The 72089-nt window shown below is 43.6% G+C and overlaps 1 protein-coding gene across 3 annotated transcripts; it reads right to left on the bottom strand.

The window, feature by feature from the left end:
• Positions 1–21273: 21273 nt before the first annotated feature.
• Positions 21274–50978, bottom strand: INO80C (INO80 complex subunit C). 3 transcript variants are annotated; one of them, XM_023207688.3, is made up of 7 exons: positions 50512–50978; positions 42088–42141; positions 40146–40199; positions 32939–33049; positions 31448–31559; positions 30425–30492; positions 21274–21678 (listed from the first exon to the last, which is right to left on the bottom strand). In XM_023207688.3, exons 1-7 carry the CDS (start codon positions 50665–50667, stop codon positions 21547–21549), a joined length of 687 nt encoding a protein of 228 aa, XP_023063456.1. In that variant the 5' UTR covers positions 50668–50978; the 3' UTR covers positions 21274–21546. The 3 variants fall into 3 exon arrangements, with proteins under 3 accessions (XP_023063456.1, XP_023063454.1, XP_023063455.1); XM_023207686.3 differs by lacking the exons at positions 40146–40199; positions 42088–42141 and having other exon boundaries at positions 31407–31559; XM_023207687.3 differs by lacking the exons at positions 40146–40199; positions 42088–42141.
• Positions 50979–72089: the final 21111 nt, after the last annotated feature.

The raw sequence follows: 72089 nt of genomic DNA, 5'->3' as shown, positions 1-72089 counted from the left end.
ACAGATAAGCAAAGGAAATATAGGGTTATATGTACATTGGCCCCAGGACAAACCCTGAAGCATACCTGCTTGTAGAAGCCTGTGATTTCAGCCTGGTGTTTTGTTTTTGTCATTTGACTTGTTCTGAAATAAAGCAAAATGAAGACTGTAGCTCTCTGACCTGCTGAACAGCAACATTTGATAAAACTTATTACTGATTAAGAGAGGCTGTCTTCTCTCAACAAGTTTTTTTTTTCCCCATAGTAACTCTTCTTCACTGTTATCAGGGCCCTCTGAAGTGACTTAAATCCATACCACCTATTGTTACCTGGGCTTCATGCATCCACAGATTCTCCCTCCATTTAAACTACCCACTCCCTGAGAGAAGAAGCAGAATATCATAAATCTCTGTATTTATCCCCTATGGAACTGAGGAGCCACAACACACAAAGTCCCCAACCAACTTGCTGAGCTAATTTGTGAAAGGAAAACAAACCTCAGGATCCCAAACTCACTAAGCCAGAGGGAACAGTCGGGCTGGAAACTGTGTCATGCAAACCTACCTCCCTCATAATTTGCCCACTAGGAAATTTCTCATGGTCCCTAAGATCTTTACGCTAGAACAGTTATGTTGAATTTCACCCTGACGATGTGAATTGACAGCTTATCTTCACGGGTATGGGACAAAGGACAGAACTCAAAGTCATTTCTCTGCTCACCTGAGACAAATGCATACCTGTTTGCTTCCTCTGCCCTATGTTTATTTCATCTTATGTAAAAATGCAGATTCTCTGAGCTAGATGAATGCATAAGTGACTATTCCTTTACCCTTCTCACATGTGAACAGCTGATCAAAGACTCAAAAGAACAACCGTTTGCCTCTTATCTACCTACAGTTTTTTAAAATTTCTTCCTCTTTCCCCAATATCTGCCCTTTCTCCTTTAAATATTGAAACCCTCATAATCATCTTTGAAGAAAGGCACAGACCTGTCTCCCGGGCGTGCATCCTCAACCTTGCAAAATAAATTTGTAAACTGCTTGAGACTTGTCTCGAGTACTTTTTGGTTTATAAATTCTCAACCATCTGTAAGGTTCCTGCAAAAATAATCCAATACTTCATCACTTCTAGGGCCTGAAAAAGGGTTCAGGGCCCATTGAAAAACAATTTTCAAGTCCCACAACACAGTTAGATAGATTTAAATTCTTTACATGGTATTTGATGGTATTTGTACTGACATGTAGCTATGCTATAAAAGCAAACACCTGCAAAATCTCAGTTGCTTTAAAAAAAAAAGGCTTATTTTATATATATATATATTTTTTTGAGACAGAGTCTTGCACTGTTACCTAGGCTGGCGTGCAGTGGTGCAATCTTGGCTCATTGCAACCTCCACCTCCCAGGTTCAAGCAATTCTCCCGCTTCAGCCTCCTGAGTAGCTGGGATCACAAGCAAGCACCACTTCACCCAGCTAATTTTTGTATTTTTGGTAGAGACAGTGTTTCACTATGTTGGCTAGGCTGGTCTTGAACTTTTGGCCTCAAGTGATCCGCTCACCTCAGTCTTCCAAAGTGCTGGGATTACAGGCTTGAGCCACTGCACCTAGCCCTCCAAAGCCTTATTTCTTGCTCATACTCCATCCATCATGGTCAGGTGGAGGCTCTGCTTTGCTGAGTGTCACCTGCCTTCAGGAGTACAGGTGACAGAGCCTTTCCCACCAGGAGCATTGCTGTTCTCATGACAGCATGTATGTGTTTCCTATTGCTGCCAAAACAAATTAAAATCAAATTTAAGTGGCTGAAAACATCACAAATGTATTACATATAGCTATAGAAGTCAAAGTCTGAATTGGGCCTCACTGAGCTAAAATCGAGATGCTGGGGCTGTGTGTGGTGGCTCATGTGTGTAATAGCAGCACTTTGGGAAGCCGAACCAGGCAGATCACTTAAGGTCAGGAGTTCGAGACCAGCCTAGCCAACATGGCAAAATCCTGTCTCTACTAAAAATACCAAAATTAGCCAGGCATGGTGGTGCATGCCTGTAATTCAGCTACTAGGGGGGCTGAGGCAGAACTGCTTAAACCTAGGAGACAGAGGTTGCAGTGAGCAGAGATCAAGCCACTGCACTCTAGCCTGGGAGACAGAACAAGACTCTCTCAATAAAATAAAATAAAGACATGTTGGCAGGGCTGTCTTCCTTCTGGAGGCCCTAAGAGAGAATCCTTTTTCTTGTATTTTCTATCTTCTACAGACCACCCGCATTCCTTGTTTCAGTACTCCTCCTTCCATATTCAGAACTAGCAATGTAGCATCTTCTCTTTCTCCAACTTCTCCTTCTCCAACTTCTGCTTCCAAGGTCATATCTTCTCTTATTCTGTTACTCTTATTCTCTTACTCTTCTACTTTCTCTAAAAAGGCCTCTTGTAATGATGTTGAACCCACTTGGATAATCAAGGATAATCTGCCTATCTCAAGATTCTTAACTTACTCACATCTGCATCATACTTATTGCCATGTAAAGTAACATATTCACAGGTTCTGGGGACTAACGTGGATTTCTCTGGGGGGCTGTTATTAGCTGATCACACAGAAGTGGTGGTGCCCAGTCACACACAAGGCTTAAATATTCTGCCCAGAAGGAGGATACTTCATGCCCTTCACATTTCATTGGTTAATCAAGTCACACGGCCACACCTAACTTTTATAAGGTAGAAAGTACAATCCCTCCATGTATACAGAATGAGGATGATAAGAAAATGCCACGAATTCTGCTTCAGAGTTTGGAGGAAGAATGCAAAAGGTTTTCACCATCATGGTCACAAGATAAAACTCGAGGAAACAAAAATCATACTTTTCCATTTGGTAAGTGGCAGATGCAAAGAAGCCCTGATTAACTGAGTTTCAGGTGGTGATGAGCCCGTCATGGTCGAGTCAAAAGGCTCAGTGGAGGCCAGCACCTCGTCTTCTGAAGAGCAGGCTCACCACAGAGGAAGACTATGTGAACAAGAGGCAGCCAAGCTTTTCATGATAGTTCATAAAGACAAACATAAGCCCACAGACCTAAGAAGCTGAGCAAGTCACAGCAGAATAGATACAAGGAAAATCACATCCAGGCACTTCATAGTCACAATGCTGAAAAACCTAAGTTAAATACAAAAATTTTTAAAGTAGCCAAAGAAGAAAAAGATACATTATATACATAAACAAAATTAGGGCTGACATCTCATCAGAAACAATGAATGCCAGAGGACAATGGAACAACAGCTTTAAAGTGCTGAAAGAAAAATACTTGCAACTCAGAATCTATAAATTACCAAAATATCTTTTAAAGATCAAGGCAAAAATAAAAGCATTTTGGTTAAACAAAAGGAGTCATCTCTAACAGATTTGCACTCCAAGAAATGGTAAAGAAAATCCTTAATAAAGACTGATGGAAAATGACATCAGACTGAGCAAGTTAACAAGATAGGAAATAAATTCCAGACATCAGGAACAAAAGGAGGTTATTACTGGCAATGCTGCAGACATTGAAACATTAAATAAAGGATTTTGAACTTTATCCTCAAGAATATTGACAACTTAGACAAGATATGCAAATTCCTTGTGCTGTATTTTTTTTTTTTTTTTTGGTAGAGACAGGGTCTTGCTCTGTTGTCCAGGATGGTCTTGAACTTCTAACCACAAATGACCCACCTGCCTTTGCCTATCAAAGTGCTGGGATTACAGGTGTAAGCTACTGCACCCTGTACCTGATCTAATTTGGTTTTGAGCACTGTCTCTGGAAAGTTGTCCATAAGCCAAGCTATCCACTCTCTAGGACAGCCTTGACTAGGGTAAAGTTAGGTTCAAGTGTGTGTGTCAGATGAGGCACAATGAAGAACTGTAACCAAAAATGTATGAGATAGAAGGAATTTATTACTTATAGTTCCCAGGGAGATTAGGGGTGCTGATGGGAGGCTGATGGGAAGTGTAGAGGCAGTAGGGAGCTCAACTAGCAAGTGATGGGGAAGAAGGGGAGGGAAATGGGGAAGGAGATGGAAAGTGAAAAGGGTAGGAGGAAGGACCTATGAGGCTATGCCTATATTAAGGTCATAGGTGTTACCTTTTTAGGCTTTCTCACAGGGATTGTGGATTACCGTATTTAAAGAAAATACGAGCAAAGAAGGGAACTTACTTTCATGACTCTGGTGCTGACCATTAGGTTTTATCATGGTTAGCAGCTCTGAGGTGTGTTGGATTTGGGGTCAGTGGGATGAAGAACAAGTGGGCTATATCAGAAATAACCATCACAGGAAGGGGAAGTTTTAACTAGGCTAAAGGAGGTGGGGTATGGCTGGGTTTCAAACAACTTATGTAAGGCCTAAAGATGGATGCCAAGCAAGTATATTAAACATATTTATAATACCTTAAAAAAACGACATACCAAAACTGACACAAGAAGAAATAGAAAATCAGAAAATCTCCAAGTTGATTTTAAAAATTGAATGTGCAATTACTTGCAAGGAAACTTCAGTCACAGATGGCTCTACTAAATTCTATCAAACTTGCAATGTAGAAATTATACCAATTGCACATAAACTGTTTCAGAAAATAGGGGAGGAGGAAATCATTTCCCAATTTTTAAATGTTTTGGCCAGCACAATCCTAATACCATAACCAGACAAAAAAATTACAAGAAAAGAAAACCACAGACCAATATTCCTCATGAATGTAGACACAAAAATCCTTTAACAAAATACTAGCAAATTGAGCCCAGCATTTTTTAAAAAGAATAATACAACATGACCAAGTGAAGTTTTTCCAAAGAATGCAGTGTCGTTTTATTATTTTAATATTTATAAATCCATATAATTCATCACATTATCAGAAAAAAAAGAGAAAAGCCATACTGCCGCCTCAATAGATACAGGAACAGCATTTGACAAAATTCAATACTTCTTCATGATACAAACTCTCAGTACACTAGGAATAGAAGGGACCTTCCTCAACCTGATAAAAGACATTTCAAACAAAACTACAGCTAGGCCAAGTGCAGTGGCTCATGCCTGTAATCCCAGCACTTTGGGAGGCTGAGATGGGAGGATTACTTGAGCCCAGGAGTTTGAGGCCAGCCTTGTCAAGATAGTAAGATCCCAGGTCTACAAAAAAAAAATTAGCAGGGTATGTTGGCACATGCCTGTGGTCTCAGCTATTTGGGAGGCTGATGTGGGAGGACCGTTGAGACTGGGAGGTCAAGGCTACAGTGGGCTGTGATCATCCCCCTGTACTCCAGCCTGGGTGACAGAGCAAGACCCTGTTTCTAACTAAATAAATGAAAACCTACAGCTTACATCATATGTAATAATGAAATCTTCAAAGTTTCACCTTAATGTGGAGAACAAGGCAAGGATGTGCAATTTTACCGCTTTGATTCAACGCTGTACTGGACATCACTATCCACTGGGACAATAGGGCAAAAAAAGGAATAATAGGCCAGGCACAGTGGCTCACGCCTGTAATCCCAGCATGTTGGGAGGCTGAGACGGGCGGATCATGAGGTCAAGAGATCGAGACCATCCTGGACAACATGGTGAAACCCCATCTCTACTAAAAATATAAAAATTAGCTTTGGCGTGGTGGCAGGCATCTGTAGTCCCAGATGGGAGGCTGAGGCAGAAGAATTGCTTGAACCCGTGAGGCGGAGGTTGCAGTGAGCCAAGATCATGCCATTGCACTCTAGCCTGGCAACAGAACAAGACTCTGTCTCAAAAAAAAAAAAAAAAAAGGAAGTAATAGTCAGACATGGTGACTTATGCCTGTAATCCTAGCACTTTGGGAGGCCAAGGCATGTGGATTGCTTGAGCTCAGCAGTTTGAGACCAGCCTGGGCAACAGAGGAAGACTCTGCTCCCTGCACCCTCAAAAAAAAAAAAAAAAAAAAAAAAGAAAAAAAGAAAAAAAATTAGCTGGGTATGGTGGCTCATACCTATAGTCCCAGCCACTTGGGAGGCTGAGGTGGGAGGATGACTTGAGCCCAGGAGGCGGAGGGTGCAGTGAGCTGGGATCAAGCCACTGCACTCCAGCTTGGGTGACAGAGCCAAATCCTGTTTAAAAAACAAAACAAAACAGAAACAATAGGAATAAAGGTTGGAAATTCCAGAAAGAATTAAAACTGTCTAGAACTAATAAGTGAATTAACAGGGTCTCAGGATAAAAGGTCAATATAAAAATATCAATTGTATTTCTATACACTAGGAATAAGCAATTGGAAAATTAAATTTTAAAAAACATGGCCGGGCGCGGTGGCTCAAGCCTGTAATCCCAGCACTTTGGGAGGCTGAGACGGGCGGATCACGAGGTCAGGAGATCGAGACCCTCCTGGCTAACACGGTGAAACCCCGTCTCTACTAAAAATACAAAAAATTAGCCGGGCGAGGTGGTGGGCGCCTGTGGTCCCAGCCACTCAGGAGGCTGAGGCAGGAGAATGGCGTGAACCCAGGAGACGGAGGTTGCGGTGAGCTGAGATCCGGCCACTGCACTCCAGCCTGGGCAACAGAGCAAGACTCCGTCTCAAAAAAAAATAAATAAATAAATAAAAAAAATAAAAAACACCACTTTTTGTAAGGTCAGATTGAGGGAATACTCTGGGGTGTTGGAATTGTGTTTATGGTGGTGGTTATGCATGATCTGAAAATGAAATTAAGAAAACAATTATATTATACTAGCTTCAGAAAGGATAGCATCCTCAGGAATAAATTTAACCAAGGAGGCAAAAGACTTGTACACTGAATACTGCAAAACATTGCTGAAAAAAATTAAAGAAAATCTAAATAAATGGAAAGACAGTTCATATTTATGGATCAGAAGACTTAATATTGTTAATATGATAGTACTACCCAAAGCAATCTACAGATTCAATGCAATTCCTATCAAAATCCCAATGATATGTTTTACAAAAATAGAAAAACCTATCCTAAAATTCAAATGGAATCTTAAGGTAACCCATATAGCCAAAATGATCTTGAAAAGAACAAAGCTGGAGGAGCCACACTTCTAGGTAGCCACACTACCACACTTCTCGATTTCAAAACTTACTAAAAATCTGCATTAATCAAACAGTGTGGTACTGGCATGGGAACAGATGTATAGACCAATGGAATAGAATTGAGAGCCCAGAAATAAACCTTCACATGTATGGACAACTGATTTCTGACAAGGATGCCAAATCATTTAATGGGGAAATGGAATATTTACATGCCAAGGAATGAAGTTAGACCCTCATCTTAAACTATATACAAAAATTAACTCAAAATGGATGAAAGACCTAAACATATGAGCTAAAACTGTCCAACTGTGACAAGAAAGCAGCAAAAATATATTTGTGACACTGGGTTTGGCAATGACTTATTGGATATGATACCAAAAGCACAGGCAACAAAATAAAAAATTGATAAATTGGACTTCCAAAAAATTGTAAAAGTTTGGTGCACCAAAAGACACGATCCAAAAAATGAAAAGATAACTTTCAAAATGGGAAAAATATTTTCACGTCATATATTTAATAAGGGTCTAGTATTCAGAATATCTAAGGAACTTTACAATTCAACAACAAAAAGACAACCCAATTTTAAAATGCCCAAAAGACTTGAAAAGATATTTCTCCAACGAAGATGTACAAACAGCCAATAAGCACATGAAAAATGCTCAACATCCTTACTCATTAGAGAAATGCAATCAAGCCACAATGAGATGCTACTTCACACCCACTAGGATGGCTATAATGAAAACAAAACCAGAATAAACAAGTGTTGGTGAGTGTCTGGAAAAATTGGAACCCTCATCCATTGCTAGTGGGAATGTCAATTGATGCAGCCTCTGTGGAAAACAGTTTGGTGGTTCCTGTAAAAGTTAAACACAGAATTATAATATGACTCAGCAATTTCACTCTTAGATATGTACTCAAAAGAACTGAAAACAAGTATTCAAACAAAAACTTGTACGTGAGTGTCTATAGCAGCACTATTTATAATAGCCAAAAGGTGGGAGAAACTCAAGTGTCATTGATGGACAATGGATGAACAAAATATGGTTTACCCACACAATGGAATATCATTCAACCATAAAAAGGAATGAAATTCTGATATATGCCATCATGAAGATAAACTTGGAAAACATTATTCTAAGTGAAAGAGGCCAGACACAAAAGGTCACATATTATATCATTCTATTTATATGATTCTCCTTATATAAAATAAACAGAATAGGTAAGTCCACAGAGACAGAAAACAGATTAGTGGTTGGCAGGGGCTAGAGGGAGGGGGAAATGACTACTAATAGATTGGGGGCTTCTTTGCAGGGATTATAGAAATGTTCTAAAAATCAGATAGTCATGACAGTTGCACAACCTTGTGAATATATTAAAAACCACTGGGTTGGACATTTTAAAAGGCTTTTTAATATATGTAATTTATATCCCAATTTTTCAAAAAAAAGAGAATCTATCATAGAAATATATATCACGAAAGTGAATACTACTGCTTGTAAATAAATTTTCTAAAGACCATTTATAATAGCAACTAAAAACCATAAAATATTTAGAAATAAATTTAATAAAATATGTGCAGGCCCTCTATACTGGAAACTAGAAAACATTGCTGAGAGAAATTAAAGAAGATCTAAATAAATGGAAGGATGAATCAAGTTTATGTTTCAGAAAACTCAATATTAAGATACTCATTCTTTTCAAATTGATCTATAGACTCAATGCAATTCCAATCAAAATTCTAGTAGGCCTTTTTAAAAATATATATATATATATATAAGTTTTTTTTGTAGAAACGAATAGCCTGATTTTACCATATATTGTGCTGTTTAAGTAGCCAACAGGGAGCCACTGCAGGCTCTGGAAAATCTTTGTTTTATGGAAATGAGCAGCATTAGAACCTCCAACTAGGAGCAGATGAGTTGGATTTTGCTTAACTTGGGGATCCTTTGATTCACTAGTTACTAGTCAAGGGAACATGAGGAAACAGCCCAGAGAGATGAACCCTATCAGATCGTTCTCTAGGTGTGGGCCATACTCAGAAATGAGTTTGGAGATGTTGAAGTCACTCAGTAGCTCCATGGCTTCTTTGACTGGCTGATTGTTTTGTGAGCCTTCTAATCCTCATTTCCTCTTGAAATGCCAAATCCATTGCTAACTAAATGAGACGACTCGTAAGGAGGACTTCACAAAGTACTGGGCATACAGGACACTCAGTAAAAGCTGAGCTGCACCCTTCCTGGACCTGGCCCTTTTGGGTCAGGTTTTCTGTGTTGACTCATACACAGATGAAGGTCGTGCTCTGGACAAGGAAGAACATAAAACCAGAAAAAAAGCTGGTAAAGAGTAGAACACAGGGGAGGGGGACCAGGACCAAGATAAGAAGAAGCCCAAGAGACAGATGAGCTGTGGACATGACAGGGAAAACAAAACGGTGAGATGCTAGGATTGCAGAGTTGGGTAGGTCTGCATGAGAGGGTTCATGGAGTATATTTCAGTTTTTCAAAGACCGTTGCCAGGACTTTTTTTCCATTTATTTCTTTTAATTTATCTTTTTTATGGCTGAGTGTGGCAGTGGCTCATGCCTGTATGCCCAGCACTTTGGGAAGCTAAGACAGGCTGATAATTTGAGCCCAGGAGTTCGAGGCATGCCTGGGCAACATGGAGAAACTCTGTCTCTACAAAAAAATACAAAAATTATCCAGGTGTGGTGGTGCATGCCTGTAGTCCAGCTATAGGGATGCTGAGGTGAGAGGATTGCTTGAGTCTGGAAGAGGGAGGTTGCAGTGAGCCAAGATGGCACCAGTGCACTCCAGCCTGGGTGACAGAGTGAGACTCTGTCTCAAAAAAAAAAAAAGAAAGAAAGAAAAGAAAAAGAAAGAAAGAGAAAGTATTTTATAACTTGAATGGTATTATAATGTGTTATGCACCACAAATAGGCAAATCAAGACACTAATGTTATATTTTGAGATATTTGTATTGAGAACAAGAGAAGCTTCTTCCCAAATTTCCCTTTGAGAGCATCTCTTCCCTTCTCAAATCGTCCCTCTCCCCATAAAACAATGGCAGCCCAAGAAACATTTGATGGATGAAAATCAGACACATGTTGATAACCTCACCAACTACTGCAGGAAAGAATGGGCTAGACTTTGCATATGCACGATGAGGTATGGAATCTACTTGTTTGGGTTTATTGCACCCAAACTAGTTTCAGCTATCACTGGAAATTACTGCTTCTTTATCACAATTCCTACAGGGTAGAATGTGGTGGAGTAAGTGGGCATTCTGAGTCATTTCCAAAAACTCTTTTAAGGGGTGTTCTGCAAATAATACTATTTCTTAAGGTAGGAGCAACTTTCACAATCTGTTCAAGTCCTAACAAGTAATACATTACATTTTGAATCAGAATAAGTCAAACCAGAATTTCAAAAGTACATATTAATAATAGTTCTTGTGGATTGTGTAATAGTTAAAACAGCAGTTAAAAAAAAAATAAAAGAAAGAAAGTGGATTTCCCACTTAGTAACTAGCTGATACTTTATTGTAACTAAAGTTTGAAAGGCAGCATTTGGGATTCATGAGTAAGATTTTCTTCCATGACATCTGACCAAGCAGTTGCTGCTCCATTCTTTCCTGCAGTAACCTTTATTATTATTTTAAAATAAGCTTTCAAATTTAAAATGGTTTCAGATTTACAGAAACGTTACAAAGATACTACACAGAACTCTATAGCCCCAACACCGTTTCCCCTATTATTCACACCATAACACTAGTGTGACACATTTGTCAGAATTAATGAACCAATAGTGATGTGTTATTATTAACTGAAGTCTAGTTTATTCAGATTTCCTTACATTTTGCTTCGTGTCCTTTTTCTGTCCCATGGTTCCTTCTAGGATTCCAGATTTCACTTAGTTGTCATGTCTGCTTAAGCTTCTCTTGGTCATGACGGCCTTTCAGACTTCTTTATTTCTGATGACCTTGTCAGTTTCAAAGACTATTGGTCAGGTAGTTTTTAGAATGTCCTTCAGTTGAGATTTGTCTGACGTTTTTCTCATAATTAGGCTACTGGGTGTTGGGAAGAAGACCACAGAGGTGAAATGCCATTCTCATCACATCCTATCAAGGGTACACCGTATCAACATGACATCACTATGGGCATTAATAGGATGATTTTTTTACCTTACTAGGGAAGCATGGAGCTCCCTGAAGGATGAACCAGACCTCAGTTTCCAGGCATATGTGGGAGAGGCTGTGGGGAAAGGGGCTTGAGCTTCAGATTCAGTCACGGAAAAGGGAGAGAAACCCGGCCAGGCAGAGATCATATGCCTGCTGGGAAGCCACAGTGATTTACACTGCTGAGTGAAGGATTGCTGAGTAAATATTGCTCCCAAGGAGGGAGGATGTGCCCTGCCGCCTGCTCCCACCCAGTGCCTGGTAAGTGGATGCCCAAAAAGGCTTTTAGCTATGCTGCAAGGAAGCCCAGGAATCCTGTGGGTGGTAGCAGTGGTGGTGGTTCAGGTGGGAGTAATTTATGAATATGAGTATTTGCTTAGGAGGCAGAGGTTATGTTTAAAATGTGAGCCTATTTAAGGGAGCAACCTAAGTAAATTAAGGCAAAAGCATTACATAGATATGGCCCAAACCAGGCTGGTAGGAGAAATGTGCCTGAGGCTTGACCCCACGGGTTAGGAGCCAAAGGGGATGGATGCACCCCAGGCTAGCCTGGAAAGGGATTAATTCATGGGCTGCAGGGCCCCAGAAGGCAGGAGCCAGGTGGGGTGGTAATAAAACTGTCTGTGTAGCCCAGCGGATGTTGGCCATGCCTCCTCCCCAAACCCACTGTGGATCAGTGATGGACGGATGGCATTTCCAGTCTTTTCTTCTTGCTCACCCTCAAGGACTCTGTGCAGTATGCAGGCCAGGATTCTCTCAGGCTGTGGGTTTCCACATGTGCTCCTGCATGGAAAGTCCCCTGGCTGCTGCAGGATGTCCTCTGCAGAGCCCCATCCTGTCCTCCTTATCGCAGCTGCAGGCAGCCTGAGCCACATTCCTCCTGCCTGAGTCACTGTCCCAGGCCACAGGCTGCCTTGGCCTATGGACCTCCAGCTTGACCTATGGACCAGGCCACTGTCCATTCCATCATTTGCCAGACACTGTGGAGTGTCCCTGCCCTTGAGATCTTACCCTGGTGACCATGCAAGGCAACAACTGTGGAGCTGGGGGACTGCCAGGGTTCCATGGAGAAAGGCACAGGGCAGAGGAGGGGCAGGGGAGCCTCCTGGAGGAGGCGACTGCTGAGCTAAGTGCTGGGGGATAAGGGAGTGCTCTGGGTGAAAGGGGATGGGGGTGAGCTTGCCACATTGTGGGAAATGAAATGCTGTGTTGAATGAAACTCATTTAAGGAGACACTAAGCCAGAAATTTAACGGGAATTAAAAAGGACTCTTCTATACCCAGGATGGAGTTCTGAGGATGGTGCAGCTAGGATGCAAAGTCTTAATCCCTTTGTTAGGACCTTCTCTTCAAAAAGCGGTGGGGGGCCAGATGTAGTGGCTCACACCTGTAATCCCAACACTTTGGGAGGCCAAGGCGGGAGGATCACCTGAGGTCAGGAGTTTGAGACTAGCCTGGCCAACATGGTGAAACCTTGTCTCTAATAAAAAATACAAAAATTAGCCAGATGTGGTGGCACACACCTGTAATCTCAGCTACTTGGGAGGCTGAAACAGGAGAATCAGTTGACCCAGGGAGGCAGAGGTTGTAGTGAGCTGAGATCGTACCCCTGCACTCCAGCCTGGGCAACAGAATGAGACTTGATCTCAAAAAAAGAAATTTAAAAAAAAAATAAATAAAAGGCAGTGGGGTTGGGTGGATGGGGATCCCAGGGAAGGAAAGCCAGGCCATATCCTCCTAGACAACTCTCCTCTTCCCAGCAGGATCAAGGCAAGCTTGGACTGTGATCCTGTGGTGCTTGGGCAGAGGGCCCAAAATTTCTGAGCCTTAGTTTCCCCCAGGGTTAAATTGGAAGCAGTAGTGCCTGCCACAGAGGGTACTGAGGAAGTCCTGAGGGAACAGTGCAGAGCCCTGCTTATGCAGCAAATGGCCAGTAAGTGGTGTTTGTGACTAATGACAAAATGGGATCAGGCCTCTCCCTAAGGAGGGACTTGCACAGCAGGAGGCTCAGGGCAGCTAGGGTCGGGGAAGAGGCCAACATTGCCTGTCCTGGAGCTCTCCCTCTGGTTTTCCCTGTCCCTGCTTACTCTGAGTAAAAAGACAGTCCAGGCATGGTTGCTTATGCCTGTAAGCCCAGCATTTTTAGAGGTCAAGGCAGGAAGATTGCTTGAGGCCAGGGGTTCCAGGTTGCAGTGAACTATGTTTGCATCACTGCATTCCAGCCTGGACAATAAAGCAAGACCCTGTCCCTACAAAACAATAATAATAACTTTAAAATTAGCCAAGTGTATCTATAGTCCCAGCTACTCAGGAGGCGGAGGCAGGAGGATCCCTTGAGTCTAGAAGTTCCAGGTTGCAGTGAGCTATGATGGAACCACTGCACTCCAGCCTGGGCGAGAGAGCAAGACCCTGTCTACAGAAAAGAAAGAAAGAAAGAGAGAAAGAAAAAGAGGAAGGAAGGAATGAAGGAATGAAGGAAGGAAGGAAGGAAGGAAGGAAGGAAGGAAGGAAGGAAGGAGGAAAGAAAGAGAGAGAAAGAAAGACACAAAACACAAACTGGAATTTCTGGAATAATGTGGGTCATAGAATCTTTAGAAATGGGGGACACCTCACCACCTATTGCTCCCAGCCCTCTCTACCCCCTCACAATTTCATCCAGACAATTTCGGTTCCTTCCCATTCAATGACTCATAAGAGAACAAAACAATAGTTTAAATAAATACTACATCTGGCAATGCCATTCAGCATTTTACTGTTGGTTTCCACTCAAATATTTATGAAGCATATAAGATGTGCAATGCTCACTGCTAGGTGTGGTAATGCCAGTGGAAGGTAGTTTAAATTAAATGTGTCCACCCACCCTTCTGCTTTAAACAAAGTGTATTAGCCAGGTTTCTTCAGGAAAACAGAGCCAATAGGCTGTGTGTATACATATATATATATATATAGAGAGAGAGAGAGATTTACTTTAAAGAATTGGCTCATAAGATTGTCGGGGCTGGCAAGTCTGAAAACTGCAGGGCAGATGGACAGGCTGGAGACCCAGGGAAATGTGAGTCTGAGGAGGGCCTAGAGACTTCTTTCCTTTCTTCACGGACCTCACTTTTGTTTTCCTCGAAGGCCTTCAGCTAGCTGGATAAAGCTCACACATATTATGAAGGGTAATCTGCTTTACTCCAAGTCTATTGGTTTAAATCTTAATCTTATCTAAAAAATACCCTCAAGGAAAAATCCAGACAACATATGACCAAGTATCTGAGTACTGTGGCCTAGCCCAGTTCACACATGAAATTAACCATCACAGAACGTGACACGGGGTGATGTGCTTCTCATGCGTGTCCAGGCAGTGTTCCTCTGCTTCTCTTCGCCCTCCTCAGGTAGCTCTAAGCCAACCTTCTCCTGCCAGAGGACACAGGGGCTGAGAAGGAGTCCTGGGCGTGGATGCAGGGGCCCAGCTCACAGCCTTCCCTGCCTCTAGTTTCTCTCTTACACCTCAGGTTTCTTAGGTGTAGAGTGAGCCCATGGCTACACTTGCCTCAATATTGTTGTAGGCATTAGATGGAAACAACATGTGTGGGGTGCATGGTGTGCCATCAGGTGCAGTGGCTGTGCTATCAGGAGGGCTAGGGGCTCTGACACAGGGCAGGGCAGAGCGACCCTGGATCCTGATGGGTGGCGGTGGGCTTCCCTTATGGACAGAGGCAGCAGAGGACTGATGGTCCAACCTCAAGGAGTTTTCCCGAGCTCACAGGAAAGTGTTAGCAATCCTCCCAGCCCAGAGCTCCTAAATTGAATCTCTCTCACTCTTTGTAAATTATATTGTACTCTTTCCAAAAATTCTAAGATGTTCAAGTTCTCCTTCTTCATCCTCCCACCCCAAATTCACTCCTTTTTCCGAAGGAGACAATCATTAACTCCTTAGCATAAATCATTTTTCACATCCTCTCTCTTACAGATTTTTTTTTTTAATTACAAAAAGGTGGTTGTCTATATTTGTGATTTTATTGTTCACTTACCGACGTATTGTATGTATTTTTCAATATCTAAATCTGACTTCTTGTGTAGTATTAGGCTTTTTAAACTTTCTACTCAAAATAGAGAAGAAAGATAAAGAAGAAAAATAAACAAAAGATTTCTTACAAATAACATATAAACCTTGTTGTAGGCCAATGAAATCAGTTTTCTGGGAAAGCATCCACATTGCTCAGTCCCCTTTTCTCTGAGAAGGGCCCTGGCCCAGGTGATGCTACTGGGAGGCCTCTTGCCTGTGCTCTCCAAGACCCCATGTGCACCCAGAAGTCCCCACTTATAGATCCCATTCCTAGAGTGTCCTCCTTTGCGTTTCTCTTTGGCTCCTGTAGCCACGTTTGCCTCTGAGGCAGAGCCAAATGCTGTGGGCTCTGTGCCACTCCGTAAGCAAACAAATGGCAGCATTAAATTTCAAAGAAAATAGTAACAAGTGCACACAAATCCTTAGATTACTGTTTTTCTGTCTTTCTTTTTTCTTTTTTTTTGAGACGTAATTTGGCTCTTGTTGCCCAGGCCGTAGTGCAATGGCGCAATCTCGGCTGACTGCAACCTCCACCTCCCAGGTTCAAGTGATTCTGCTGCCTCAGCTTCCCGAGTAGCTAGGATTACAGGCATGCGCCACCGTGCCCAGCTGATTTTTTGCATTTTTAGCAGATACGGGGTTTCTCCATATTGGCCAGGCTGGTCTTGAGCGCCTGACCTCAGGTGATCCATCCGCCTTGGCGTCCCAAAGTGCTGGGATTACAGGCGTGAGCCACTGCGCCTGGCCAGGTTACTGTTTTTCTACAAAACCTTCCAAAGAGCCAAGCAAGGAGTTTGGGGGGAATTGTACAAAAGCATACTTTGAGGAACCTCATTTTTGAGGTCTGATGTTGTCTGTAATAATTTTCCATTGCAAAGAGCAGAAATTCTCATCTTTATCTCTAGTGAGCAATTTCCTTTCCAGATGTTATTACGGGAGATATCAGTCACCAAGGCCTTGGCTGGCTCCCTGATAAAAGCCCTTGCAGTATTCCACACTGCAGAACCCCAGGCTATGCCCTCCAGGATTCACACTGGAAAGACCCAAGGCTCCAAGCCACTGGTGGATGTGACTCATCTTCCTGACCCCAGGGGAGGAGAGTGGTGTGTTTGGTGCACACTGTGCACCTGTCAGTAGTCAGCATCCTGTAGGCCAGGAAAACACTGACTCTTCTCAGGAAAGGCTTTGACGGCAGTTGGAACAGAAGTACAAGTAGACAGAGGCCACTGAGTTATGGAAGAAAACCAGGCTGGATACAGTTCTGTGTTTACAACAGGAAGAAGGAGCCCTCATTTTCCTGCTCAAGCTGGTCATCAAAACAAGTAAACAACTAGCCCCCCACTTTTTTGTTTTTAGGGTTTTAAGGTTTGCTATTACATAGGAAACACGGTAGTATACATGGTGAATACCAAAGAAGGCATAAAACATGAGTGAGTTTTAAGAGGTCCAGTGGGTGGTTTCTATTGGCTCTTTCTCTCCCTCATTATTCTAGAGGAGTTCCTTCACTAAAGTCCTCTGCTATTCACCCCACAAATCCCTCAACCCCTCTTTCTCCCCTGGACTCAATCACAGATCGTTGCTTCTTTAGCTATTTACTCCTTCCCTTGTCTCATAAAAAAGTTGAGCAAGCTTATTAGAATACACAGAATAAAGGATGAAAAAAATGGTCAAAATAAGCAATGAAGAAGGCAAGGAAAATAGTTGATAGAGCCAGCAATAAGATGAGCACATGGAAACATCTATCATATGATGTTATTCAGTTACTACAAGCAGGCATGAGCCAAGAGTCCTAGGAGCCAAGGAAATGAGAAATACAACCAAGCTGAAGGTACAAGTCAGGAAAGCTCTGCCTTTCTAATGCACAGACCAGAGGGGAAGTGGGTGATCACAGTCCTGAGTTAAGTGCTTCTCTGACATTTTCTTATTTGATCCTGACAATCTCATGGGGTGGACATTATTATAACACTCATTTTACAGATAAGGAAACTAAGAATTCAAGAATAAGTTAGTAATGTGCCCAAGACTACAGAGTTACTCAGTTGTAGAAATGAGATTCAAACCCAGGCTATCAGGCTCCATGTCTGGGTCCTGAACCAAAAAGCTCACCCTGCAGGACCACAGTGGGGGAGTGGGGTTCTGTGGGACATTTCTGAGACAAATGTAATAAGCATTTTTGTAGGACCATATCTCCTGACCTCTTTTAATGCAATTCCTTAATATGGGCATAAAAGCATAAACCCTGTTGAAATTCAGCAAAAGCAATTCCTTGAAGCCAAACAATTTGTGCAGGTGCATCATTCTTTGATAACCTAATTTCCTTCTCTATGCACATAAATGAATACTGCAGATTCTATCAGGAATTAGAACAACAGGTATTTATTCAAACCACAGTCAGTCATTCTATGCATCCACAGCCCTCTCTATTAAGGTTTATCCCCCACTAGAACCTCAAAGCTGAAGTCTTTGGTCTCCTCACTCTCAGGCTTCCTAACCTCTACAGAGAAAATACTCTTAAATACACAGCCCTCCGGGACAATGGAACACACAGCGAAGACCTCTATTAAGAACATTTACAGGACAACTTGACCTGTCTTTGGTTCCTTTCTTCTATATTCTTTGTTAGATGTTTTAGGAATTGGGTATTTCCTCTATTCAAGACCTCATACTATTTGGGCAGCATTTCTCAAACTTTCAGCATCTGTAAGCCAGTGCAAGCTAACGCAAAGCACTCACTTTGGGTAAGATTTCATCACTATTTAAAGAATAAAAACATCACATTCTTTTTGAAAGCTTTTTTATTATGAAGAAATGCAAACGTACACCGAAAGTAGAATAATATAAAGAACCCCCACGGACTTATCACTCAACTTTAACTATAATTGACTCATGGCCAATCTTATTTCAACACGATTCTCATCCACTTCCTCTCTCTCATATCTTCCTGAAGCAAATCCCAGATGTCATATCATTCCATCCATAAATATTTCAGTAGGTGTCTCTAAAAATATGAATTCTTTAACATTACAATAGCATAATCACAACTACTTGTGAGAATTCCAAAATATTATCAGATATCAAAATATATCAGATTCCCAATTGTCTCAAAATTTTAAAGTTTTTTTTGTTTGTTTGAATGAGGATCCAAATAAGGCCCACATATTTCCATCAGATAGAACATTATTTTAAATGGCACTATTGTTTCACGCATTTGTAAGAGGGCATACTTTGTAATCTCTCCCCAGGATATCTGTCCTATTTGATAATGGGGTCAAGTTCCATCATAGTCCATTGATTTCTTTTGTTACCCTTTATTTTTACTAAGTTAAACACTCCCAATTTACAGACACTGGAAACAGTAACAAATGTCTGATAACTTTTTCCAATGACTATGGATTCAGAAATTAGAGATTTCTTATTGCAAACATGTTTAGCCCTCCACCAGGTGCCAAATCAATTATGAAACACATTTAAAATCTGGACAGATCCATGCTTTAACTTGGGAGATGGGGAAAAATGGGTCCCCTTCACCTACAGGGACTTCCTTCTGGTTCTGAAGAGCATATCTTCAACGTTACAGGTCGTTTTAAACCATGCCCGATACCAGATTAAGAAAGAGTCAGACTCCAGTCAGAGCAGACTGGACCTGAGTTTGGTCTTAAGAGGATTTCTCAAATCCAGTTAATTGTTTTTCTCTTAAAGGGGCTGAGTTTTTCTTTTGGATCCTGCAGACCAATACAAGAATTGACTTCGTATCAGAGGCAAATGATCAGTAGACATGCTGTGATGGGCAAAGTCATTCAAAGTTATTAGGAAGACACTGAAAGTGTCAGGCAGGGTATGAGGTGATCCTGAAGGAGGATTGGAGCAGGGCCAAGTAGAAGACGAAGAGGGTGATATAGGAAAGAAGAGGGAGGAATCTGCAATGGCATTCATATTTCTGACTCCAGTGTGGGATGCCATGTAAAAAGGAACCCTAAATTCACACATACATGCACACACACCCCAAAGAAACCCCTTGCAAGTTGCTCATGGCCCTAGGATGGAAAGAGCCAGCTGATCTGAGAATAAGAAAATGTACCTTACACGAAATATTCTCTTCATAGTTACAGCAAATGTTCTCAACACTGGCTGCATATGAGAAGCATCTTGGGAGTTTAAAATACTACGTCTGGGCCCCTGCGCAGGGGAGCGGAATCGGAATCTCCGGGTATTTTTAAACCTCCGTCACCGTCCCTCTCCTGGACACCCCCACCCACACAGGTGATTCTAACATGCAGCCCGGCCTGAGAACCACCGGGCTAAAGCATGGACAGCAAGGGCTATTTCAATAGCACAGGATGGATTAATGAGCAAGGGCTCACTACTCAAAATACTCACAACTTGAAGCTTGGTTTGGCTCAGCCTAGACTTCTGGAGCTTGGGGTGAGAAGCAACCTAATCTTCAGAATTCACCGCTCTCCTGCGAAACAATGTCAGCGGCGAGAGCCTGGCAGGGGAATGGGAAAGGAGGGGTGAGGTGTCCTACACACGAGCTTCCCTTCTGCCTGGGGAGAACACTGGTCCTCTCACTCCTCTGTGCATGGTGATCACACGGGAATATCTGTCAAAAGCAGCTTCCTGGGCCCCACTCCCTGCGTCGGTCAGAAGGTTTAGGATGTGGCCCAAGAACCTGCATTTTAGCAGGTCTCCAGGTGACTCTCTGAGGGTTTATGGAACAAACACACCTCCAGAAACCCTGAGAGGCCTCCAGGACCAGCAGTGTGTGGGCCCTTCCTGGTGAACACGTGCGGGGCAAGGCTTCCCTCTTCAACCCTGGGCCCTGCCCCTGGTCTGAGCAGTAGGTCTGAGGTGGTGCCTAGCATCAGTGTTAGAAGTGATTTCAGGGCACTGTCCAATTTGGGACCTTCATGGAAAAGAAGTGGACCTGCCTCAAGTTTTCTCTGTACAATAGAAGGTGAAAGCGAAGCAGGAAGGACCCTTGGCTCATTTACTCCTTGCTTCTACCAAAACGGAAGCTGGCGTTTTCCTAGGCTGACAGCTGGCAGGAAGTGCAGGCGGAAACCAAGCAGCAGCCTCTGGTCTTTCAGAAACCATTGATTTTATCAGAAAAGTGGACCTCAAAGCATCATCAAAGCAAACATGCAAATTCTTGGGCCCCACCCCAGACCACCTACTGATCAGGTACTTCAGGGAGGCGGGCTCCCTAATCTGTGTCACAGCAGGCTCCCAGGTGATTCTGATGCTTGCTCGGTGATTATGGGCTTAGGAAAGGCCCCACCTCTTCTGGCCATCCCCTCAGGTCCCTTGTCATGGAGACAGGGGGAGGCCCCACAGCACCTCCCCCGCTCTCACGGTTATTGGGAAGGTGCTGAAGGATACTGGGGCTGCCAACCTGGAGGAAAAGGAGCCTGGTTCCAGGCAGCTGCCACCTGCACAGGCTGCTCTCCCAGCTGACTTGCTTTATTTTCTCTAAGCCTGAAGAAGGGCTTTCCCCAGAGAGAAAGGACACCTGGTGCCTAATCCCCCAAAGCAGAGGCAGCTGTGGTCCAGAAGCCCCAGGGCCTGTTGCCACTGTCCTCCCCGGGGAAATGCAGGCATAGGGCTCAGAGAGGCCCAGGACTTGTCTGGACACTCTCCTTTCTCTGGCCAAGAAAATGCTTCCTCTTCTTGGAGGATGGAGATGCAAACACTCCCTTTCTGGAGCAGGCTGCAGCCAGAGGGGCGGCATCCTCTATCAAGACGAAAGCCCTTTTGGGACAGAGTGTCAGTGCTGGTACCCCACACTCCCAAAAATGAGGGGAGGCTGATCAGAGGCAGAGGCACAGGTGAGAACCAGCCCAGTGGGAAAGAACAAGTTACTTGCCTCTTTCTTCTCTGGACCCAATTTTGGAATTCTTCCAAGCATTCTGATCAGAGACAAAGACTAACATGCTCTAAAAAGGGGTCACCAGGATTGGAAGTAATCCAGACCTGTTGTGGATTCACTGCAGAGTCTTTCAATGTGTTATATGGGGTTCACTACTTTAAAACAAAAATTCAGGGACTTGGGATAAATGAAAAGTATCGTTTTATTGTATTTTCTTGTCAAACACCTTTACTTTAGGCAACAACTGAAGTATAATTTAATTCAGCAGGAAATATCACACTTGGAGGGAAAACACACACTCAAAAAAACCCTTAAATGAAAGCCAAACATTCTTTCCAAGGCACAGCACTGGCATTTTCAGATTGACAGCAGGACGAGTTTGTTTTCCGTGAAACAAAATCACGAGTCCAGAGTCTGTTTTTGAAACAGCTTTCCACTTCATCTCCCTTTCTCGGGCTCAGGGAACGATGCTTGTGGCCTTCCTCAGGGCCAGGTAGCCAGTGACGACATCAGAGGGCAGCCTCCGAATATAGGAAAACTCTTCAATGGTGCTGAACCGCAGTTTGCTCTGGGGGTCTGTGTAGTTGGCCTGGAAAGAGGCACAGGGAAGGGCAGAAAGTTTTTGCGGGTAGGGATATAAGTTCAAATGTAAGTTTTAAAAATGTTTCTGTTTCACTGAAAGTGATATATATTTTCATTATGTCTTACTCCGCCACCAAGAACACTAAATCACTCACTGTAGCACAGGCTCATTAACCTTCCCAGACTCCAGAAACACTTCGGGGTATGGACGGGAGGAAGGGGAATAACCACATTAGACTCTGGGACCCTTCTGGCTGGTGCCTCAAAGGCTGCAACAGGTCCAAGAGTGAATTCATGATGGTCATCCCTCCCTGACTTCAGACTCCTGCCTCTTTCCAACAAATGTCCCAGGTCTGTGCTCAAGGCAGGAGCTGACGCCCTGCATGCTGTGCATGTGCCCCTCCCTGCTGCGCTCCATTTACCTCCAGCATGCTCCTTTCCAGCTCTTCCAACACCCCCTGCGCCACTTCCACGCCTCCCTGAGCCACTCTGTAGTGCATCACTGACCATTCACACCCACCCTTCCCCTAGAACTGCAGCCAGGATCTTCTTTGCAATGTGCAATTCTGATCATGTCATTCCTTAGCATAAAATCTCTCAAAATGGCTCCTCTGCTCCTGGGACAAAGGCCCAAGTCCTCAGTGCAGCTCCTCGGCTCTGGGCCTTCCTTTGTCCTCAGCTTCCTCCTCAGCCACATGTCCCCACTGTGATTCCAACTATCCCTGGCCTCTAAGTTCCTCCCTTTTACCATGCCCCATCTGTCCTTTCCTTGGCAGGGGACCCCAACTGTGGCCCATTTTGCTCAGTAATCACCAGTTCACTCTTCAGGACTCAGCCCCAAAGCTACACCTTGAGGGAAGCCTATTTGTACCCCCACAGGAGGTCAGAACCTCACCCTCCACTCTCACAGCAGCAAAAATACTCCAGTGGAATGCACATCTCTGTTGCTTTAAAGTTTATTATCTACATGACTCTTTGATGATGGTCTAGGCTATAAGGGTCCATGAGACAGGAACCCTGTGGTTTGCTTATCATTGTAGACTGGCTCCTAGTGCAATGCAGAGTGCACAGAGGGCCTCCAGTCAGGGTTTGTGTAACAAAACAAATGATTAATGAATGAATAAACAGAGAGACAATTGGGACCATCACGGAAAAGAGAACTTGTTTCCCAGACATATCAAAATTCTCTCTTGGTCTGTTCCCCGTGTGCTAAGTGGAGAAAATAATTCTAACTAACTATATACCTCAAAGTACATAGGCTTCTATGGATTTTGAAACAAAAGACATGAGGGTGAGTCATTTTGAGCTCCTTTAAAAAAATTATAAAAGATGCCATTAAAGTCTAGACAGATAACATCCAATTATTCAAGTGTAGATGTCTGCTTTAATGTGGATCATCTTTGTGTGGACCTAGACTCACAGTAATCTGTGATTTAGGAAGGGAGGGAACACTCAGTAAAAAAGCAACGAGCTGTCGGGAACTTATTTATAGGCTTCTCGTGCCCTAAAAAGTCTTCCATTTTGCCACTGGGGACTCCCCTAAGTATTTAACTGCTGTGTGTTAGGAAATGGGATTATTCCTAAAAGGCTAAGATTAACTAATAGCTCTATATAAAATAAAACATCAATCCCTTGGCTTGACCTAGATGTTACCTTTCTGTACCACATTTCCTTTAATGACAGTAATATAAGGAACGGCTTAATCAGAAAAACAGTGACAAGTCTCTTCTGAGGGATCCTGGCCACGAGGGAAGTTAGGTTAACTGCTAGGAGAGGCTGCCCTGCAGTTCCGAGCAGAGCACAGGCATGTGTGTCTGGCGCGGACCATCTGGCCTCCGTAGACGAACCAGCCTCGGACGAGCTCCATGTCTGTGGCTGCCTCACTCCTACCAGCAAACTGTACTGAGCCGGCCCGCCCAAGTTCAGACCTCACTGCCAAGAGGGCTGCTGAATAAACAGTGCAGAATACAGAGATCCTGTGGCACCAACAAAAAGGTTACCAACGAAAACCTGAACAGACTGGACTGGACCCAGGGGCCAGCATCTAGGATTCTGAATAGAAGGAAGGATGCCAAGTGACACCCCAGAGTTGAACAAGGAAAGAGCTTCACACCTACAGTCCACCCTCCTCTGGATGCCATCCCTCGAGCCTGAGTGAAATAAGCAAAGGCCAACTTCCTACAGGAAAGCCAGCAAACAGCTTCAGGCCCCCCTTGCTGCAGGGTGACAGGCAGTATTCACAGCTTGCCGTCTCACTCAGAATGCACTTTTCATAGCTCTGTAATGAGTGCTGAACACAGGTGTGACCCTGCATGTCTTGCTGCCGTGCCTAGGCACAGGGGAAACAGTCACATGGCTGGCTGGGAACAGGTGTGTGTCCATGTAAATGTGAACTAGGCTTTACTTTTTAATTATGTAACTTTAAATTATATAAGCAACAGACGAACATATTCTCCCCTAAAAAAAAAAATGAAAAGAAAACATTACAGATAAGACTAAAGTCCTCATTTATCACCGTCTACCATCCAAAAGTCCTCTGCCTTCCCCTGGAGAAACCACCGCTAAGTGGGCACCTTTCCAGACTTTTTATGTCTACCCCATACACATATGTAAACACACAAGAGAAATAACTCAATTTGTGTGTGTGTGTGTTGATTTTATATATGTGGCACCATGCTATTTATATTGCTTTGCATCTTTCAATCGACATTACATCCTGGAAGTTTATCCATGTTGTTACTATGCATTGAGCTCAAGAACAGTATGAAAATATCCGCTGTGATAGACCTTGATGTTGCTTCCAGCATTTTGTGAATGCAGTCTCTCATAAGCATTTCTGCATGAGGTTCTTTGTGCACACTATTTCTCTAGGGAGCTGCCTATAAGGCATATTGCAAGGTTAGATGCTTTTGCTTTTTTTTTTATCTCAACAGACTGTTCCAATTGTCCTCCAAAAAAGCAGTACCAGGGTATGTTCCCACCTCAAAACAGCAATGTATGAAGATATCCATTTCTGTATGTTGGTGCCAAAATGTATAAGCAAATGTCTTAATTTCTTCCCTGTTTGATGGGTCTTTCTCCTACATTACCAGTGAAGCTGAATATCTACTTATTGGTCATCCATATTTCTTCTCTGGTAATTGCCTATTTATATCCTTTTTGCTGATTCTTCTGTGGGATTGTGCTTTAATGAACTGGGAGACTTCTTTGTCTATTCAGAATTTCTTACTTCCTACATACAGTGGGGCAAGAGGTTTTAGGTAATGTGTAACATGACAAGTCTACTGCCAATGACATAAAGGGGCCTGGAATAATGATTCTCCTTCCTCCTAATGTGTGAAAACCACTGTACTAGCAGATGAGCTGCCTGAAACAGTAAGGATAAAGCTGACATCCTTTTTTTTTTTTTTTTTGAGACGGAGTTTCGCTCTGTCACCCAGGCTGGAGTGCAGTGGCCAGATCTCAGCTCACTGCAAGCTCCGCCTCCCGGGTTTACGCCATTCTCCTGCCTCAGCCTCCCGAGTAGCTGGGACTACAGGCACCCGCCACCTCGCCCAGCTAGTTTTTTGTATTTTTTAGTAGAGACGGGGTTTCACTGTGTTAGCCAGGATGGTCTCGATCTCTTGACCTCGTGATCCGCCCGTCTCGGCCTCCCAAAGTGCTGGGATTACAGGCTTGAGCCACCGTGCCCGGCCAAAGCTGACATTCTGAGGAACCACCCTCAGGTCTGGCCATAACCGTGGCCTCCAGAAACTCAAAATGACACAGGGAGAGATTTCCACTTTGGGCCATAACAGAATAACTGGTGCCAGATGAGCTCTCTTGCCATAAACGACTATTACAACAGGTCAAATATATGAAGTAGCCATTTTCAGGCAACAGACAAGAGGTAGTACAAGACTACAATGCCTGAGAAAAGAGAAGCTCACAAGGTAAGTTCCAGGATCATCCAAACTCTCTCTGCCTGTGCCAATTTCCTGACCGTGGGGCAGAAGCGGAGCTCATGCAGAGCTCAGTGGACCCACCGAGCTGGGGAGGCAGAGATCAGATTCAGGGGCTACTGAAACACCTGATATTGGCAAAACCGAGTAACAGAAGAGGGAGCTGCCTTGGAAGGGAGGCAAAAGTCAGTTTGGGATTCCACATGAGTCCATAACCATGGGCTGGGCTATGCATGTTCAAGGCAAGACTATATAGGTCTTACTGGAGAGTGGTTAAGAGGGAAACAGAAACTCCAGAGGCTGAGCAGTGCTGGGAGTTGCTGAAGTGCCAGCCCAGCCAGAATAGAGATTGCTGTAACACTCCTGGCACCTAGCTAAGACAACAGAAAGGCCACAGCTTAGGAATTAAAATCATGCCCTTGAGTATCATCTATTCTAGTCTCGCCACAACAAAGCCTAACACCAAACTTCAATAAGACTGGCAGAGGATAAAGAACTTAGAAGTTAAGTGCAACTAAGTTAAAGAAGCTTGGGAAACATGGGCTTTCTGCAGACCTGCCCTAAAAAAGTGCAAAACCAAACCTACACCCATTCAAGGTGATCAGTCAGGAACTAAGCTACCACAGGAAAAAAAAATACTCTTCAGGGAAAGATAACAGAATCTAGAGTTTTTACAATACATCATCCATAATGTCCAGTACACAACAAAAAAACTCATAGATGCAAAGAAACAGGAAAATGTGACCCACAGTTAAGGAAAAAAGCAGTCAATAGAAACTGGCCAAATGAACCAAATGTTGGAAATAGCAGATAAATACTTTAAAGCAGCTATTATGTGTCTGACGACTTAATGACTTAATGACCAAGTAGTCTTAAAAGACAAGGAAATCACCAGAACCAGACCCAAATATGATGTAGGTTTTGAAACTATCAGAAGGAAATTAAAAATAACTACAATCAATATGTTGAAGGAGTTAAAGGACAGACAACATGCAAGACAGAAAGTTATTTCAGGTCAGGCACAGTGGCTCACGTTGGTAATCCTAACACTTTGGGAGGCCAAGGCGGGTGGACGGCTTGAGGCTGGGAGTTCGGGACCAGCTTGGGCAACACAGTAAGATCCCTTCTCTATAAAATAATTTTTTAAAGTTAGCCAGGTGTGGTGGCACACACTTGTAGTCCTAGCTGCCTGGGAGGCTGAAGCAGGTGGATCACTTGAGCCCAGGAGTTTGAGGCTGTAGTAAGCTGTGATCACACCACTGCACTCTAGCCTGGATTAGAGAGCAAGACTCTATCTCTAAATAAATAAATAAATAATTCAAAAGAAAGTTATTTCATCAGAGACATGAAAGCTATAATAATCAAACAGAAAAGCCAGAAATTAAAAACCCAGTTAAAGAGATAATGCTTCCAATGGGCTTATTCATTGGTATACTCTATACAGTGAGAAAAGAACTTGAAGACACATCAGTAGATACCATCCAAACTGAACCGCAATGAAATAAGAGTTTTAAAAAGCAAACAAACCAGAACAGAGCATCCAAGAATTTTGGGACACTATCAAATAGTTTAACATGTGTGTAACTGGAATCTAGAAGAAGGGAAAAAGACAAGGCAAAAGAAATATTTGAAGAAATGATGGCCAAGAATTTTCCAAAATTCTTGACAGATACCAAACCACAAATCCAAAACCTCAGAGAACATCAAGAATACATAGCAGAAAAATAATACCCTGAGTCATATTCAATAATACCCAGTCATATTCAAACTGCTAAAAACAAAAGACAAAGAGAAAATCTTGAAGGCTGTCAAACAAGAAACATTACGTAGAGATGAACAAAGGTAAGAATTATATCAAACTTCTCACCATGGAGGCAAAAAGACAACATTTAACCACTGACATCTTAAAAGTGATGAAAGAAAAAACTGTCAGCTCAGACTTGAAAATGTCATTCAAAAATACTCATTGAAAATATCATTCAAAAAGGAAGAACAAGGCTGGGTGCAGTGGCTCCACGCCTGTAATCCCAGCACTTTGGGAGACCAAGGCAGGAAGGATCACTTGAACCCAGGAATTTGAGACCAGGCCTAGGCCACAGCGTGAAATCCCATCTCTACAAAAAATACAAAAAATTAGCCAGGCATGGTGGCACATACCTGTAGCCCCAGTTATTTGGGAGGCTGAGGTGGGTGCATCACCTGAGCCTGGGAGGTCGAGACGGCTGCAGTGAGCCAAGATGGTTCCACTGCACTCCAGCCTAGGCCACAGAGTAAGACTCTGTCTTAAAAAAAAAAAGGAAAAGAAAAGAAAAAGAAGAAGAAGAAATAAAGGCTCTTTGACAAAATAAAAAAAGAAAGGACTTCATTAGCAGCAAATCTACTTTATAAGAAAAGCACAGTAAATTGTTCCAGTAGAAAGAATATGACATCAGACTGCAACTTGGAAATAAACAACAAAATGAAAAAAGGTGGAAATAGAATGAAATGAAGATAAAAGAAACTTCTTTTTTTTTTTTTCTTATTTTTATTTCTCTAAAAGCTAACTGTCTAGAGCACAAATTAACAGCCAAGTATTTTGTTTGCAGCATATGTAAAAGTAAACTATATGACAACAAAGAATTAGAGACTGGGATAAGAAATTCACTACCAGAAGACCCTCACAATACACACAAACTGGTATAGGATTTGAAAATAGACTCAGGTTATTTAAAATGTATATTTTAAACATGAAAGTAACCATTCATTATTTTTAAAAGAGGTGTAAATAATAAGAAAACAGAATTTTAAAATGTTCAATTAACCCCAGTTTTATCACGAGAAAACATCAGAGGAATTCCATTAGTGGAGAATTCTACTAAATACCTGACCAGTGCTCCTTAAAACTGTTAGGTCATTAAAAACAAGGACAATCTGAGAAACTGGCATAGCCAAGAGGAGTCTAAAGAGACGTGATGACTAAATTTGATATAGTTTTAGGTAAAAACTAAGGAAATGTGAATAAACTATAGACTTGAGTTAATAATAGTATATCACTATTGGTTCATTAATTGTAACAAATATACCATAGATGTTAATAACAGCAGACACTGAGTTTGGGTTATATGGGTACTTTCTATACTATTGTCTCTATTTTTCATAAATCTAGAACTGTTCTGAAAAATACAGTCTATTAAAAAATGCTCAATAGATCCAGAGAAGGCAGAAAGAGAGGAATAAGCAAACACAAATGGAACAAATAACTAGTGAGATGGTAGATTTAAATACAATCATATCAACAATCACTTTAAACATGAATAGCCTGAGGACAACAGTTCTTAAGATTGATAGACTGGATAAAAAGCAAGATCCACTGGGTGCAGAGGCTCACGCCTTCAATCCCAGCACTTTGAGAGGCTGATGTTGGGAGATCACTTGAGCCCAGGGGTTCAAGGCTTCAGTGAGTTATGATCACACCACTCCATTGTAGCTTGGGCAGAAGAGCAAGACCCTACCTCCAAAAGAAAAAGGAAAAGAAAGACCCAACAACTCAACAATATGCTTTCAACAAGAATCCACTTTAAATATATAGATAGTTTAAAAGTGAAAAGATAGGCTGGGCGTGGTGGCTCATACCTGTAATCCCAACACTTTGGGAGGCCAAGGCAGGAGGATCGCTTGAAGTCAGGAGTTTGAGACCAGCCTGATCAACATGGCAAAACCTCATCTCTACTAAAAATATAAAAATCAGCCAGGTGTGGTGGCGTGCGCCTGTAATCCCAGCTACTTGGGAGGCTGAGGCAGGATAATCGCTTGAACCCAGGAGGTAGAGGCTGCAGTGAGCCAAGAGTGTGCCAATGCACTCCAGCCTGGGTGACACAGCAAGAATCTGTCTCAAAAAAAAAAAAAAAAAAAAAAGTGAAAAGATCAAGAAAGACATACCGTCCACACATGAATGAAAGTGATATTAATTTCAGACAAAGTAGACTTCAGAATAATGAATATTATCAGGGAGAAACAGGGATATTACATAATAATAACAAAGGAGACAATTCTCCTCGTACATAATTAATTTGGCCAATTTGTTACATAAGTTGGAATCATATTTTCATTAAAATGTAAAGCACTTAAATTATTTTTCCAAATTTATGAGATGAAAAAGGATTAAGATGAATCTTAGGTTCTAACTTCTGCAAATAAGGAAATGGGGGTGCTCTGAGGTTCCGGAGCTTTAGTAACCTGCCTACTTTCCACTCTTCCAGCTATGCTGGCAGTTCCTGAATTGTGTTCCCCAGAAGCGCTTGAGCAGTCACTGTGGTGAGGAGTGGGGAAGACGACAGGTGGCCAGATCCACATGGGACCACAGCAGAAAGATGGCTCCAGGCTGTTTATGTATTGGATTCTGTAAAAGATTTCATTTGGAAAAGGGGTTCTGATGCTTAAAAATAAGTTTGAATGTCACAACCTTTGCCAAAGCACCTATTTAGAGAAGTTTAAACATGGTTTTGTAAATACAATCATCATCTAAAATGCAGGTTTTTAAAACTTCAGCAGTAAAAAAAGAAATACATAGTTGTTTCTTTCATGTTATCTCATATAGTTAACTAGCAGAGGTAAAGAAGAGAAACTGGAGTCTCCTGCTTTCTGGTTCAATCCTTCAGCCCGCAGGCTGCCCCACAGATGCCTGTTTGCAGCAATGAACACACTGCACAAACCTATCACCTATCACTGTAGACGGGCTCCAGGCAGGACCAGCCGTGGTCAATATTCAACACTTGTCTAATTAGACATTACTGTGAAATCTTTTCCATTTAATGTTATAAGAGATATACTCACAAGCAGACCTGAAACATCAGAATACTTCTTAGCTGGCTTAAAGGATGGAGGAGCATCAATACTGAAGTCTGGAAAAAAAAAAAAGATAACTAAACGAAACTGAAAACATTCAAATCCCTTCTCTTTTTTTTTCCTAAAATAGTATTTGATAATATTCCTGAAAATTTCCTTTGTGATTAAGTAGTCACAGAAGTCTCTGGAGATTAACTAGAGAAGTAGGGGAGGATTCCCAGAAATAATGCAGTGTGTCACAGGCCAAGTGCAGGCTCCAGATCTAGCCCCGCCCTGTCACCAGGGATGCTCTCTCTATTCCAGCAGAACCACTGGAAAGCTCATCTGCCCACCAGCTATTTTCACAATCTCACACTACATGGGCTGATGGTGATGAAATGCCAAACAAGCCAGTAACTGGATCTGAGCATCCCGACACCCTCGTGTCCACACCCAGACGAATGACTGACTAGCTCACTTGTCACCCATGTGAGTCACCCCCATGAAAGAAGTATAGTGGAGCAGGAGATGGTGAGAACTTTGAACTTGTACTTCCCAGTGAAGCTGAACAGAACATATAACAGTGTTTTACATAAATCTGGACACACTGCAGCATGAAGTATTTACTCTTGCTAAACACTGGCTCACAAAGTAAAAGAGCTGGACTTTAAGCTGGTTGTGAGGAACTCTCCTAAATCTGGCATTATACTTGGGCTACCTTGTTTTTGGAAACACATTTTAAGAGTAGACTTTTGAATGAGAAGTTTGTCTAGTAGAAACACCAATATTATCATATTGGGACCTATGACACTAAAACCCACATATCCATGACAACACAAACAAACAGGCTCAATACAGATACAGTTATGAGAAAATACACACATAATCTGCCCACACTGATGCCACTGTAAAATTCTCAAGCTAAAAATTATTTCCTACAATGATGCAAACACAATAAAATACTGTAGGTTTGTTATAAGACAGTTCCTACTCTGAACATTGTAAACACACGGAAGGCTCCAGCCAGCTCACAGTTAGGATCGTTCAGTTGCCACGGCAATGCCCTTTCGGAAGCGAGGATTTGTTTCAGGTTCTTCCAGGTTCTGTTCTTCTTGCCAGCTACTGCGCCACCGTGGCCAGAGTGCTCGAATTGAAGGCATGGATTAGAAGAAACAAAAACCAATGGAGACCACCATTTTAGAATCTGACATTTATGCTTAATCATACCTGTAATGTACTGCTCATCTGTCAACAATCATTTAGACCTCTGAGACTTTTTTTAAAAGGTATTTCACTGTACACGTTAACATGTTAATCTTATTTTAAAAAAGAGGTTTTCAGATTGTCAAAACCCTTGAGTTAGTTTGTGTTGGGAGTAGAAATAAAAGGCTACTTCTTTATATGCACGTAAAAAAAAAAAAAAGCCTTTATTGGGTCTAACTTTGTAGAATTCATTCATGAATTTCTTCATATTTTAAGATAAATTTACTACAAAGTCAGATTTAAATCCATGACTGCATCTCTAAACTCCCTTCTCGGGGCAAGTCTCTGCCAAGCAAACTGGGGATCCTGGAAAAGTTGAGAAAGCCCCAGCTGCAGTATGGCAAGCCTTCTGGATATCTTTTTTTTTTTTTTTTTTTTAATCCTATAAAGATGACAAAATAAAATGGAAAAGAATACCAAAATCTGTTGCAAACACTGGTAACATTGTATTTCCAAAACTAATTCATTAAAAAAAAATTAACACTATAATCTGAACTGCTGCAATTTATTACCAGTCTCAAGAATGAAAGGAAGAGTACCCCTGTGTTCCACTCAACAGCACAACAGCTTTGATTTACCTTACGAAACTAATGAGGAAGGCTGGGCGCGGTGGCTCAAGCCTGTAAATCCCAGCACTTTGGGAGGCCGAGACAGGCGGATCACGAGGTCAGGAGATCGAGACCATCCTGACTAACACGGTGAAACCCCGTCTCTACTAAAAAAAACAAAAAACAAACAAACAAAAAAAAACTAGCCGGGCGAGGTGGCAGGCGTCTGTAGTCCCAGCTACTCGGGAGGCTGAGCCAGGAGAATGGCGTGAACCCGGGAGGCGGAGCTTGCAGTGAGCTGAGATCCGGCCACTGCACTCCAGCCTGGGTGACACAGCGAGACTCCGTCTCAAAAAAAAAAAAAAAAGAAACTAATGAGGAAATACTTCTCATTTAATATTTCAAGCTTTGTCTAAGATTGTAAGACCAATGAAAAGGTTAGGGGAAAAATCATCACGGAAATGACCCACCCTCCAAACAGCATCCTTGAATGAATCCACAAAGGACACCCAAATCCTTGGGATATGGCACACTGAGAGATCAACAGGAAGAACCCTTCTTCTTTTGTCTCCATCTCACCCATGGGGGGAAGGAGGCGACTGGGACTGAGGGAGAAGAGAAGGCCAGTGCCACCTTGCCTGCAGGCCCAGCAAGATCTGAGGCTGAGGTGTGGCATTTGGCTGTTTATTCAGCTGATAACTTCGATGCTTACCACAAAGTTGGGATCCTTAAATGGCAAAGGTTTGGCAGCTTTTTCCACAGGTCCTGTGCTAAACTCAGAGGACACCACTTTATTCTCATTCATGGCTTCCATGCTGATACCCTTCAAACACAATACAAATAGTTTGAAGAAGTCAGTTTCTTCCAGCTGAGTTCCCCAACTCTGCTCTCAACAGGGCATACGATGATGCCACAGGGCATGCAAGGGAAGACAGTGTGCCCAGAGCTCCAGGAGGAAGCCTGCCCCAGGGGAGGGCACACCACACGGGGAGTAGCACCTGCTGTGCAGAAGCCACAGGAGAAACAGGCCAGGACCCCCAGCTACTATGATTCCCGGGTACCCTAAATGCTGAGCACAGGGCTGGCTGTCCTACCCAAGTAAGGTCATTTAATTCTGGCAACCACTCCACAGTGGGTGCTATTATCCCCAACATACAGAAACGAAAACTGAGGCCCAGGGGAATAGGTTCAAGGTCACATAGTGATTGACTTTTGGATTCAAACCTAGGTTGGGCCAGTTCTAAAGCCCTCACAATCTCCATGACACCACACAGTTCTGACTTCCACTGATCTTATGAACTCTGTCTTAAAATATGAAGACAAAAAAGGTCTAGCCCCTTTAAGGGTCTAGTTGGCCAGAGAACCCAGACTGGAGTTGGTATGCTTAAGGGGCACAACAGGACATGGGCATTCCAAGGAAGGAAAATGGAAAAAAAGCTGGAGGGCCACAGGTCAGCTGGCAGCAGCCAGAGTGCCCTGACAAGGAGGCTAATATGGTTTAAAGCAAAAAACCTTTAAACTAACAATCACAAAGAAAAAACAAGCCAAAGAAGCCACTTCTGATCTGTAATATAATTTCCAATCTTCCCAGACTTCAATTAACTTTTAAAAACTTGAGATGTGATTTACATACAATGAAATGCAGATCTTAAATGTAGTTGTCATGAGTTTTGCCAAAAGTTTACACTAGCACAATTCCTATCCTCACCAATAGCTTCCAGTCCCAGCGGCAACTGCTGTTCTAATTTCTACCACATTACTTTTGCCTGTTCTAGAACTTCATATAAATAGCATCTAACAGCATGTACTCTAGTGTCTGGATTCTTTTGCTCAGCATAAAGTTTCTGAGATGTGGCCGGGCATGGTGGCTCACGCCTGTAATCCCAGCACTTTGGGAGGCCAAGGTGGTAGGATCACTCGAGGTCAGGAATTTGAGACCAGCTGGCCAACATGGTGAAACTCCATCTCTACTAAAAATACAAAAATTAGCCAGGCGTGGTGGCATGTGCCTGTAGTCCCAGCTACTCGGGAGGCTGAGGCAGGAGAATCACTTGAATCTGGGAGGCGGAGGTTGCAGTGAGCCGAGATCATGACACTGCACTCCAGCCTGGGTGACAGCGAGACTCCACTGTCTCAAAAACAAAAGTTTCTGAGATGTATCCATATTGTTGCATGGATCAGTTTGTTTCATTGTATTTGCACACTACTCAACACAATAGTACTCCACTGTAAGGATGCACCCCAATTTGTTTATTCATTTTCCTGTTGGTGGACATTTGGTTCACTGTCAGTCTTCAGCTATTATAAATAAAGCCTCTGTGATGTTTTTATTTCTCTTGGGCAAATACCTAGGAGTGGAATGGCTGGGTTATAGGGTAAGTGTATGTTTAACTTCACAAGTCACTGCCAAATCATTTTCCAAAGTGGTTGCATGCATCCTTCAAAAAAAAGAGTTAAGGCCGGGCGCAGTGGCTCAAGCCTGCAATCCCAGCACTTTGGGAGGCCGAGGCGGGCGGATCACAAGGTCAGGAGCTTGAGACCATCCTGGCTAACACGGTGAAACCCTGTCTCTACTAAAAATACAAAAAATTAGCCGGGTGCGGTGGCGGGCACCTGTAGTCCCAGCTACTCGGGAGGCTGAGACAAGAGAATGGCGTGAACCCAGGAGGCCAAGCTTGCAGTGAGCCGAGATCGCGCCACTGCACTCTAGCCTGGGTGACAGAGCGAGACTCTGTCTCAAAAAAAAAAAAAAAAAAAGAGTTAAGGCTAAAAGTCATCATGTTGTCACATGGAACATGGAAGACACTACATGATTAACTAAAACACAACTTATCTACTCTCAGCTGGAATTTTAGCAACTTATTCTGGTTCCCTTATGCTGATAAGTTGCTCAACTTACTTAGTAAGTGAAACTCTTACTTAGTAACAGAGTATGGTGGAATATGAATATATACATTCATTCATGTCGGGGGAAGAGAAGTGGAGAAGACAAGAACCACTCTCACACTGCTGCAATAGTTCTTTGAGTGCTCTCTCCTCAAACACCTTCCCTGACGCCTCTCCAGGTCTCTCCACATGAGCCGGGGCTCCAGCCAAGGACTCCAAGCCCTGCGCTCCCTCTCCTCTGTGGCTGCCACCTTCTGTCTGGATTCCCCTTCACCTCATCGTCTCCACTTCCCAGGTCTTTCTTAGCTTTTCTTCCCTCCAAGCTCAGTGCAAATGTCAACTCTAAGAACTGAGAGGCTGCCCATTCCTCATCCTTTTCCTACCATCAGTACCCACAGTGATCTCTCTCTTCCTTCCTCCCACCCTCCCTTCCCACCCACCACTCCCTTCCTCCCACAGTCCTTTGCGTTTATCTGGTAACTTCCTGAGCTACAAAATTCAGAGGTAGGACTGTGCAGTACTCATCTTGCCTACTCCAGCTCATTCTCTACAGCTCAGCCAGTGACACACTTTCCAATGCAAGATGATGCTCCACTACTTAAAACTGGCCAGTGGTTTCTACTTCCCTTGGGATTAGGAACAAATTCAGGCCTCCTCTCCAGCTTTGCCTCTTGCTCCCATCCTTCCTATATTTTGTCTTTTCTGGTGCGATATCCATTTAGCCATTTTCTATGTAGCAAAAATAGTCTCCAGTTTTTCCATTTACATTTATGCTGTACTAAGATTATTTTCATTGGGATTCGTCCATGTCAGTTTTAATTTTACAACAAAGGTTAGATTTAGTATTTTTTTTACATAACTTTTATTGCTTGTACGATTTTTTTTTTTTCCTTTATGGTAATCATATTTCTACCAGGTACCTGTACTCTGGGAGACCCAGTCTGATAAGGAAGATTTGATTCTCCCATCACATTTAATCAGTAACAAATGTTACCTTGTGCAGTTTTAGCCAGCTGTCAATGTTATTTTGCATTGACTATTTGTAAGAGTAACATCTAGTATATATGGTATATATGATTGATAGTTTAGACAAAACAGCAGCTTTATGATACAGGCAGGGAACAACAGATCAGAAGAAAGGGGGACAAGGAGAGAGGGGGATATTCAGAGAGGGAGGATATACAGAGGGCTCAAAACATGCTGCTTTACTTCATGGTTCAGCCTCTGTCCCTGCTTCTAACCCAGTGCCTAGCACAGAGTAGGTACCAAATAATGAGTGATTCATTGATTAACTGATCAATGTTAAGGAACAAGACAGGGTGGCATGACTGAATGCCAGCATCAGCACTGGAGATGTATATGCTGAGAAGCTCCTTACAAGGAAGCATCTCTGGTTGGAATGCAGTGGCCAAACACACAGGAAGGATAACTTGGAAAGAAACAACTGAGTGTGGTTACCTGCAGGGGCAGAGGGGAACACAGTGGAATGGAGAGGGAGACGGGAAGGAAATAGAAGAGAGAAAATCTTCTCTGAGTATAGCTTTTTGTAGAGCTTTGACTTTTTGAACCATGTTAAGGTTTCATATACTTGAAAAAATAAATAATAAAATCAACAAGGACAGGGCAGGGGATAAAAAATAGAATTTTAAAAATCTTATAAACACAAATTCATTTGTGTTTCAAATAACACAACCACACTGAAGGGGAGGCAAGGGAGAAATAACTTGAGTAACTATGAATATGGTATTTTGCCTATGTAATCCAAGGTTAAAGGCCATAAAGAACCATACATAGTTGGTAAGTTTGTTTCTCACAGGGGCACATGTTAATAATTCTGAAACTACTTTATATGTATTCTAAGATACACAGCAAATGTAGAAAAACAAATAAGAAAAGGGGGAAGGCCAGAATGAGCACTGTGGAACTGGATTGAAGCTAGAGGTCATCAATATGAACTCACAGTTTTCAATACACAGGCAGATAATTACAGAAATAGATACAGAGGTGTGGGGATTGCAGGTATACACACACATAAATTTCCTAGTTCTGTCCACTGAGAAGACTGGAAACAACGAAAAATAGGCAAAGCAACATTCAGATCATCCTTTCTAAATACAATTGGCCCTCCATATAGGGGGGTTCTGCATCCATGGATTCAACCAACCGCAGACGGAAGACATTCGGTGGGGGAAAAATGCATCTTGACTAAACATGTACAAACTTCTCTCCTTGTCATTATTCCCTAAACTGTACAGTATAACAACTGTTTAATGGCATTTACATTGCATTAGGTATTGTAAGTAATCTAGACATGGTTAAAGTATACAGGAGGATGTGCACAAATTATATGCAAACACTATGCTACTTTACATCAGCGACTTGAGGTTCTGTGGATTTCGGCATCCACAGGAGGTTCTGGAACCAATCCACCACATACATATACTGAGTGGCAAGTGTATTATTCTCTAAGAACCAGTGATCCATGAATAAATGGCTGACTCTAGGGCTAGAGCAGGAAAGTTTAAGAGTAGAACATCTTGTGGTGTCAGAAAGCAAGCACTTGTGTCAGTTTATTTGGGGTGCCATAACAGAATACCATAGATTGGGTGGCTTAAACGATAGAAATTTATTTTCTCCAGTTCTGGAGGCTAGAAGTCCAAGAACAAGATGTTGACAAGTTTGGTTTCTCCTGAGGCTGTGTGCATCCCTGGAGTTTCTCCCTCTTCTTATAAGGGCACCAGTCATCCAGGATCAGGGCCCACCCAGACGACCTCATTTAATCTTAATTACCTCCCTGAAGTCCCTATCTCCAGAATGTAACTGAGGTGCACTAGGGGCCAGGACAAAATAATAAATACTGGGGGCATGGGGGTACCAAAACTCAGTCCATAACAGCATCCAAAAAATTATACGGGCATACTAAAGGACACAGGAGCCAGTTTGAAGAGGCTTCTACTGGACCAATCTCAAAAACTTAAGCAACAACCCAGTATACACATAAATTCAGAATATATGAAGAACTCTACAACTCAACAACAAAAAGACAATTCAATTTTTAAAAGGGCAAAGAATTTATTCAAAGAAGATATACAAACAGCCAGTAAGCACGTGAAAAGATGTTCAACATCACTAGTCATTAGGGAAATGCAAATCAAAATCACAATGAAATTCCCATGCACACTCACTAGGATGGTTACAATTAAAGACAATAACACATATTGGCAAAGATGTGAAGAAACTTGAACTCTCATACATTGCTGGTAAGAACATAAAATGGTGCAAAAACACCATTTAAAAAAAAAATTGGGTAGTTCCTCAAAATGTTAACCACAGAATTATATGATCCAATAATTTAACTTCTAGATATACACTCAAAGAGAATGAAAAACGTATATCCATGCAAAAACTTGTACACAAATATTCATAGCAGCATTATTCATAATTGCCAAAAGGCATAAACAACTTAAATGTCTGTCAGCTGATGAAGAGATAAAATGTGGTAGGGCCAAGCACAGGAACTCATGCCTGTAATCCCAACACTTTGGGAGGCTGAGGCAGGAGGACTGCTTAAGGCCAAGAGTTCAAAAGTGGCCTAGGCAACGTGGCAAGACCCTGTCTCTACAAAAAATAAAAATAAAAAATTAACCAGTTGTGGTGGCATGTGCCTGTAGTCCCAGCTACTCTAGAGGCTGAGGCAAGTTTAGGAGTTCAAGATTACAGTGTGCTAAGATTGTGCCACTGACTTCCAGCATGGGCAGCAGAATGAGCTCCTGTCTCTAAAAGAAATAAAAAATAAAACACAACATGTAGTATGTCCATAAAATGTAATATTATTCAGTCACAAAAATGGCATACTGATTCATGCTTTATCATGGATAAACCTTGAAAAAAATTACACTAACAAAAAGAAGCCAGACACAAAAGGCCACATATTGTATAATTCCATTTATATGAGATACGTAGTCACATTCAGAGACAGAAAGTAGATCAGTGGCTGTCAGGGGCTGGCAGAATAGAGGAATGGGAAGTGACTGCTTATGGGTAATGAGTTTCTCTTTGGGGTAATAGGAATATCCTAAAATTAGATGGATATTGTGAGGATTGCACAACTCAGTGAATATACCATAAGCCACTAAATTACATACTTTAAAGGGTGAATTTTATAGTATGTGAATTATATCTCAGTAAAGCTATTACAGATAAATTTATAAAAGAAGGAATGAATAAAGCTAGTAGTGGATTATAACCCATAGAATAAAATAAAAATCCATGACATAAATACTGATTTTAAAAAATGAATAAATGGCCTGTTGTAGTTCTGGCTACTTGGGAGGCTGAGCTGGGAGGATCACTTGAACCCAGGAGGCTGCACTGCGCTATGACTGTGTCTGGCAATAGCCACTGCACTCCAGCCCAGGCAACATAGCTATACCCCATTTCTAAAAAAAAAAAAAAGTAAAATAGAAAAAAAAAATGAATGAATGGAAGAGAAGAGAAAGCTGTTGCTCACAATAGGATTCTAATTAATAAATCTAAAAGGAATGAAGATTCAAATTGGGAAATCACTACTTGTCAACCACCACAATAATAACTATTTCAAGCAAAAGCTATCAATGGATATTAAAAGTCACTGGCAGAGTATGAAATAAAACAGGATATTTATAGTCTCAAAGTATCTTCCCACAATATACTTCAATACAAACATGAAGAGAATAACTTTACATTGGAGAAACCTGGCAGATACCACCCTACTAAGTGCTCAAATCTAACATCATTAGTAATTTGACATCAAGTGCCACAACAGGATGCATTGAGATGACAGCATCACTTATCCATTTTTGTCAAAAAATATATAACTCAAATCTAACCATGAGGAAATATCAGACAGGCCCAAACTGAGGAACATTCTAGAAAATAAGTGGCCAGTACTCTTCAAGTATCAAGGTCATTGTGGTAGTCCGTTTTCATGCTGCTGATAAAGACATACCCAAGATTGGGTAAATTATAAAGAAAAAGAGGTTTAATGGACTCACATTTCCACGTGGCTGGGGAGGCCTCACAATCATGGCGGAAGGCAAAAGGCACGTCTTACATGGCAGCAGGCAAGAGAGAGAATGAAAGCCAAGTGAAAGGAGTTTCCCCTTATAAAACTATCAGATGTCCTAAGAATTATTCACTACCATGAGAACAGCATGGGGGAAACTGCCCCCATGATTCAATTATATCCCACCAGGCTCCTCCCGCAACACGTGAGAATTTTGGGAGCTACAATTCAAGATGAGATTTGGGTGGGGGCACAGCCAAACTGTATCATTCCACCCTGGCCCCTCCCAAATCTCATGTCCTCACATGTCAAAACCAATCATGCCTTCCCAGCAGTCCCTCAAAGTCTTAACTCATTTCAGCATTAACTCAAAAGTCCACAGTCCAAAGTCTCATCTGAGACAAGGCAAGTCCCTTCCACCAATGAGCCTGTAAAATCAAAAGCAAGTTAGTTACTTCCTAGATACAATGAGGGTACAGGCATTGGATAAATACACTCATTCCAAATAGGAGAAATGGGCCAAAACAAAGGGGCTACAGGACCCATGCAAGTTCGAAATCTAGCAGGGCAGTCAAATCTTAAAGCTCCAAAATGATCTCCTTTGACTCCATGTCTCACATCCAAGTCACACTGATGCAAGAGATGGGTTCCCATGGTCTTGGGCAGCTCTGCCCCTGTGGCTTTGCAGTGTATAGCCTCCCTCCCTGCTGCTTTCACAGGCTGGCATTGAGTATCTGTGTCTTTTCAGGCACACAGTGCAAGCTGTTGGTGGATCTACCATTCTGGGCTCTGAAGGATGGTGGCTCTCTTCTCACAGCTCCACTAGGCAGTGCCCCAGTGCGGACTCTGTGTGGGGGATTCAACCCCACATTTCCCTTCTGCAATGTATTAGAGGTTCTCTGTGAGGGCCCTGCCCCTGAAGCAAACTTTGGCCTGGACATTCAGGCATTTCCATACATCCTCTGAAATGTAGGTGGAGGTTCCCAAACCTCAATTCTTGACTTCTGTGCACCCACAGGCTCAACACTATGTGGAAACTGGCCAGGCTTGCGGCTTGCACTCTCTGAAGTCACAGCCCAAGCTCTACCTTGGTCCCTTTTAGCAATGGCTGGAGTGGCTGGAACACAGGGCACCAAGTCCCTAGGCTGCACACAGCAGAGGGGTCCCTGGGTCAGGCACCTGGAAACGTATTTTCCTACTAGGCCTCCGGGCCTGTGATGGGAGGGGCTGCCACAAAGGTCTCTGACATGCCCTAGAAACATTTTCCCATTGTCCTGGTGATTAACACTTGGCTCCTCATTACTTAGGCAAATTTCTGCAGCCAGCTTGAATTTCTCCTCAGAAAATGGATTTTTATTCTCTATCACATCGTCAGGCTGCAAATTTTCTGAACTTTTATGCTCTGTTTCCCTTTTAAAACGGAATGCTTTTTAACAGCACCCAAGTCACCTCTTGAATGCTTTGCTGCTTAGAAATTTCTTCCGCCAGATACCCTAAATCATCTCCCTCAAATTCAAAGTTCCACAGACCTCTAGAGTAGGGGCAAAATGCTGTCAGCCTCTTTGCTAAAACATAGCAACAGCCACCTTTACTCCAGTTCCCAACAAATTCCTCATCTCTATCTGAGACCACCTCAGCCTGGATTTCATTGTTCATATGATTATCAGCATTTTGGTCAAAGTCATTCATCAAGTCTCTAGGAGGTTCCAAACTTTCTCACATTTTCCTGTCTTCTTCTGAGCCCTCCAAACTGTTCCAACCTCTGCCTGTTACCAAGTTCCAAAGTTGCTTCCACATTTTGGGGTATCTTTATAAAGCAGCAACCCACTCTACCAGTACCAATTTATTGTATTTGTCCATTTTCATGCTGCTGATAAAGACATACCCAAGACTGGGTAAATTATAAAGAAAAAGAGATTTAATGGACTCACAGTTCCACGTGGCTGGGGAGGCCTCACAATCATGGTGGAAGGCGAAAGGCACGGCTTACATGGCAGCAGGCAAGAGAGAGAATGAGAACCAAGTGAAAGGGGTTTCCCATTACAAAACCATCAGATGTGAGAATTATTCACTACCATGAGAACAGTATGGGAGAAACTGCCCCCAAGATTCAACTGTATCCTACCGGGTTCCTCCCACAACACATGGAAATTATGGGAGCTACAATTCAAGATGAGATTTGGGCGGGGGCACAGCCAAACCATATCAGTCGTAAAAGATAAAAAGACTAAGGAAGTGTTCCGATTAAAGGAGACTAAAAAGATATACAGCTAAATACAACGTGTGATCCTGGATTGGATTCTGAACCAGATAAGGGACAAGAATAAAATCTGTGTATTAAATATCAGTGTTGCATCAGTTAACTCCCTGAATTTGATAAAATTCGGAACGATCTCTCCTCACTACTTTCCCACACTCCTCTCCACGGCCTCTTCACGTGGGCACCTGGGCCCTCCTCTGTTCACACCCCTTTTCTGTCTGGACTGCCCCTCACTTCATCCTTCCCCCATATGCAGTCTTTCCTAGCTGTCCTTATGTAAGAGAATGACTTTGGTTTTAACAAATTCACACTGAAATATTTAGAGGATTAAAAAAAAAAAAAATTACAGTGACCAAGTGAAGCCTCCCCAAGGGGCACACCCAGCTGCGAATGAGCCAGAGGTCGTGACTCCTGGTTCCTGAGAACGAAGGTGGAGCTGGCATGCAGGGCAGGAAGGGTGACAAGTGATCTGCTCTTTCAGGAGGTGGTGGTGCGAAGGCAAAGGAGAAAGCCCAGGCCCGCTGGAAGGTGCATGGGGTGAGCTGTTCAAGGAGACCCGCCAGCATTAGCAGAAGGAAAGCAACCATTCTCCCAATCATCTCACCATTCACAGAGTGTGCCACAGGACTACTCAATGCTGTGGACTGTCAGGAGACTGGGCCTACGAGTGGCCTAAATAAAATAAGCAAGAGAGAGAACCCTGAGAGCTACCCAGTAAGCACCACGTCAGAAGTAAGAAAAAAAAAAAAAAAAAAAAGAAGCTACCACTAGGGACAACTTCAGGTCTGGTTCAGGGTAAACAGGCTATGAAAGAGATTTCCTGGGGCCAGATATGCTTTAAGTTTTAACTTTATAGTTTGAGTTTCTCATAAAGAATATAACTACTGATATAATACTGTGGCCATCGGGAGGAAAAAAACAATCTGAACTGTTAAAGAGCAAAAAGGACACACTAAAGGGAAGGGGAAAATGCAGTCCCCCAAGCTTCCAACAGTGATTACAGAACCATCCACAGACCTGCCAGCTCCCAGGGTCCTATCCTCAGGCAGTGGAGTTAGCTTTTTCTTCCACTCCAGAGACGCTCAAAAACGGCATTTCTTTTTTTATTATTATTTTGTTGTTGTTGTTGTTGTTGAGATAGGGTCTCGCTCTGTCACCTAGGCTGCAGTGCAGTGGCATGATCACAGATCACTGCAGCCTCAACCTCCTTGGGCTCAAGCCATCTTCTCACCTCAGCCACCACTCAGGAGTAGCTGGGACTACAGGTGCGCACTACTATGCCCACCTAACTTTTGTATTTTTGTAGAGACAGGGTTTCACCATGTTGCCCACACTGATCTCAAACTCCTGGACTCAAGTGGTCTACCCACCTGGGCCTCCCAAAGTGCTGGGATTCCAGGTGTGAGCCACTGCGCCTGGCCAAATACGACATTTCTCCCTTTCTGTTTATTCCACTTCCCCAATCCCAGTGAGGAAGCTCAAAGGTGCTGTGTGCCCAGTGAAAGGAAAGCAATACAGGGGTTTCTTCTGACATAGGCATTTAGTTCCAAGGTCCCAGGGAGACGGGGGAGAAAAATGCCAGACAGGCGCCCTCGTTAGATTCAGGCAGACAAGCACATCTGCTGAGTAAGGAGAGGGTGGTATGAAGAGAGGACCAGAGGTCTAAGTCAGCCATTCCAGGCAGCAAGCTAGAGAAGAGTCAAGAAGGGGATGAAAATGACACACGGAAGCACTGGTTTCTGAAAGGGACCCCTCCTGATGGCTTGCTCACTCCATCTTCTGCCAGACCCCTACTGGGACGTCAGGCTAAAGACAGGGCAGAGAAAGGAGGCCACTCTGGCATGAACTGAGCCACATCATACCCGTGCTGCCTCCTGCTTCGGAGATTGTGGCAGGCTCCCTTCCTTCTCTAACCAGAGATACCCCTGCCCCAGGCCAGAGCTGGTTTTATGCTTCACTTTCCTCTCCCCAACCCCCACAATACTATACCCTTACTCTTCACTTCTGCTCAGCTTAGCCAAGCTGAGACTCCTGTGTCTACTAACAACAGGATGAGAGGGAGAGAGACCTTTAGTTAGTCAAAGGGAAGATCAAGTCTGTGAGGCTTGGATGCAATAAGATAAAATTAAAATGATGCATCATTTCCATGCTACTAAAGCACTATTATCACTAAGGACTTTACAAGATGAACTGTCCCACCCCAAGATATGAACACCCTAAGAGGAGAGGAAGGAACGCCTAGCACTAAGGGTTTCCCCTCTTTGCAGCACTAACAGAGCTGATGTAAGTCTCAGGGAAGAGAAACCCAGCCTGCTACTCAGGAAACACATGCCTATGGCTAACAGTCTGGAGTTCTCACCCCGCTCTGCTCTGCCCAACTGAAGAACCCAAATCAATGGCTTCATCTCTCCAGGCAGTAGTGTGCGTGACTCTGACTCAGACTAAAGGATAATTTGGGCACTCTGTCTGTGGTTATAAAGAAAGGAGAAAAATATCCTTTGTCTTATTTGTCAAGTTATATCTGTGTCATACAATTATAGATGCAAATAGCTGACCCTGGTCTAAAACTGCAAGGTTACTATAGAGTTACTTAAAACAGCAAAAATTCAAAATGCAACCTAAATATCCAATAATAAAGTCAATTAAATACAAGCAGTTAATTCCTTGGAATATAATGCAGGCAACAGTCATAAAAGACTATTTGACTTTTAAAAGTCTAATTGGGAAGACTATCAATGTACAGAAATGTTCACAAAATAATGCTAAGTGAAAAACAGGGCACGTAATGCTATATACCAAATACAATGATGAAAAACTGTATCTACATGTAGAAAACACAAATTATAATAGTTGTTGGGGAAGGAGACTGGGTGACTTTTTAGGTCAACTTTAAAAATAAAAAAAGGTAATTTTAAAAATAGAAAAGAATAACTTTTAAGACTTAAAATCATCAGGATTTGTTGGATTTTTGCTTTTGTGTTTTACAGAAGTTGAATAGTAGGATGAGTGTGTTTTCAATGAATAAACCAAATCAGTCCAGCATTCTCTGGCTGCCCTCCAATTTTAGAAGATTCTCTTATCATCTGCGCTATCCTTCTAAAGATGCAACTACTGCCTCTGCATTTTAGATGTTTTATTAGCTGCTTCACAAATGAAAAGGCTATTAAGTAACTCTCAGTCTATAGGTTAATTAGATTTCTCAGTACATTTTATCAATTTAATACACATTTGAAAAGCCTAAATTGCCCTATATCGATCCAGTAAAACTGTTCCCAAAAGCATTTATCTGCACCATGAATTTGGTTATACCAGAGATCTAATTAATAATCTTCCAATACACAAAGTAACAAAGTGATATCAAGAGAGGCAGTTAAGAAAAAAGAATGTAGACGCTGGACAGCATGCGTGGGTTCAAATCCCGACACTACCACTGTGTGACCTTGGGCAATTTTCACAGCCTCTCTATGCCCTTGGCATTTTTATCTGTAAAATTAAGTGATCAATTCACAGAGGGTCGTTTGGAGGATTAAATGGCATCGTACTTAGAAAGTACTTAGAACAGTGCCTGGCACGTAGTAAATGCTTGATAAATATTAATTACTATTATTTATCCTTATTCCTTTCACTTTAACACAGTTATCTATTCCCCAACCCAGCAACATTAATCCCTTCAAAGTAACAACCAGAGTGAAAGGAAGACTGCACTTTCATAACATTATTAATCAACAACTGTTATGCTGAAAATGTAAATCCACAGAATTGTGATTCTAAGATGATTTGTACCACCCCTTAGCAAGCATGAACATTAGTAGTAATTTCTGCTGAACTAAAGAGAGCCATCTTGATGAAATGATAAAACAAAGTTGTTTTTGTACTACTAAATTATTTAATGTATTTCCTAACACTGATGTAAAGAAGGCTTCTATAAATGCTTTCCTCAGAATACTTTTAGATGAAATTCCCTTCAACTCCTCAGGACTTCTAAGCATCTAAATTTCTAAACTTCTTTAAATTTCAACTAAGCACTCAATTTTACTTTAGAAACAGCAAGCATATTTCAGGAAAGTTAAACCCACCTTAAGAATTCATGATAATTCAAGTTATCTTTAACAATCTCAAAAAGCACTCTAATGTCCTACATGTAAATGTGCTTTGTAAATTTTAAAATTCCATTAAAGTTTTACATACTTTGCTTTTACTTAAGAATCAAAATAGCTAAAATTATTGACGTAGGGAAATTTAGGTGATGAAAGACCTATAAAATCTCTTTTAACTCAAGAAATACAATCATTTATAGAAAAACACTCACTTCCCCACTAATGAAACCTTGGGCAACCCGGGTTAATCTTACAATGTGCACAACTCTGAGCCTGGAATGCCTTCCCCAGCAAACCTCTCCAAGCCAACTTCAAGTCCCTCTGCCTCCCTACCTCTCCTTTGAGTACCATCACCAGCACTGATGAATCATCCTCCTGTGTCTCACCACAATAGGGCACCAACACCTATAATTACCTATAATTAGCTTTGGCTCAAGGTTAGACATTACTGTATCTTCCTAATGGTTTCATTTGTGTGATAGGTAGAATTCCAGTACACCCCTGCCACCTTGCAAGTAACCTGCCCCTGGTGTGCACACAACTTCTACCAGTTATTCAAGCAAATATTAATCTAGGTTCAGCTACAAAGGGCTTTTGCAGATGCAATTAAGGTCTCAGATCAGTTGACTTTTTAAAAAGGTGATTATCCAAGTAGGCCTGCCTAATCACATAAATCTTTTAAATCTGAGTCCAGGGGTCAGCAATAAGAGAAGTCGGAAATATCTGAAGCATGAGAAGAACTGGACACAAGGGAGATTCTCCATAGCTGGCTCTGAAAATGGAAAAGGCCATGTGGCAGGGAACATGGGCAGCACCTGACAGCCAGCAAGAAGACAGGGGCCCCACAATCCTGCTGCCCCCTTCAAAAGGACAGAATTCCGCCAACAACCTGAATTCACCTGCATGCAAATTTCTCCCCAGAGCCTTCAGACACTCGGCCAGCACCTTGATTTCAGCTTTGTGATACCTGGAGCAGAGAGTCAACCCAGTCGCAGGACTTCTGATCTACAGAACCATGAGCTACTAAATGGGTGTTATTTAAGCCACTAAATGTGTGGCAATTTGTAATGGCAGCAGTAGAAAACTAAATACAATGTATGTACGTCATTCTCTCCTGGGATGTTTTTGGTAGTGTGGGGACAAGCAAAAATCCTTTGAAATGTCTTAAGCATACTGCTGGGGATGGAACAGAAACACAGTACAATAAATTACTGCTACATGAACTGAACTGAAACAGAACAGAAACGCTGAGCAAGTGACACAGATGAGGGTGACCTCAAGAAGATTCCCGGCAGCCCTCAGGGGTCCTGTGCCTATGCCTGCTTATTTCCTATACACTGTGGAAAGGGAACTAGAATGAAAGGATCACAGCAAAGCAAAAATCTAAGACAACTGGGCACGGTGGCTCACGCCTGTAATCCCAACACTTTGGGAGGCCAAGGTGGGCAGACTGCTTGAGCCCAGGAGTTTGAGACCAGCTTGGGTTACGTGGTGAAATTCCACCTCTACCAAAAATACAAAAAAATTAACCGGGCATGGTGGCATGCACCTGTCGTCCCAGCTACTTGGGAGGCTGAGTTAGGAGGATCCATTAAGCCAGGGAGGTCGAGACTGCAGTGAGCCATGACTGTGCCACTGTCCTCCAGCCTGGGTGACAGAAGAAGACCTTGTCTCCTTTAGTTAAATATCAGTTGGGAAAAGGAGAGTCAGGACAAAAGAAGGCACTATTTCAGGAAATGCTCTGCCCTTTCCAACTTCTCCAGAGGCTGCTGCTTGGATACAAGAAAAGGCCCACAGGGAATACAGAGTTACGATTTCCACCATATTGGATTACTGGGAATTTTCAGTCTCCTGAAGGCATTTGGTCACTCTCAGAAGCTTGTGGTAGTGGAAGTTGATCAATGCTCCCTTTGGGGTAGAAACAATTATTCCTCCCCATATGTCCTAGTGACATTCCTTGGTCCTGACACAACTGGTTATCAAAACACACCAGTCGCAGACTGGGAGCAATTACTCACAATGCATACATCTGGCAAAGGAGTCTAGTCAAGAAAGTGAATGTAATGAACTTCTTTTACACATCAATATAATTTTTTTTTTAAAAAAGCCAATTAGAAAAAATAATTAGGCACTCCACAAAAGATTTGGAATGCCAAATAAGCTTATGAAAAGTGATTGACATCAATAGCCATCAGAAAAAATTAAAACAAGGAGATACTACTACACACTCAACAAAATGGCTAAAAGTTAAAGACTGACAATGAAAGACTGACAATGCTCTGTATTGTTGAGGATTTCGAGCAACTGGCACTCTCATACTTTGCTGGTAAGAATGCAAAAACAGTGCAACTACTTTCAGAAATACTGTTTAACAGTTTCTGAGTTAAATGTGTGCCTACCTTCTGACTCAGCAATTCCACTACTTCTCAAGAGAAATGAAAGCATCTATCTACATAAAGACTTGTACAAGAATGTTCAGAGCAGCTTCTGCGCAAAGCCAAAAACTGTAAACATTCAAATATTCATCAGGTGTATGTTTATACAATGCAACAGATGTACTGAATGAATGAATGACTCTCAAAAACATTGTCTCAAAAAGGAACCTAGACAGACGCAAAAGAGTATGTTCCCTATTGTCCTGTATTATTCCATTTACATTATGCTCCAACCCAAAGTCAGTCTATTGTGAAGGGCGGCCGAATAGTGGGTACCTCTGTTAGGGAGGGAAGATAGCACTCACAGGAAAAGGTCACCCGCTCTTAGAAATGCTATCTTGATCCAGGCAGTGGCCACAGGTGTATACAAATGTAAAAGGGCACTGGATCTGTACCTTTTTTTTTTTTTTTTTTTGCAATAGGATCTCACTCTGTTGCCCAGGCTGCACTGCAATGGCACAATCATAGCTTGCTGTAACCTTGAAATCTTGGGCTTAAGTGATCCCCTTGTAGTTGAGTCTGAAGGCGTGCACCATCACGCCCAGCTAATTTGTAAATTTGGATGGGGGTTGGGGAGCGGGTCTCGAACTCCTGGCCTCAAGCAATCCTCTCGCCTTGGCCTCTCAAAGTGCTGGGATACAGGTGTGAGCTAGGATTCTTAAAGATCTGTGGTTGAGCCAGTATTCTTGAAGATTTGTGCATCGTACTGTGTGTAAATCTTACTACAGCAAAGTTTTTAATATTAAAAGGTTAAAGAAGAAAAGCACTACCAATCACCTACAGAAGAAGGAACAAGAAGATTTCTAGAACAGCCACTGACTGGCTGGGTGAACGATGTCACACCATATGCTGAGGAGCACAAAGTAACACACTCTATCTCTGCTTTTTCGCTTTGAATAAAATGCAGGAGCCAGAGAAAACACTAATCAAGCCACTCCCTGCTGAAAATTCATTGCTGGAATTACGGAGCCTAGACTGCTCAGAGGCCCTGCAGTCTGAGCCTGGCGCTGAGCTCAGTGCTTTACACTCATTACTTCATAATCTTAACAAGCCCATGAGTTAAGACCAAACCCGCTTTAGGATTGGGAAACCCAGGGTCAAAAAAGCACTTTTCTCAGGATGAGAGAAAGCATACTTATCAATACATATTGTATTCATCCATGCAGGACATTAGGGCGCTATGCACCTCAAAGACACTGGGTAGATGTCTGCAGAATGGACGAGGGGAAGACACGCACATTTCCGAACGACTGACACTCAGAAGTCCTGAACCTCAAGCTAAAGGCGACCTCGAGGGGAAGAGGCAGTCCTTCTATTACTACTAAGTCAGTAATAACCTCCCTACTTCCTCTTCTCTCCTTACAACACAAGGCGTTGTAAGCCCATGTGTACAAACGAAGGGAAACAGTAGTCCTTCACTCCACTGGCTAGCATCTTTCAACCACACCGGAGACTGCACGCGCAGCGCCCCACACTACGCACGCGCCCTGGCTCGGCTCCGTCCCGCCCCGCCCCGTCCCGTTCCGCGACGCGCACGCGCAGGCTGGGAGCACGACTGCGTACCTGCGCAAAGCTGGAGCCAGACACTTTTTTCTTCTTACTGGCGCCATAGCCCCCGCCGCTGCTGCCATTGTGGGACGGGCTGGCCGGCCTCTTCTTGCTGTTCCGGACTATTCCCGGAGTGGAAGTGGTGGCCACAATTGGAATTTGCGCCGCCATCGCACCCTGGGTCTTCCCCAGTTCCCCCCACCTCTTTCCCAGCGCGGGCCCTGGAACTTCCTTTCCGCTGTTACTTCCGTCTTGATGCTTGAAAACACGGCCTGGACTCAAAGCTGTCGCTGGCTTCTCTCGGTGCAATCTAAAAGGCGGAGCTCGGAGCAACCTGTGGCGTCGGGACGGGAAGATGTCAGCGGTTGTTGTCCTGCCACTCGAGCGCTCTGGGCGTGGGCCTTGGGTGGGGCACGTGCCAGGAAATCTCCATTGATAGAGGAATAGAAAATCTCCCAATCTTTTTAAGTAACTACGTTTTTAAAAATTAATGAGTGTGTTGCCTTTTCTCACATAGAAGAGTGATTACTGTCGATGTTTGTAAGCGTAAAGCTGGGGTCATTCTCAGTAGACCGCCAAGCTACTGGCTTCCCCCTGTATCCCTCCCTGCCTTCCCCCGCGGAAAAGGTTTGTACATAAATAGTGCCCAGATGGACTTGAAGGGTAAAGTGGTTCTTAATCTCGCTCTCTCTTTTTTTTTTCTTTCTTTTATTTGAGACGGAATTTGCTCTTGTTGCCCAGGTTGGAGTACAATGGCGCGATCTCAGCTCACTGCAGCCTCCGCCTCCCAGGTTGAAGCGATTCTCCTGCCTCAGCCTCCCGAGTAGCTGGGATGACAGGCATGTGCCACCACGCCCAGCTAGTTTTGTATTTTTAGTAGAGAAGGGGTTTCTCCATGTTGGTCAGGCTAGTCTCGAACTCCCGACCTCAGGTAATCCGCCCCCCTCGGCCTCCCAGAGTGCTGGGATTACAGGCATAAACCACCACGCCCGGCCGGTTCTTAATCTCTTAGGATTCACAGACCCCTGAGCATGGAATCTCTGCTTACTCCCCCCGCCCCCACCCCCACTTCCCCACCACCCCGTTAAATGTATACAGACACAGACAAAATTTTACAGATTTCGGGGAGGTCACAGATCTACTAAAACCTATTTAGGAACCTCGGTCCCCGTACCCCCCTTGTTCTTTGCCTCATTCTACCCTATATTTTTACAGAACCTTTGCGACATTATATAACTAAATGGTTTATAATCCGATGATTAATATCTTTTTTGGCTCCGGCTAGAATGTAATCTATGAGGGAAGGGTCAGTTATGTCTTGTTCACTTATCAGTTTCCCCCAGTCACAGTACCTTGCAAGTCATTGGTGCATTATAAGTATTTTTAATGATGTAATTAACGAATGAACTAACTCCCTGCAGTGAGTGGTGGAAGCTACTATGTTTGAATATAGGAAGCTGGTCTATATTAGTCTTGATATTTGAGTAAACAGGCTGCCCAGTGACTTAGAGGTGAGAGAGAAGGAGCAGTTAGGGAAACTGGCAATACTGTTACATATTTTCTCCTTTGGAGAAAGGAACAAGCCTACCAGTGTTGAAATGTTCTTTTCCACACCCCATCTCCATCCTTATCCTCATCTAAAGCTAGTCTTTTCCTCATCCTTAACTCAAGGACTCACCTCCAACAAGCCAGTCACCTAAGCAAACTAATGTCCCCACCTCCTCCCATTCCTCACCTCCTCAGCGTGCTTCTCTCCTTCACTGCTCCTGCCCTGGTGAATCTGTGTCCCATGTCTGCATCTCAGCAACAGCTTCCAGGTAGAAGTTTCAGCCGCCATCTTCCCCTAATCCATTCCTGACCCCAGACCCTCCTTCACACTGGCTGCCAGAATGGGCTTTCTAAATTACAAATATAATCATACCACTGACTTTCTTACATTCTTCTGGGCCCTTTTACCTTCAGGGAAAATTTTTTTTTTTTTTTTTAAACCTTCAGGGTAAGAACGTTTTAGCTTGTCCTTAACAAGGTCCTTAACAAGGGCTCTGGGCGGGGCGCGGTGGCTCACGCCTGTAATCCCAACACTTTGAGAGGCCGAGGTGGGCAGATCACAAGGTCAGGAGATCAAGGCCATCCTGTCCAACATGGTGAAACCCCGTCTCTACTAAAAATACAAAAATTAGTTGGGTATGGTGGCATGCACCTGTAATCACAGCTACTCGGGAGACTGAGGCAGGAGAATCCCTTGAACCCGGGAGATTTGCAGTGAGCAGAGATCCTGCCACTGCACTTCAGTCTCGGGACAGAGCAAGACTCCGCCTCAAAACAACAACAACAAAAACTGGGCTGTGCCCCATTCTGTTGCTTGGTCCCCAACGCTTAATTCCTTGTGTTCCAGCCAAGGACTAACTCTGTTTCCTGGAGTGTACATATTTTCTTAGTTTGGCATATTTTTGTTTCTGTATTTCCTTTCCTAGGAATGCTTAGCTCCTTGCCTGATTACCATCCATTTTGCCTCAGTTCGGATGCTACTTCCAATGAAAAGCTTTCTGCCATCTGACACCTTCCTTCCCCTTCCTTTTCCCTGTCCTCACGCTGTGCACGTGAGCACAGGGGGACCTGCTGGGCTGCTTCCTGTCATCCCTTATTGAGTTCAAACACCAACTCCCTACTTTTAAAAAGTCAGACAAGTGGATGCACCGCCATCTGGTTTCCTGTTACTAAATTCAGTCCTGATCTTGTTTGATTCCTTTCTTTCTGAAATTCTTCCCTTGGTATCTGAAACATCACCATCTTTTTGTTTCCCTCTTTCCTAGCCAGTCTTCTGTTACCAAATGGTCTCTAATGCTACTACAGGTTTTTCAAAATATATAGTCACATGTTCCTGTAGATTCACGTTTTAAAAGTTTCCCAAGTGATTCTAGCTATCAGCCAGGTTTGAAACCAGGCTTTTCTGCAGAATCCTTCCATATTGAGAGTTCCTTGGTGCTTGGTCCGAGGCCCTCTGCCCTTCTCAGTCAATACTCTCCCCAGCCATTGCACCAATTCTTGGGGATTCAGTTACCATCTAAATGCAGACCACTTTCAGATTTGCATCCTTTATCTGGCTCTTTCTCCAAAGATGCATACCCAAGGCCAGGTACGGTGGCTTATGTCTGTAATCCCAACACTTTGGGAGGCCGAGGTGGGTGCATCACTTGAGGTCAGGAGTTCGAGACCAGTCTGGCCAACATGGGTGACACCCGTCTCTACTAAAAAAATGCAAAAATTAGCCAAACGTGGTGGTGCCTGCCTGTAGCCCCAGCTACTCGGGAGACTGAAGCACAAGAATCGCTTGAACCTGGGAGGTGGAGGTTGCAGTGAGCCAAGCTTGCACCACTGAACTCCAGCCTGGGCGACAAAGGGAGACTCTGTCAAAAAAAAAAGCATACTCGGATGTAAAATTTCTTTCCCTAGTGTAAACTCAGATGCTAACACGCATCTTTCACTCCACGTGGCAAAAACAGAATTCATCATCCTCTCTGCTCCTCTAAAACAGGTTCCTCCTTCAGTGTTTCCTGTCTCAGCAAATGCCACGAATAGCCACCAGTTCTTCAGACCAAAACTTGGGAGTCATCCTTGACTCCTCCCCTTCCTCCACTCCACACCATAACCGTATTCCAGCCACCATCTGTCTCTGGACTTGCAAAGTGGCCTTATGTGTTCTCTTTTTGCCTCCACCTTTGGTCCCTGCAACCCAGTTCCAACATGTGATTCCAGATGATTTCTTTGAAGATACAAATGTGCATTTTTCAGATCACACCCCGTGCTTGAAACCATCCAGTGGCTTCCCGTGGTCCCTAGAATGAAGCCCATTGTCCATAAGGTGATTCCACAGGTCCTTAGAGACCTGCCATCTCTCCAGCTTGCCTCTGTCCCAGGTCCCTGCATTCCTGCTCAGTTTTCACCTTTGTTAGTTCCAACAACCAGCCGTGCCCCTCCTCCCTCAGGCCTTGACACACTGCTCCTCCTGCCTGGAAGCTGCTTTTCTCCCAACCTCACCCTCCTCCGGTCTCACTAAATTCCACACACCCTTCCTATCTTGGCTGACATGCTGTATTTTCAGTGTTCCCTCTCCTCTGGTCTGGTTCCACGTTCCCATCAGTCTCTCTCAGTTATTTAATCCCTATTGATCACCTTTTTTTGGAGGATCTTTCTATGTAGCCCAGGCTTAACTAAAACTCCTGGGTTCAAGGGATCTTCCCACCTCAGCCTCCAAGTGGTTGGGACTAGAGGCACTTACCATGCCCTGGTTTATTAAGTGTCTTTTATGTGCTAATTTAAGAGGATGGAGACAAGAGCTAACAAAATAGAATAATCCCTGTTTCATGGAGCCCTCAGTCTAATAGGGGAGGAAAGATTTTCTATTTGTCTTCTCAGCTGGACTTAAGCTTCCTGTAGGCAGTTGCCAGAGTCACCAGGGATTGAGTGGCAGAGCATCAACAGATGACAGCAACAAGGAGAGTGGGAGAAATGCTGGAGGACATCGGCTTGAGAGACCTGCCCCACGCCCACCGTGGTAGTGCCAGTTACTGCCCAGTGTTGGCACATACCAGGATCCCATACACTTGCTGCATGTGTAACTCATGGGTTTCCTTGTCCATTGGTAAAGATAAATTAATACTGATGACCCAACATTCTGCTAGCTTATGTGTTGAGACAGGGCCTAAGGCTCCCCTAAGTTCCCTCCCCAGTTGTTCCTGAAAACTTGCAGTGTGTCCCACCCCTGCTGTAGTGTGAGGCCTCCCTTGCTCTTCCTCTTCAGCTTCCTTCTCAGTACTTGCAGCTTCTGTGTCCCTCACCAATGCCATACTTCCTTTGGCAAAGGCTGCCGGGGCTTTCTCTGGGATATTGATGCCCTGACTGGGGTGTACCAGTTAAGCAGCCGCAGCCGCAGCCAGAGTCTTGATCCCAGTTAAGACAATGATTAAGAATGAATAACATGCCTGCTAAGCTACTATGTATGACTTGAGACACAGAGTGCCTAATTTACTGTCTCTCAAAAATCTCAGCAAACACGGTAGACATGGGATCATGCTGCTACTGCATGGAAGACACACTGTTCATCTCTTGACACCTTGTGTGAAGTGTGCTAGTCATGCTCACTGTATGAAAAATGGCTGTTCCAGTTGATATGGGACTCCTTGATGAAGGGAAGAAACCTTGAAGCCATTGTAGTCAAGATCCTCAAAATCCCCTAACTCCCAGATACTGAAAGAGGCAGCTCAGTGTGCACTGCCTACCCTGAGCTCTGGGGATGTGCAGTTGAAAACAAACCCATTGCAGTGAGAAGCTGATGGAATCCTCAGAGACCAGTGGCAGTCCTCTCGAGAGTGTGAGAGCAGCGCTCATTCCTGGAACACCATCTCTGAGGAACCTTCCCAAAGTCGCCTGTATTTTCTCCATCGCAGAACAAAGTATATCGTTTTGTAAGTGTTTGTGGGTTATAGGCTCACTTGGGCAGACACAGTTTCTTCTTTGTTGCTGTTTTCAGAGTATTGCAGTCCCTTGGTGGCAATCTGCTAAGTGCCTCATTGTAAACCATCAGTATTAATAGAGCAGAAGAGAGCTCGGGCCAGTGGATGCTGGGAAGAGGGCTTTGCCCACTTCATTGCCTGCTCTGTCTTGCCTGACAGCCGCATGGAAATACTTAAAAGCTGGAAAGAGTGGTTGAAAATAGGCCTGACCATGACATTTCCAGGGTTCAGGGCAAGAATACAAATGGAGGCCTACCTACCATATGCCTTGATATTTAAGTGTACAAAACAAGCTAATAACATGTAAAATAAAATATGTTCTACCCTTCTATCTTGGCAAATAAATAAATCTTTATAACTCAGAAGGCCAGAGTTGAACTTAGAATGCTCAGATTTCTTGGAGTTCTGCTCAGAATATGGTAGGGTAGGAAGAGCTGTTCCAGTCCTGAGCCCTCCCTTTCCCCGCCTACTCCTCAGGGCATCTGGAGGAAATGTGTGTACATCTGTGGAAACCTCTTGACCACCCCTCAAGCCTTTGGGGATATACATCAAACCCAAGGACAAGGTCCACAGGGGCCTTCCCAGGGGGCACAGGGCCGATTGAGTGTGAGGTTCTGGGGTCCCAAGCACCAGAGCATGTTCTAAAAGGAGGGAGCCATGGACTTTGGGTCGACACATTTCCCTGTGTCCCTATTAACTCTGCTCAGTGTGGAAAGGTAGAGCCAGAAGAGGGCCTTTTTGCCCACACTGTGCGTCACCTGCATCCTGTGCTCAGAGTGTTAAGTAGGAAGACATCAGATGAGGAGCAGAAGCCAGTTGCATGGAGCTCCAGCCTCCTTTACAACTGGAGTAGGAGAGGGGAAGGCAGGTCCAGGAGGAGATCCAGTTGAGATGGCAGAAAATTGATGTGATTTCCATCTGTAAGCCTGAGTTTTCTCAGTAACAGGTAGCAACCCCTGCAAGGTAGAGGGAGAGTGGTAGAGGCTTGGGAGGGGTCGTAGGAAGATTTGGAAAAGCCACCCTTTAAAGGTACCATTAGAGAGAGAGCTGAGAAGGGACCTGTGAGAAACCTCATGGCAGTGCCGAGTGGCACATCTGCTTGGACAGGTTGGGCACAGCTGAAGTCCAGAAGCACCCTTTATTGTGGTTACTGTGTGTATATATGGCAACCCTCGAGTTGGGCACTGCAGGTCTTATACAGTAGGAAGACATACTTGGTGCATCCACACTCATCCAATCTGCTCTCTGAAGTTTGATCTCAACAGATAATACTGCTGTGCAAAGTCTGAAGGAGAGAAAATAGTGTTAAGGGCCATTTTGCTTACTGGAATTACTTCTTAAATCCATGCCTGTTAAGTAAACACCAATTTAACTTACAAATGTGGCCAGAAAGGCTGACACAGAACTTTCCAAATAGTGGGGTGCTTGCCTTCCATTGTGAAAGGCAGAATTCTGCTCCCAGGATGGTACTTTTCTCTCTTTTGTTGCCCACCTTTGTGAATCCCCTTCTAGGCACTGGTCGTCTCCTCCTCTCTTACCAGAGGTCCCACCCCATTATTTAAAGTGAATTATTGTTTTAACACTTACTGTTTGTGCATGCCATAGAAAAAGAAAACAATTATAATTACTGTAATTCTCCCATCTCTGATACTGTTTCCCCTGTTTTCTCTCTCAAAACCTCATATTTGCTAATCCCCAGGCTGTGACAACACCTGCCTTCTTAAATTGTCAGCCTGCTTTGATTCTTTTCCCCAGCATCACGGTTCCCAACCCCACTGCTGTGTTGCTTGTTTTGTTTGTTTTCATTCACATGTGACACCTTGTTTCTGTCAGTTGTACATTAAGATAGTATCAGAGAAGAGCAATCCGCAAGCTTTGGGCACATTCACTGATGGAATAAAACAGGGACAACATGGAAGCTTAGAGATGTTCATTGTCTAAGTTCACCAAGAAATCCCCAAAGCCTGAGAAATTGAGGGGTGCATATCCCACATGCACCCCTCTCTAGACATTGCTGCTGCTGCTGCTGCTGCTCCAAAGTAGGTGAGCTAACCAGTCCAGCTCCCAGGTGTGACCCAGCCCTGGGAACAGGGGCAGGGCCAGAAGAGGGTGTGGCCATGGGAGGGAGACCCATTCTGGGCAAAGGACCCATGAGAGGCAGGGCTGTCAGCGGTCTTCTTCCTTGGCATGGCACTGGAGAGAGCCCAAAAGATAGTGGGACAGTCCCCATCCCTCACTTTGTCAAAAGAAGATGGCCATTGTTTGGAAGGACAAGAGATGAAATGTGCTCACAGTTTTTTAGAAAATCATTCATTCTATAGAGAAAGACTCAAACTACTTAGGATGCCCTATGACCTATCTGTTTATCTCTCCTTTCATCTCTCACATTGAGGCTCCTGAATGTTGACTGGGTTCTGACCCAGTCTAGCCACCCTACCCTCCATCCCAGTTCTCTCAGGGATCTGGGGGTCCCAGCCTGGCTCAGCACCTGCCTTGGCTCTTTCGATCTCAATCCCTGGACTTGTGTGTAAAGCGGCTTCTAGCCCCTTGCCTTACCCCATGTTCACTTTTGCAATTCCCTGACGCTGTTGTGAAGCGCTTTCTGAAAAGTTCTAGTTCATTCTCCGTCTACTTGCACTGAGGATCTGAACTTTTTGTAAGGATTGGGGATCGTCAGTGTGAACTGAACATCAGTTTTTGTGCTCTGTTGTAATGCAAGAGACCTCTTGAGCAGGTGGATAAGGCATTTCTCCCTGTGTTAAATGGCCCTGCACTAGTATGCAGTTTGAGCTTTTGCCTTCAGATTTCATTTCTGCCATTAAAGGGCTGACTTCAGACATCTCCCACATCACACCCATACATGTAACAGATTTTCTGTTTTTAATATGTTGTGGACTGAAGTGACCAACCACCACAGGTGTTAGAAATATGTCAATATGTCTAAAATAATCACAGAAACCCACGAGTGAGGTATTGGTGGGGACAGAGTGGGTGTCCCAAGACCAGAGGCATGTGCTTCAGTGTGTGGACTTTGGAGAATTTAGCTGATCTGATTAATGGCATTTTTGGTAATTTTTGTAACCTTTTCTTGACTTCAGTTTCCTTATCTCTAAAATGAGCTAACCAATTTTGTTTATCTGAGCTGTCAGACATGTTTTAAGTAAACATTTTATTAAAGCATAACACAAAAAAAGTGCACAAGTCATAAGGGGACAGCCACGTGAATTTTTACAAAGTAAACACACTTGGTAATCCAGCTTAAGAAACAGAACATTATCAGCACCTAAAAGCCCCTGCTTCGTGCCCATTGCCAATCCCAAAAGACTACCATACCCCAAGGCTACCACTTTCCTGGCTTCTACCACCAGAGATTAGTTCTGAGATTTATAGACATGTAATCAGTCATGTACTGTATGTATTCTTGTGTGTCTGTCTTGGATGAGATTCCTTTTGCAGCATGTAGCAGTACTTCCTTGTCTTGGCTCTATGGTTCTCCATTGTGAGAACAAGCCACAGTGTAACCATTCTTCTGCTGGACATTTAGGTTGTTTCCAGGGTCTTCTGGCTCTTTTGAATGAAGCTGCTTTGAACATTGTGCATACGTATCTTTTAGCATACATAAGTAACCTTCTGTTGGGTTATAACAGAAATCACACTCAGGTAAAACCTCAAGAGAAGGATGCAATTGTTCTGGACCAGGAAGTTATTACTTGTAAAGCAGTGATGATCTATAAGACCACTTTCATCTATGAAAGTGTTGGCTCTTTTTGTGATTTTCACGGGAAGTGCTTCCTTTGTCACATACTTTCTAGTGTCTCCCTGTGACAGGCCCAGGACAGCTCTGGGTGAACACTAAACAACAGACATATACACATTTGCCATAGATGTACTGCTTCAAGTGCAGAGATTTAATTGGTGCAGGGACATTGACGACCTGAAGGGCTTTGGAAACAAGGGTGGGAAAGAACAAGAGAAATCTGCAAGAAGAGTTCTTGGTCTCAGAGTGGAGTCATTTTGTTCTGGACAGTAAGACTGAGCTGGCAGGATGGTCAGAGTGTGAAAGAGCTGGTGGCAGAGGCAGTGCTACAACCACCATGGATGACATGCACCTTCTCCTTCATGCCTGGGCAAGGCAGGTGGGATGCTGCTGCCTGTGCCTGCCTCTTTCTCACAGAGCTCTCCTGCATGAAATTTGAGGTGAGCCACTGGGTGGGTGGGTGGAGCCTGTAGCCTGTGCTCAGGCCCTCACAGCAAGAGAGACTTGGAAATTTTCTATCTTACATTTTTTGCTTTTTAGAACCTTGAAGTCTCCAAACCCAAAAATGGATTCAGATATTGGACTGCTAGGGCTATGGCTACTGATGATACCAAGAGCTAAAGTGATTGCCAGTTGTTCACCCTTCCTGGAGTTTTTTAAAAAGTACAACTAAAGAACATCAGAACACTATTTTGTTCCTTATTGTTTTCTATAGTTAAAGCTCCCAGGATCCACAACTTCAACCCACCCTGCCCCCAAAGTACACAATTGTCATGTGTCCAGAAGTGACACAACTTCTCAAAACCATGCAAGATATGCGGGAGGACTTGTCAAACCAAGAGGTGTCCACAACAAGCCACTATAGTTTCCCATTATCCGAAGCAGCCATCTGCAGGGCAAGGGCTTGTTCCAAGTCCCAGAACATAATGGTTCATGATTCCTCAATTAAATATTTGAATGCTTTCAGTCTATCCTTCAAGCAAAGACCTCACCAGGTACTCATTCTAAGAGCAAAGGAAATCTGCTTCCTCCCACCCATCCAGATGCCCAGCCACACACTAACAAATGCACTCACATCACAAACACTGGTGTCGTCCTCCTTAGCCCTTAGCCCTCCTGGCCGTTCCCTGTGGGGCTGGCCAGATGAGCTGGCTTTTGTATCACTGGGCGCTCTTCCTGAGGCCAGCTATGGGTGGATTATGAAACTACTCTATCTGCCCTTACTCTCCCCAGCCTCACCTCATGCTTATATGGTCCTTCCTCCTAAGCCTCCTTCTGTCATGAGGGCTTTTCTTCCACTTCCCCTAACCCCTGCTATAGGGCAATTAACTCAGTATGGGAGGAGGGACTCTGTCCAGAAGAATAAGACCAAAAATACCTTATATATAGGAGCCCCAGCACCTCTCCAAACTCCTGGAGAGCCACTGTAGGCACGGCCTTGACCCTGAGGCCTCTTAAAAGGCAGATGCTCCCGCAGAGAGGTTGAGTGTTTCATCGTCAATCCCTGGTGTCCCACTTTGAGTTATTTTGTCAGATCACTTTCCTCTGAGCCAGGAGAAGTCTTTAGGATGGAAACAGCTTGTAAAAGCCAACAGAGAGAGAACAGAACAGTAAGGAGGGTACACCTGCTGTCAGATCTGATCCAGGATTCTCATGTCCCATGCCCCTTCCTTTTACTAACCAGCATGCCTTTGCCCCACCTGAGGGAAGAAGAGACTCAACCCAAGCTGGCTGCCTGCACAGCATGCTCCAGGGTCCTGCTACAATTTAGCAGGTGTCAGTCCCCATCTCCAGCCTGACCTCCAGCCCCTCTTTGAACACCTAGTCTAGACCTTGATCTTCAAATCCCAAATCCTCACACCTCCCCTGTTACATACCCAATGGATCCCATTGCTCCCCTGGTCACTCAGTATGACTGTAACAAATCCAAACACTGGAATAGTCCTTTCCAGTTTGAAAGCACTTTGACCCAATCTTACTCCATTTAAGCGTCACAACAAATCTGCCAGTGGGCTACTATTATGCTCACTCCATCACTTAGGAAACAGATTCCAAGAGATTAAAGGATGTTTTAAAGTCACACAGCTACATAGTGACCCCGCTGGTTTGCATCAGCAATGTATCTGATGTCCCGTCGTGTGCTGGAGAACATCAGAGGCATTCCTGGAGGACCTCTCCCCTTTTCTCAGTGCCAGGCCTGAGCCAATCAAAGCCCTGCTCCTTCTTTCTTGCTCACTGCACTGGCCAGACTCTTCAGTACAATGCTGAATAGAAGCCATGAGCACAGACATCCCTATCTCCCTCCCAGTCTTAGAGGGAAAGCATTCATCTTTGACCTTTAAGTATGATGTTAGCTGCAGGTGTTCTGTAGGTGTTCTTTATGAAGTGAGGAAGTTCCTAGTTTGCTGAAAGTCTTAAATAAGGAATGGAGGTTGGATTTCTTCAAATGCTTATTCTGCATTTAGTAAGGATATCATATACTTTTTCCTTTTCATTCTGTTAGTATGGCAAATTAGACTGGTTTTTGAATGTTAAACCAACCCTGAATTCCTGGGTTAAATCTCACTTGATTATAATATATTACCCTTGTAGTAACATTGGATTTAATTTGCTACAATTTTGTCATGAGTTTTTGCATCCATGTTCATGAGAGATGTTGGTCTGTAGTTTCTTTCCTTGTCATGTCTTTGTGTCTGCTTTTGGTATTAGGGTAATGCTGTCCCCATAGACTGAGTTGAAAAGTATTCCCTCCTCTTTGATTTTCTGGAAGACTTATATATTATGTATTATTTCTTCCATAAGTGTTTGGTTGAATTTTCCAGTGCAGATATCTATGGCTGTTTTGAGGCTTTCTGGTTGTTATTTTAAAATAACTATAATAATCCAGGAAATGTCAACAACTGACAATTCCAGTTGCTGTTGTCAGCATCAACATCCTTACCAACAGTATTTAGTGTCATTATTTTTAATCACCACTGTTAGCTCACAAAGAAAATGAAGCTGGCATCTGAATAATGTTCTAGTGGTGGGCTGAGTTCACATTTAACCCAAATCTTTCAGAAACCAGCAGCCCCTGAGAATGAGTACTACTCTAGATGACTTAGTGATGTTTTCAGCCCCCCCTCACTCAGGACCCTTGGGCAGGCAGGAGCCCTCAGCACAGTTAGTTCTCACCCCTTCCTCTGCCACTCATGGTCTCCACCCCTCAAACAGCATATTCCCTCTTTTGCACTTTTCAGTTTTGCTCCACCCTTCCAGGCCCAGCTGGCATCCATCTAACTTCCCTGAGACTCTGTCAACACCTCACAGACCTTTCTCCAAATTTCTGTCACCCTGACAGCCAGAACTACACCACTGAGCCCCTTGTTAAGCACTACCTTATGCTATTTTCTCATTGGTTCTTGAATGTTTTTCTAACTAGATTATAAGCTGCTTTTCTCATATTGCCTCAGAGCACCTGATATGCGGTTGACTGCTGTAAGAGCAGCCTTATAGCACGTTGCAGAGGAATTCCCGATGCAATTTCCTGATGCCTGCTTATTCTGCAGCAGCTCCACTGGAAAGCAAATACCAGGGAGAATGTCTTTTCATATACGACTTGCTCTCCTAAGGTATTGCCCATGTTATATGTCAGGTCTGCGTATCTCTTAAACATTACTTGACTTTCTTAATGGCAAAATGACTGACCTGATTTTTCAATGAAAATTCTAAAAGCGTATATGACAAAAGTCAGTGTCTCCTAATATCCAAAGCATTTTTACTTCCATTTCATTATACTCTTCCATGAGGCAGAGAAAGCAAATACCATGTTCATACTTTATGAGGCTCATCTTTCCAGCCTTGGCACTGCCCTTGCTTCCTCTGGGCCCAGGTTTGGACTCACTGCTGTCTTGGCTGAGCCCCCACTACCACATGCTATTCCATGCTCCAGGCCTCATGCTGTTCCTTTGGCCTGGAAATTCACCAGGGTCCAATTCAGATATATTTCCAAGTGAATATTAACTGCCCCCAGGCAGAATTACTCCTACATGAATAAATTTCAAAAAAAAAAAAAAAACCCCACACTTTGATTTGCTTTATCACATACTATTAAAAACGTCTTTAGAACTCACTAACAAAATATGCCTTGATTTCAAGAATAAATATAGAGGTCGAAAGTCATTTTCTTTTCTTTTTAAAATTTTGTTGTAGACATGGGGTGTTGCTATGTTGCCCAGACTAGTCTCAAACTCCTGTTCTCAAGCAATCCTCCCACCTCAACCTCCCAAAGAAAAGTCATTTTTATTGTTGGAGAGTTGGTCAGTATTTTAAAAGGCAGTGAGCATTTATTCTGATGGCCTAAACCCAAGCTATCAACAGTTATTAAAATATACGTTTATCATCAAAATCCATGAAGTCTCTTCATCTCATCTCCCTGTTTTCCAGTTCCTTATTTTTCTGATTCTTGTTGTTTCATGTACATATCCTTGAATGACTATTTGTGTGTACTTGTGGGACTGACTTGGCTGAGGTGTCTGGGGTATTTGGTTTCTCTTCCCTTTCTCTCCTTTGCCTATTGCCTTCTTGATCTTTTTTAGTGTTGTTGTGACCTGGGCTGGCTCAGCATTGGGTCACACCAGGTCTTGGCAATCAGGAGTCAAAAAGGACGGTGAGTATTTTGGGCACAGAGAATGGGCAAGATGGAAACTCTCTCAGTCACAGAGCCCAGCCCTAATGAGGGTGTTGGGGAAGACATCACAGTTTCACTTCTTGCCCCAGAGAAAGCCAGCTCAACCATGTGCCTGCATGGTTATCCCCTTCTTACTGAGTCCCTGGAGGCCAACTGTTAGCCTAAGTCTGAGTTAGGCTAGGTGTACATAGATCTGCCCAGCATGAAACATGGGGGTTTTTTTTGTTTTTTTTTTTTTTGGTTTTTCTTTAAGAGTCATCCCTTATATTTTTCATACCCCAGCTCATTCAATTCTCTATCCCACATGTACATATCTGAAATTGGTAAACACTCCTTCCCCTATCAAATGATGTTCTCCCCTGTTTTCTGCCCAAGAACTATCCAGATGAACAGACCAAGGGCTCTGTTGCCCTCTGGTACCCAGGTAGGTTCAGCCAATGGGGAAACTCAGCAGGAAATAGGTGAGGGAGAGTGGATTCAAGATATTTAGTCCCCTCGCTCCCTTGTGATCTCCTGACACCCAGCCCAAACCTTTCTAAACTGTTACTTCATTGAACTCTCCACAGATTTTCGTAATTTGACTGTGCCCTTGATTTCCTGCTGATGCACTTTGAGGTGTTTAAGTCATCCAGAAGCAATGCAGGTTGAAATTTTACATCACCTTAGGGTATAGACAGTTGAAGTAATCTCATGACAAATGAGAACAACCAACTCAAATGGGAGCCTTGGGGAGAAATCCTGTGATTTCACTCAAGGCAGCTGTATCTTATTAATAAATATATCACTTAGTTAATGCAAAACTCCCATAACGACCAAACTCAATGTCCTATAACTACAACTCCCATATTGGAATTGCTTAAAGCCTTAAGATTGTAAGATTATTAGGAAAGGAGTAAATAATGTCAGAATTATTCTAAAACACACCTGAAATTTAGGATCATGAGCATTCTCAAACTCTTCCTCCTTCTTCACAAAGGGTAGCAGGAAGTCATGTTTTTGTGCCACTGATATAAGCAGCTCTACTATTATGATGGCTCAGCAGGCTGATTAAGTTTAGGTGAGGCCACGGCTCAGCTCGAGAAATAAGCCTGTCAAATTGCCCAGGTATTCTGCGTCCTGAGCATGTCCTATGTGCCAAGCCATTTGCCCAATGTGTCACATGCACTGCCACATTCATCCTCAGGTCACTCTTGTAGAGGGGCCCATAGTCCCCATGTTATGGAGGGGTCTTTTCCCCTCACTACCTCACACACCCCAGCTATGCTATGGGCTCCCCAGTTCCATAACAGGCTACAAAGGCAAATAGTCCTTGACTTCGAAGGAGATGCACAGGGGACACCACAAATAACTCACATAGGCCTTCCCACCGTCACCTCACCTGACCAGGGTCACTAAGTGTGAACCCAGGACTGCTCCATAATACTGGGTGCTCATATCGTGAGGTAACCCCAGAGACCAGAAGGTCCCATCTGGACAGTCTCCCAGAGGGAAACTGGTCTCTGTCAAAATATGTATTCCTTTTTCTTGCCTCTCACAGGGTGACATCTGAGCAAATAGGAAATTGAATGTTAGTGTCTGTTATACACAAAGGCTTTGGGGTGACTCTGGGACGCCTATGTCATAGATAATCATGGTAGTCTCATGGCAGCCTCTTGACAAGCTAAGCTTCCTGCCCCTCCCAGACCAGCCATCCCACGCACCTTCCAGGGTGTGGAAATGTGAACCTCTCCCCACAGCAGGAATGCACCCTGCATAAATTTGAGCCAGGTTCAACTTGTCTGTTGGCTGCACAAGCCACCCCTGACTACTCAGTTATTTCCTCATAACTTGACCCTATATTTTATAACCCTGAATTTTAGGTGCTCCCTCTCACTCCACCCAGCATTATGGCAGTTGTTCTTGTGTTCGCTTTATTGACTAGGAGCCAGGCAGTTTCAGATAGTATCCCAACGAAGGAGGAGCAAAGTTGGAGGTCCCAGCAGCCCCAGGGTTCCTTTGCCCCACTGGGTGAAAACCTTTTGAGGCCTGCAATGCTTTCGGAACCCTCCCTTCTTGCCCTGGGTTCATGGCCCCACGCATGGGAGTGACTTCGTCATGCCTTTGGAATGGGCAGCCTGTCTCAGCCAGGGTTTCCAGCCCAGGTTCCCTGCTGTGCCCTACAGAATGCAGACCGCTCAGGCTCAGCCATCCCCAGGCCCTCCAAGAGAGCCAAGAGCTGATCTCAGCTATCAGGGACACTGCACAGTGAGAAGGAATCCCATTTTCAGAGCCCCCCTGGGAAATGTTGCTCCTGTCAGTGTGGCTCCAGTCTTGACTATTGGCCACAATGCCCCCAGCCCCACTTCTGACTGCAATTTTGTGCTGTGGGACTAAGAAGCATTTAGCTCTCAGCTCCCCCTGCTTGTCCCAAGACTTGGCATCATATCTTATACTGGTGTACACACACACACAATACACATACATACATATACCACACACACACAAAATACATGCACACCTTTATATACATAGCACACATACATGCATACACATGTACACAGTCACATGTAAAAAACCACACTCACTCTCATACATCTACACATACATAACAACAATATATGCATATATGTTTTCACAAACACACATATTCATATACACACAGCCACCTTTTCAAGTGGCTCTCTCTGTTGCCCAGGCAGAGACACACCAGTTCTGATTCCAACCTCCCCATCCCCCATCTCCCTTTGATGGGGAGTTGGGGGTGCAGAGGACAGTGGCCACTGGACCAGTGCATCCACACGACATTGAGGTGCTATTAAATAAATAAGCTCCAGTTTAAGAAGCAGCAGGCCATGATTTAGGGTGTGTCTGCTTGTGGCCGCGGCAAGTGTGTTTCTGAAGATCATACCTTCTCCTTCCTCCAGCTATAGACTTGTCCAGGGCAGAGACACTGTCTGACTTTTTATTTTTGTGTTTTGGTTTGTCTGTTTTTGTCCTAAGTTCCCATCACACACAGGCGGTGGCCACCTGGTTTTAGTGAATGGCTGAAAGAATGAACGGACAAACACATCCAGTTATTTAAAGGCAGTGACTGTGCATAACGATGAAGATGACAGCAGAAATAGATGTTTGAAAAGACAGTTGAGAGATAATGTGAGAAATAAAATAACTTGACAAATTGTTAATTTTACCTTCTAAATTTTTTTCTCTCACTAACTGAAGAAAAGTTCACTGCAAAGAAAAGTTGCTTGATTTTTTCAAGTGATAAATGAATAGCTGACTCCTAGCCCCAGATCTTCTGAGCCGCTGAATGACATGAGCTGTCCTTGCTGGAATGTTCTTCCCCTCCCCAGTGTACATGGTGCCAGGGTGTGTGTATGTACTGAGGGATAACTAGCTGTTGTCCTTGCCCTCAAATGGCCCTTCAGGTCCCAGGTTCCTTGGCAGCCTCTGTGCCCCAGGTACCCCCAGGAGTGGGAATCTGGGCCAAGGCGGCCTCTGGTCCAAGTTCCCAAGCAGAAACCAGGATGTGAATGGACATCAGTGGAGCCCGCAGAGGCCTGGGATCTAAGAAGCACTGGTCAATGACAAACTGGAGCGACATTCAAATTGTTTATAACAACATGCTAAACAAGACATTGGTCTCGAAAACCAAATCCGGCTTATGGTCTCTGGTTGGCAGCCTCTCCTCTCTGGGGTCCATCCATCTCTCTGGAGACTGCCAAGCAGCTCAGTGCAGACCTCGTAGGTGTCAGGACTCCACAGAGCACTGTGGGGTGTGTGTGTGTGTGTGTGTGTGTGTGTGTGTGTGTGTATATCTCTATTTATTCCTTCTTCCCTTCCACACCCTGACATCCTAAAAAGCATCCCCACATAACTGAGGCAACTAAACTGGTCCACTACCTTCAGCTCCGTGCTCAGGTTAAAGAGAAGGAAAGAAATTCAAGTAGGAGAGCTCTTTGAAGAGTTGTCAGTGACTGGAGAGGGATGTGGCCTCTCACTGCTGGGGCACACTGAGAGGTGGAGGAGGGAGAGCGAAGAGGACTGCCCACACCGCTGCCTCCACGCTGCGACGAGTGCCCTGTGCAGGGAAGGTGGAAAGAGTTAGGATTAGATTGGGGGTGACATTTTAAGTTAAATGCCACTGGAAGTTTATAAACTAAAAGTAAAAGTTAGCCTGACATGTTAAGGAGTCAGGAATGGAAATTCAACTAAAAATGTTTCAAGACAGACAAAGAAAGTAAAATGAAGCCATTTCCTGTTCGCACCCCCGCTGGTTCAGCCTACTCAACAGACCATCTTTCTCCAGCCCTGGGAGATTCTGTCTAGCCTGGGGAAAATTCTTCTCCCTTCGTGCTTCTTCTAGAACTACCTGGGAGTGACCTAAGAGCATAGATTTTGAAAAGATAAAATTCAGTCAGATTGAGAAGTTACTCCACTCACCTGCCTGCCACATCCCTCCTGAGGGAAAATGAAGACAGGGTGAACTCCAGCTCAGATGAAAAGGCAGGAAAAAACATTTAGAGAGTCTTCTCATAAAACATGAGCCCAGACACACCAGTCAAAAACAAAACATCAGAGACCAGAGCAGTAAAGAGGAGGGCAGCTCAAAGCAGGAGGCTCCCTGGCCTTGCTTCCTAACATCCTCCCGTGCAGTGGCTCCTTCAGCTCACACACACCCTCTGTGTTTAGATCGGTCAGGCAGTCTCTATCTCAGGCCCCGGGTTTCCTGACTGTCAAAATATATACCAAGAGCTGGTTCCAGACACCTCACAGAGTGGCACTGAGTCAAATGCCGTTTCATGGACTTAAACAAAAAAGAAACTCTGCAAACTCTGCAAATGTCCCCAGACGTCATCATTGCATATGACTGAGGCCCTTATGGAGACCAGTTCCCTCTGTAATTCTCCTAAGGATATATATATAGTGCATTCATGCTGTGTCACTCTCTTTGGGACTTTGCAATCCAGTATTCTACTAATTTTAAACATGCATGGCCCTAGCTTACAAACAAGTTGTGTTGCAAAAGTGCATTTGCAGTTTGGTTAGTTGGCACCCAGAATTCGGTTTCACATGAAAACCTCGCTAAAACTAATCCATAATGCATGTGCCGTCACACTGGTAGAAAACAATGTTGTTATACTGTGGTAATGAAGTCAAACGGAAAAATATGTATACCATATATTTAAACTAACCAAGTAATAGTACACTCACTAGCTTAAATCCAGGTACTTAACATTCTCTCCTAATGCTTGAATGTTGCTGTTTCCTGCATCTTGAGGTCTAATGTGGGGCACGAAGCCAGTCCATTATAATATGAAGGGATATGGAAAATTGTGATGGAATTCCTGACAAGTCAGAACCACCTACACATTTCTCCTGTAGGACTTCCCTGAGGCACCTCTGGCCTCCTCCACTGTCACTGTCTGCCCACTGACCACTTCCTGGCTCCACCCTACTCTTAACACATTTTCCCATCTTCGTCCTGCAACTCTGGCATGGATGAGAGCCACACACAAGGTGCTAAGGTTTAGAGGAAGGAAGAGTTGACATTTCTACTTTTAAATTTACTAAAAACAATTTAATTGCAAAGAAAAACAATTTCAGGGGCTCAATTGTCATAGTCTAACCCAGCCTGACCTGAGGTAGCCAGGGGTGCCCTGGTGGCACTACACCTGGACTCGGGGGACTCATGGGTCCACTCTAGAATCAGTCTTTCTCTACATCTAGAATGGGTGTCACCATTTAGGGCTGCTGACCACATGCCCAGGACTGGCTACACAATTTTTGGGTTCCTGTACAAGATACAAATGCAGAGTCCCTTGTTTAAAGATATTAAAAATTTCAAGACAGTGACAACAGAGCCTGGGCCCCTGTACATAGACTCTGTGTGACTGCCCAGGTGGCACAGCCCTGAAACTGGCCCTGAAAATGACACCAACTTGATGGACAACCTCGACCTGTCTGGGTCATGTCCAACTTCTTGGAAAAGAATGGTCATTTCCTGTTCAGATTTCCCAAATGACTTCCTTTAGCCTCCTTTCATTCTGTGGACTGTGCCCAGGGCCCTCAAGAAATTAGACTCTGATTCCTGGCCACAGATACTCCCTTTGCCTCCAAGTCCCCAAGTCTATGTGGTAGAGCAGATAACGCTCCAAACCAGCACTTACATGCCACCTCTCGCTGTGGTCCTGTACAAAATTCTTTCTGTTTACAAACTTTCAAAAATAAGAACACAGTGTTCCGTGGCCAACGCAACAGACATAGGCTGCAGAGGTCATCTGGGTCCTTTTCATCTCAGCATCTGTTTGTTCACTGTCCACACCTTCAGCATGCTGGCTGCATCCAGGTCTTTCTTTAGGTCTTTGGCCAACATCAAACCACAGTGTGATGACTAATTCCATGTGTTAACTTGACTGGGCCCCAGGGTGCACAGACATTTGGTCCAACATTATTCTGGATGTGTCCATGAGAGTGTTTTGGGATCAGATTAACATCCACATTGATAGACTGAGTAAAGCAGATTGTCTGTCCTAATGTGAGCCTTATCCGATCAGCTGAAGCCTGAATAGAACAAAAGATTGACCCTCCTGTGAGTTAGGGGGAAAAAAACTCCTCCTGCTGACTGCCTTGAGCTGGGATAAGAATCTTCTCCCACCTTTGGACTATTGGGAAGCATTGGCTCTTCATGAGTCTCAAGTCTGCTGGCTTTTGGGCTAGAACTTATATCATTAGCTCTCCTGGTTCTCCGGCCTTTGGACCCAGACTGAAACCACACCATCAGCTCTCCTGGGTCTCCAGCTTGCTAACTATAGATCTTGGGACTTCTCAGCTTCAACAATGGTATGAGCTGATTTGTTATTTTATTTATCCATGTATACAAACATTTATAATATATTAGTATACTAGTTCATATAATAAATATGAAATATATATATATATATCCTATTGGTTCTGTTTCTCTGGAGAATCCCAATGAATATACTCAGTCTCAGGATTCAGAGTGCTCATAGCCAGGCATGGTTGGTGGCTTACGCCTGTAATCTCAGCACTTTGGCAGGCCAAGGCAGGAGGATTGCTTGAAGCCAAGAGTTCAAGACCAGCCTGGGCAACAAAGCAAGACCCAGTCTTTACAAAAATTAGCCTGGTGCAGTGGTGCATGTTTGTAGTCCCAGCTACTCAGGAGGCTGAGGCAGGAGGATCCCTTGAGCCCAGGAGTTCAAGGCTGCAGCGAGCTATGAGGGTGCCACTGTACACCAGCATGGGTGACAGAGTGAGACCCTATCTCCAAAAGAAATTCAAAAAGAAAAAGGAAAAGAAAGTGCTCATGGTCAACAGGGTATAAATGCCCTCCACCCAAAGGCCTCCAAGAACACACCTGTAGTTGACGAGGTGTTGGGTGTACTTCTCATAGTGAGATAGAAATACACCAGGGGAGCCATGGGGCATCTCAATAAGAGTGTGTTAGAAAATTTCCATTATGGGACTTGGGCTTTGGGAGTTATTAAAGAGGAACCAAGAAGGCAGAGGCTTTCCCTGGATTGTGCAATATCAGAAAGTGAGGACAATTCTGTGATTGGTTATGTCAATAAAACTTATCTATGAGAGGGCTAGCTAGAGCAAGAATAAAGCTATAATTGGTAAAGAAGCAGCAGTCACTCATATTAGCCAAGGG

Source organism: Piliocolobus tephrosceles, chromosome 18 (genome assembly GCF_002776525.5).
Source record: "Piliocolobus tephrosceles isolate RC106 chromosome 18, ASM277652v3, whole genome shotgun sequence".
NCBI classification, from domain to species: domain Eukaryota; kingdom Metazoa; phylum Chordata; class Mammalia; order Primates; family Cercopithecidae; genus Piliocolobus; species Piliocolobus tephrosceles.
This window is presented reverse-complemented; position numbering and strand designations above follow the sequence as displayed.

Excerpts from the sequence above, each read along its gene's own strand:
- INO80C (XM_023207688.3), bottom strand. The coding sequence starts at position 50,667 with ATGGCGGCGCAAATTCCAATTGTGGCCACCACTTCCACTCCGGGAATA. Across the intron at positions 31,560-32,938 it reads TTAAGGATCCCAACTTTGTG|CACTCTGGCCACGGTGGCGC; the intron begins GTAAGCATCGAA and ends CTTCAATTCGAG. Across the intron at positions 30,493-31,447 it reads GCAACTGAACGATCCTAACT|ACTTCAGTATTGATGCTCCT; the intron begins GTGAGCTGGCTG and ends TTTTTTTTCCAG.